Source organism: Puma concolor, chromosome B1 (genome assembly GCF_028749965.1).
Source record: "Puma concolor isolate L17-30 chromosome B1, mPumCon1.1.hap2, whole genome shotgun sequence".
NCBI lineage: Eukaryota > Metazoa > Chordata > Mammalia > Carnivora > Felidae > Puma > Puma concolor.
Genome location: NC_141670.1, coordinates 72,973,713 through 73,045,801, shown reverse-complemented (window position 1 = coordinate 73,045,801; position 72,089 = coordinate 72,973,713). Strand labels below are relative to the sequence as shown.

At 37.7% G+C, this 72,089-nt stretch overlaps 1 protein-coding gene across 4 annotated transcripts; it reads right to left on the bottom strand.

Annotated features, from left to right (window-relative positions):
• Nucleotides 1-19,831: 19,831 nt before the first annotated feature.
• Nucleotides 19,832-58,155, bottom strand: MAP9 (microtubule associated protein 9). 4 transcript variants are annotated; one of them, XM_025921978.2, is made up of 14 exons: nucleotides 58,023-58,155; nucleotides 57,005-57,160; nucleotides 56,173-56,257; nucleotides 54,722-55,042; nucleotides 48,349-48,578; nucleotides 39,807-39,900; nucleotides 37,786-38,030; nucleotides 35,874-35,944; nucleotides 34,685-34,853; nucleotides 33,550-33,639; nucleotides 31,501-31,662; nucleotides 31,225-31,370; nucleotides 30,913-31,045; nucleotides 19,832-23,919 (listed from the first exon to the last, which is right to left on the bottom strand). In XM_025921978.2, exons 2-14 carry the CDS (start codon nucleotides 57,077-57,079, stop codon nucleotides 23,797-23,799), a joined length of 1,944 nt encoding a protein of 647 aa, XP_025777763.1. In that variant the 5' UTR covers nucleotides 57,080-57,160; nucleotides 58,023-58,155; the 3' UTR covers nucleotides 19,832-23,796. The 4 variants fall into 4 exon arrangements, with proteins under 4 accessions (XP_025777763.1, XP_086560147.1, XP_086560149.1 ...); XM_086704021.1 differs by having other exon boundaries at nucleotides 37,786-37,955; XM_086704023.1 differs by having other exon boundaries at nucleotides 54,722-54,964.
• Nucleotides 58,156-72,089: the final 13,934 nt, after the last annotated feature.

Genomic DNA, 72,089 nt, shown 5'->3' with positions numbered 1-72,089 from the left:
ACCACAGGGAAAATTCCAGTTAATTTGTAAACTACGAACTATTTCACCTTGTTTTCGTTGTTGCTTAAGGGATTTTTTTCTGCTAAAGGGATTTTAGTATTTAGTATTTAGTATTTATAAGGGATTATAATTCTTTAAATTATAAAGAATTATAATTTAAAATGCAGGAGTAGATTTTTCCTTCCTCACTATTTCACAATTTATCTCTTTTGTCTTGTATGTACTTACCATAACACTGATTCTAATCTTGGCTTAGGGAATAATAGTTGGTGCATCCCTTTGAAAAACTAAGCCATGACTTTCCGTCCTCCAACTTGTCAACCTGGAACTTAGCCGGAATATCTCAGAAAGTTCAGACTACATCTTCTACAGAAAAGTGGGTTTGAAGGATGAAAAACCAAGACACCAGGTGCCAAGGTGCACTCATGGAGATGGGGCTATGACAGCCATCTCTCTGATGGTGCTCTGTCCTATTGTTGCTGTGAGCGTCCTGAGGCCCAGAACCCTTCTCTTTTTCACTGGCTCATTCTTACTCAGATGGGAGGAGGGAAACATGAAAGCTTATGGTGCCCTTACTGTAGCACCGCCACATACTAGAAGGATTCTCAACCACAGCGCCAGTTAGAGGGAATTACACAATCTCGCATGGAGAAGGGGGCATAAAAGACCACATAGAATACTCATTGTCATGTTTCAGAATTACATAAGAATCACTCAGGGATGATTGTTAGCCACTGTTTTAGATTGTTGGTTCCTGTGTCATATCCCAATTACATGATGTTTCTTGGAGTTGCTAACACACTTCCTAAATATTTCTTAGCTCTGAAATTCAAAAAGGATATGACTAGGTGGTTAAATGGTGTGATGTACCTCTAAAACCATGGAATTAAAAAATGACAAGTAATTCTTGAATGATCATTTTTGTCATCATAGTCTGGGTAAAACCTAGCCAGACTCTAACTCTTTTACAGATTAAAAACCTATTCTGTTTTCTCCGAAATGGATGGGTTGCAACCTGATTTGATTTTGCCTCTTGCAGACGTTCTGTGTCTGTGTCCCTGGGGAGAGACAAAAGGGCAGGAAACAGGGGTCATTGTAGAGGACAACTTCTGTTGTAAAAGGTACCTTCATCATTCAGACTTGAGGCAGATATCAGTCTTTAGGAGGTAATGAAGATGTGCTCCTAGGGTTACCACTGCCTCACCCCTCCCAATTCATGACAGAATGTGTCTGAGAAGTGAAAGAACTGTTTTCCCTTATGATTTTAGTAGAAATGAAATGAAAAAGGATGGCTTTCTCCAAACTCCTGGGTAATTAATTTAGTCCAATGTGTCTGTTCTAGCATCCAAGTACTGAAGTAATAGGCGCCATGTAAATGTACAGATAGCTTGAGAAAGACCACTGTATTCAGACAATCTAATTACTGCTTGGTCCACCCAAAGTTAATAATGACTTAAAGCTCTCATTTGTTTAAGCTAATAGTATCTTACATGTTTTAGCAATTTTTAGTATTTAATGCACTTTTACATACACTTTGAGGAAGCTAGTGCTTAATGAACTTATTAAACTTGTTTCCATGATCTTAACATGCAGGGTGGGTCAGTGAGGATTCAAATACAAGCCTAGAGACTCAAGTCTAGTTTTCTTTAAAAGATGTGAGGGCGTATATAATCAGTGTTTCCAAATTCCTGCAGTTAGAGGGGAAATCTAAAGCTCTAGTTACAATAAAAATGTTATTTGGCTCAAACCTTCACCCAGATTTGATAGGACTGTAAAGTCGCTCCTGCCTCTCATCAGGGGTTGGCTTCTCCTGAAAAATACTCCATAGTGTCTTTTCTCTGGTTTGAGTTCAGGGGCAACTCATTTGATGTAGCATTAAATCCTGGAGTCGTCATATGATTTGTTCTCTTTAGTAAGTCTCTTATTCAACAAATATGTATTGAGCATGTACTAGGAGCTGGGGATGGTGCTGTGAACAAAGAACATAATTAGGAAAAAGAAAAAAAAAAGACTTCCATGTCTTCTTCCAGTAGACATGTTTAGTAGAATAGAACATTCAGGAAAACGAAACGAGATATGATGCATCGGATATGGGATAGAGGGGTGCTTCAAGGTTGAGTTGGAAGCACAAAGAGATACAGGCAATCCCAACTGGCATTGCCAGGGAAGGCTGTTTGAGGGAGAATCCTCCAAGGCGGTCTATAAAGGATGAGTAAGACGTAGGTGGGTAAAAGGAGATAAGATGGAGGGAAATTTCCAGTCAAAAGGGAGAAGCAAATTGACCAAAATTAACCACAATGTACTGTCCAACTCCTCCCCTGGAAGTCACAAGCCTTCAACAGATCCTAGATTTACAAAGTAATTACATCAGAGAGATTCTGCTAGTACAGTTGTTGTCTAGAAAGAGAGGGAGATTCTTGGTACTTTCTGCTCTGCCACCTTCCCAGAATTCTTTCCTGCACTCATAGGTATTTTCACAAAAGAAATAAGAACGTATGCCCACAAAAAGCCTTGAACAAAAATGTTTATAGCAGCTTTATGATCATTGAAAACCGGAAACTAGCAGTTGTCCAATGGGCATCCAATCAACAGTCCAGTGGATAACCAATTGTTATCAGAATACTGAGTAGTATTTTCCTTAACAATAAAAAGCACCAAACTGATGATACATATAGCAACATAGATGAATCTCAAAAATGTTATGTTGAGTGAAAGAAGCAAGAAACGAAATAGTACATACTATATATCTCCATGTATATGTAATTCTGAAACAGCACAAACTAACCATGGTGATAGAAATGAGACTAGTCATTGCTTGCGAGGCAGAGAGAAGGTATTGGTTGAGAAAGGACATAAAAGAACTCTCCAGGATTATTTGTGTGGGTGTCAGGAAGGTATTCAAACTGACTGAATGATATGCTTAAGATATTAGCATTTTATGGGGTGTCTGAGTGGCTCAGTCGGTTGAGCGTCACGCTTTGATTTTGGCTCAGGTCATGATCCCAGGGTCATGGGATCAAGCCTTACATAGGGCTCCGAACTGAGTGTGGAATCTGCTTAAGATTCTTTCTCTCTCTCTCTCTCTCTCTCTCTCTCTCTCTCTCTCTCTCCCTCTTCCCCACTTCTTCTTTCTCTGTCTAAAATAAAATGAAAAAATGTTAAAACAAAAAAAGAGAAGAGCATTTTATTCTATGTACATTATACTTCAGAAGGAAATAATTATTTTAGGCTCACTAAAAATTACCCCTGTAAATTTTACTTGACCTTGTTTATCAGTTGATTTTGAAAATACATGTGTGGATGATAACCATCCATGAATTGAAAACATCAAAGGGATCAAAATTTGATTTTATAAGTTTGAAATCAAGTCATTCAATATCTGTTACATTTAGGTCACACGTATATAAAGCTGAGATACTGATATTAGCCAAACTCATTGAGGAATCTGGAGAACAAATTAATTGAAGATCTCTAAAATACTTAGCAAATTATAAATAATTCGCTATTTTTATAAAATAAAAGCAAATTATTCCTTATATGCTACGTAGTTTAACTTGACATGTAAAATGAAAAGCCATCATTATTTTCTACAGTTGTTACCATGATTTATTTTCACTTCATGTTAAAACAGTAAGATTATATTAAGAGATAGGTAAAAGTGGGGACAGGTCATTATTACTTTCCATACTAGAAATCTGGTAATCAAAGAACCTTCCTGGAGACAAAGTTTTGTGTAAATATCATAGTATCTTGGTCATTATAAATGGGAGACCAATTTATTGAATTAGATAGCTGGGAAAGCGGGGAAAGTGCTTCACTGAGCAGGCAGTAGATGGGCATCTGAAAGCTAGCGGAATTGTAAGAATATTTAGCCAAATACCATTTCATATAGAACTAAAGGATGGGACTGTCCCTAATAGCAACAATGCTTATCAGGCCATGGAAGAATATAGAGAAACCTTAGGTAAAAAGGATCTGGTGTGATGTAAACCATAGGTCACGTCAAGGTATTGTTCAACTCCTTATGAATTACATTCAAATAAGGCATCTGGAGATGGCTGCTTATGCAACCAAATATTTAGAAATAAAGACATTTTCACCTAAAACAATCCTGAAAATCATTCCAGTTTCTAAAAGGCCACATATAGTTGGCAGGTATAAAAATAAAAGAATACTTAGGAGGGAGGACCTGACATTTAGTCTATTTACATCAACACATAGTGTCAAACCTGTCACTGGATGTGATGCAATTCATTATTGATACAGTACACTTTCAAAAGTAATCTTGGAAACTAAGGTATGTCCCACAACAAAGAAAAATGCCTTGTTCCAACATTGTTGACTCTGTTTTCCTGGGCAAGTTACTTAAACTCACTGAGCCTCAGTATCTCCATCAGTAAAATATGGATAGTGGCGGTGCCCACCTCACAGGACGTTTAAAGGGATTAAGGACAAAATGCATGAAAAATATTTAGCATAGAGCTTAGATGAAAGTAAGCGTCTAGTAGGTGCTAAAGTCTAATATAGATGCATATACAGGCATGCATACAATTATAAATACTAGCAAAAGAAGATACAAATCTGACAGACAGACATCAAACTTTACTTGTTACTCATGGCAGAGACTGGCTGAGGATTTATCAAACGTGCCCGTTTCCTCCCGGGTCTCCAGCTAGCCTACCTGCGCCAACCTCTCCTGAAGCAATGTGACGCCAGGTCCCGAGTGCCTGGCCCTGAAATGAGTAGCAGGGATGTGCGTCACCGCTTCCAGGCCTGGCATAGAAATCCTTCCGGGAATTTCCCTACATGCTCTTTTCCCCTCTGCCAGCTGCGTGATGGAGGTCTCTCACTAAAGGATGGAAAAACCTGGATCTCTGACTTTGGGGACTGAGAGCAACCACCATCACCGTCTCCACCTCCCTGCCCCTGTTTCTCAGAGTTTTAAGTGCATAAAGAATAAACTCCTATTATATTAAGGCCACTGAAATTCAGGGCTCCATCTAGTGGAGTAACTAGCACTACTTTGACTAATACACCAGTACACTAATAAATATTAAATGCAAACACTATATAAATTATGGAACATTGGCTTGACACTTTTGTTGTGTGCATGAATAGTGCAAGTATGTCGGTCACAATTTTGCTTGGTTCCAAGTTGTGAAAAGCCTGTGGCCAGCAGCTTTAAACACCTAGGGGTTTATTTTTCTTATACTAGCATAGATCCGATAAACAAACGAACGACGCCATAGGTCCAGAAGTAGAAATTATTGCCTTATTTCTGCAGCCAATGTGTCTGAGAGTCTGTTTCCTCGTGATTGCAACATGACTGCTACAGCTCACACGCTATGTTCAAGACGAGAAGAAAGTAGAAAAGCTCACCACATCTGTCTCCTCCTATCAGAGAAGTCAAAGCTTATCCACACTTCTCAGCAGACATCAGTTCAAACTTCACAGGCTTCTGCCAGCGTGTCATGTGTCCCCACAAGCCACACGAAGGGTGGAGAGTTTCTATTTAACCATATACCTGGTTGCCCCAGACATAATTATGGTTCTGTTATCAAAGAAGAGCTGGAGAATAAATATCCATTAAATAAGTGACTATGTCTATAATTTGTAGGGGTAATAATGAACTCCTGTTAAAAGTTTGGGGCCTGGGGTGCCTGGGTGGCTCAGTCGGTGAAGCGTCCGACTTCAGCTCGGGTCGTGATCTCACGGTTCGTGAGTTTGAGCCCCACATCGGGCTCTGTGCTGACAGCTCAGAGCCTGCAGCCTGCTTCAAGTTCTGTGTCTTCCTCTCTCTCTGCTCCTCCCCCGCTCATGCTCTGTCTGTCTCTCCTTCAAAAATAAATAAAAACATTAAAAAAAAAAAGTTTGGGGCCTAGATATTTGTCCATACAGGGGATGGAAGACCAAGAAAAAGTCAGGAAGTAGTCTGTTTGTACCAAATGCCAAAAGTTAAGAGAAATAACCATATCTACGAACAAAGTGTCTATGATCATGGGTTTATAACTTCGGCTTCCATGTGGAAGACTACATGCCACGTGAAAATCCAGCTCTGTTCAAGTGGTTGGTTCTTGTCCATGCATGATACAGTAAGAAAGAAAGAAAACCATATATGTGTACAAATACTTTTTAAATGATGTGGGAAAAGAAAGGAGAGTACTGATAAAAGTTTTCTGGGTTAGGGGTGCCTGGTGGGTTAAGAGTCTGGCTCTTGATTTCGGCTCAGGTCATGATCTCACAGTTTGTGAGTTCGAACCCTACACTACTCTGTGCTTGGTAGTGTGGAGTCTGCTTGGGATTCTCTCTCTCCCACCCTCTCTTCCCCTCCCCTGCTTTCTCTCTCTCTCTCTGTCTTTCAAAAAATAAACTAAAAACAAAACAAGGTTTCTGAGTTAAACCCTCAAAGTCTCCCATATATATACTGGTTTATTCAATCAACATTTTGCATTTCAATTTAACTTAGTTTTAACTTTTAATTAATAAGATAACAATTTCCTTGTTTAGTTTGAGTGTGTGATGGCAGTATGGGATATATTAGCTTTTTAAAAATTTATCTTGTCAGGACTTTCTAATTAAGCAACTTTCCTATGTGACTCAGAAGTTAAACTTTCACTCAGTCAAAAACATCTGGAAGCCACATTTATATATTTATGACAGATTTCACTTGCTGTCATGACTCATGGATGATAATTATCATGTATTTGAATATTGACATTTCCTTCCTTTTTTTGATGTGGGGGTGGCTAAGCTGAGACATTCAGCAACTAATGAAGATTTCGATGTACTGTACATGACTCCACAGTACTTAAGTATTCTGTTAATTTTCCTTGCAAATGTTTTCCTTCAACATAAAAAAAAATTATGTGTGGATATATTTACTTAATATATTTTCTGTAGTTACATGTTAATACATGAATTATAATTATTTAAATGAATTTCAGAGTAGACATATTGGGAATTTTAGCCAAAAGCATGCTTTTTTTGTCTGCAGATATTCCAGATGAACATTCATTCATCATTGCCAACTTTTACGACTGGTTAATACATTTTCTCTCTCTCTCTCTCTTTTTTTTTTTTTTTAAAGCAAGGGCAGAAATGTGTAACATTGACCTGAAAACCTTGATGGGTATCAAATCTTTATGATATGTAGGCACTGAATTTTATTACTCAGGATAGTTTTTCCTTATTAGATGGTGCTCGCTGAGCAGGGTGGGGGGGGGGGGGGGAAGTACTAACATTGTGTGAATGGCATAGCCAATTCTCATCTAGATTAGTTGATTCCTGCACTGCCTATACAAGCACATGAGGCAGAATTCTTTCTCATTTTTGTTAAATAATTATTGCAAATAGGCTATAAATTCTCCATCTTAAAAACAAATAAGCCCGACCTTGACCCCAGTTCCCTTTAGCAATGATACCTATTCCCATTTCTCTAATGCTGATTACAGCAAAGTGTATTGACAGCATGGTTTATACTTATAATTTTATTCCCTTTCTTCCTTCTTCCTCCTAACCAGGTCTTCATCCCATCACTCTCTTAAAATCTTATTTTCAGGTTATGCAGACTTCCATTTTACCAAACAGGTCACTAATCAGTCTCCTGATCACCTGATCTGTCAGAAAGATTTGACATTCTACATCGTTTCCCTTCTTGAAATACTTTATTCTGTTGATATCAAGGGAACCTACCTCTCTTGGATTTGCTCCTACCACACTGACCCATCTTTCTCAGTCTTATAGGCCATGTTCTCTCGTCCTTCTGACCTTCAAATGTTGGGTCACCCTAGGGTTTAGTCTGGGATCCCCTTTGCTTCTTCATTAAAAAAAATTTTTTTTTAACGTTTATTTATTATTGAGAGACAGAGACAGACCATGAGCAGGGGAGGGGCAGAGAGAGGAAGACACAGAATGTGACGCAGGCTCCAGGCTCTGAGCTGTCAGCACAGAGCCCGACATGGGGCTCGAACTCATGTACTGCGAGATCGTGACCTGAGCCGAAGTTGGAGGCTTAACCAACTGAGCCAACCAGGTGCCCCTTCTTCTTCATTTCATACACATTCTCTAGGTGATCTTATATAATCCCATGATTGTATACCATGCAGCCTGTATGCTAATAATGCCCAAATTTATATTTATGTAGCTTCTCTCCTTTGATTTGAATATTCAAACTCCATGATGTCTCCTTTTGGAATTAATATTTACAGGAAAAAAAAAACCAAAATAAAACAAAAAAAAAAAACTTCTTTGCTTCCCTCCAAACTTGATTTCCTAGTGTCCCCAGTTTGATAAATGGCACCACCATTTGATAAATGACATCAAGCTTGATACATGGCATTTAACCAGTGGTTCAGCCCATTTATTACTCTTCTGTTTTTCTACCCACCCTCATCTAGCCCATGAGGAAATTGTGCAGCTTTTCCCTCCAAACACATCAGGAATTTGATGGTGCAGCACCTCCTTCAACCACTATCCATGTTTCTCCTGTACAATTGCAATAGCTTCCTAGTTCTGTACTCTTGCTCCCTAGAGTGTATTGTCCACCCCACCATCTAAGAAAATTTTCTATATCATAAGATCTTGTGAGGTCACTGGTCTTGATTCTCCAATTTCATACTATGACACTAAGCATGAAAACAAAGTCTATATCATGCCCCATGAGATCCTACAGGTCCAAATGCTGTTCTATAGGTACTAACATGGTTTCTTATTCACTCCTTCTTTTTAAAATATAATTTATTGTCAAATTGGTTTCCATACAACACCCAGTGCTCATCCCAACAAGTGGCCTCCTCAATGCCCATAACCCACTTTCCCCTTTCCCCTACCCCCATCAACCCTGTTTGTTCTTAGTATCCAAGAGTCTCTATGGCTTGTCTCCCTCCCTCTCTGTAACTTTTTTTCCCCCTTCCCCTCCTCATGGTCTTCTGTTAAGTTTCTCAAGATCCACATAGGAGTGAAAACATATAATATCTGTCTTTCTCTGACTGACTTATTTCACTTAGCATAATATCCTCCAGTTCCATCCACGTTGCTGCAAATGGTCAAATTTCATTAGTTCTCGTTGCCAGGTAGTATTCCATTGAATATATAAACCACATCTTCTTTATCCATTCATCAGTTGATGGACATTTAGGCTCTTTCCATAATTTGGCTATTGTTGAGAGCACTGCTATAAACATTGGGGTACAAGTGCCCCTATGCATCAGCACTCCTGTATCCCTTGGGTCAATTCCTAGCAGTGCTATTGCTGGGTCATGGGATAGATCTATTTTTAATTTTTTGAGGAACCTCCACACTCCTTTTAGACTTTTTCTTAGAATTATTCTCTTTAGATAGACCTCTGATATATCTTCATAGCAGTTTCTATTACTCTATCTCCTTACCTTGCTTAGAGGTTATTATACTAAGAACTGATGGATATTACATTAAATATGTGCTTGTTTGTTCAGTGTTTCTCATTCCCACTGGAATATAAACTACGTGAGGGCAGGAACTTTGCTTTATCCACTCAGATATTCTCTATACTTAGAATCACACTTGGCACAGCCAATTTCCTTACTGGGCTTCCATATTATATAGAATCATTAATATTGCCAAAATCATTCCTCTATCTCACAACACTGCTTCCCCACCCCCACTTTGGTTTTTTATTAAGCTAGTCCACTGAAATTAATATTACACATATTTTCTGTCTTCTTTTAACAAAAGGAGACAGCACTGAAAAATTTGTCACCTACCTCTCTAACCAGCATAGAGAAAATGAGTTGACCTGGACAAATTTTGTTCTGAAAGAGTCACAACTTTGGTTATGTGTATCTGAGACATGAGACATCCATTCTTGGGGAAAGGTAGAGCTGTGCTTCCCAAGATGTTTCATCTAACATCAGGAAAACAATGTTATTACTGACAACTCTGAGTGTTTAAAGGTGCCTATCTCAGTTTGGCTTGATAAAATTAACTGTATTTTCCAAATATATTTAAAAACATAAATTAATAGAGAACAAATTAAATAGTGAACTTGTATAACATTTCAAAATCAAGTATTTTAAAATTTAAAAGGACAAATTTGAATTTTTCTTACAGACATGACTTTTTCAAGTCAGGGTTTATATATGAGATGCCATATGTAATCCTGATCAGGACATTTAAAGATAATCTCATCAAACTTCCCCAAATCCCTGTAGACAAGACACATTATTAGCATCAATAGATGATAAAATTTTAAAAAATTGTTTATGTTTATTTATTTTTGAGAGAGAGACAGACAGAGTGGGAGCGGGGTAGGAGCAGAGAGAGAGGGAGACACAGAATCCAAAGCAGGCTCCACGCTCTGAGCTGTCAGCACAGAGCCCAACACGGGGCTTGAACTCAAACTACAAGATCATGACCTGAGTAGAAGTCAGACACTCAACTGACTGAACCACCCAGGCGTCCTGATGATAAAAGGTTTGAAAAGATATTTCCTACCTTACATATTGGTAATTGTAATTTATGCCAATTTGATGGGTATAAGTCAAAATGTTACAACTGCAATTATATTTAAAGAACTAAACAGACTTTTTTTCTTTCATTAATGATTATAAAGTCAAAATTTCTTGTGGCAAAGCAAATTAACTTCCAATCATGTTGACTATTTTCATGTTAAATACAGTATATCAAGATAATCATGGAACTCTGGTTTGACAAATGGCACCGCATGGTTAGGATGGTGAGAGCAGTGACCCTGCAGCTAGCCATGGGTGTTACTAAAATCTCACACAAACTATGAAGTCAGCATATGCTTGAAAACAGAACTGTGCCCTCTGGGTGACTCCATCTGACCTCCAGGAGCTCTCCAACTTCCATTGGTTCTACCTGGGCTGCCCACAATAGTTGTGATTCTTGGGGACCCAAGAAACAAACTCCCCCAGCAGCCCCTGGACCCCTGTGATCTACCCTACAGTTAGCCACTGAAAGAAATTGCATACAGTTAAGGATCTTTAAAGTCAACGCAGAGCAGTGGCTTGCACTGTTCCTCACTGTGTAGCAATCTGCAAGTTCAGCGCGGTTTACCTGCAAGGGCTCCTTGTAGCACCCTTCTAGAAACACATATCAAGCAGTTCGCAGCGGGTGGTAATTGCCTTGACTGGGGCCCCACGCCAAGCCTCTTCTGACCGCCCTGACAAAGAGACACATAATTGTAGCATCCATACCACATCAGCGTGCTTTCGTTCTTTCTTGTGCCTTGACATGCCAGTTTGGAGTTTAGGGGAAAGAAAATATAACTAGGAAGACTTGTGGAGCCGTTTCATTTGGACCTCACAGTGTTAATGCTAAGAGTCTTGTTTGTTTAGTTGATGTAGTTGGTCATACAGAAATTTATTAAATATGTAAAAATACGAATTTTGTTGCTGAGAAAGAGCTAGGCTCTGTATCCCTAGTTTATCATTATCCTTATCCCTCCTTTTTTTTTTTTTTTGGTCTGTTCAATATAGAGATCATGTGACAATTGCACTCATCAGCTTTCTTGTAGAGTTAGAAAGAAAGCCAATGTTTCTTTTATTTGTTTTAAGTTTATTGATTTATTTTGAGAGAGAGAGAGAGCAGGGGAAGGGCAGAGAGAGAGGGAGAAAGAGAATCCCAGGCAGGCTCTGCACTGTCACCGTGGAGCCCAATGCAGGGCTCGAACTCATGAACCTATGAGATCATGACCTGAGCCAAAACAAAGAGTCAGATACTTAACTGAGTGAGCCACCCAGATGCCTCCAAATGTTTCTTTTAATCACATCTGTTAAAATGGGAAATCTGAAGACAGATGGCTTTATGTTTTAAGAAAAACAGAAGCAGTCACATTTCTTGGTGGAAGTGAAATTACCCCTATGTGTTCTAAACCAAGTCTGTGTGTATCGAAAAACTAGAAATTCCATTCCTGCCCTCTGTGCAGGGCAACATGGCGATATCCTTCGTAGTTAAAATGCATGTATCTTTTCATCCAGCAATTCCAGCCGTCAGCCTTGTTGCTTTGATGGTACTTACCCTCATGTAAAATGATGTGGACAAGATTCTTCTCTACCACATATCATCTGAGTGAAAGGTAGGTGAAGGAAATGGCGCAGACTTGACCTGATGAAGACAAAGTGTTAAACAAAGACAGAGAGAATTTTGAGGAATAGCCTGGCAGATATATTTTATGGTTAAAAAATCTTGAGGTTTTTCAAAGACTCCATCATAACTGAAATTGTCTTCTCCAATGATCTATCCAGCTGTCCAAGGCAGAAGACCCCAACCAGTTCCAGAGAGTTGCCAGCCAATCACCAATTTACCCAAGGACATGAAAACAGGTCACATTTCCACATAGTTGGTGTTTTCTCCTTCTTCCTTTTTTCTTCTTTTCCTCTTATATAAATCCTGTTGGCTTTTTTAAATGACACAATAAATTTATTGACTGGCTTCCCTTGTATACAAGTAAAATCGTATGTTAATCTTAATGTAACTGTATGATTTATTATTCGACACTGTAGACCGCTAAAGGATTGGAAATAGTCTTTTAAAAGGGGACTATCCAAGTAACTCATCAAATATCCATACTTTGTAATAGCATATAACTATAAATGAGAACAAAATATTTCTATGTGCAATAACCTGGAAAGTTTTCCAAGATATAAGCACCGTGCAGCAAACTACAAGTAGTAAAATATTATTTGAAGCTGCTAAAAAGAACAAATAATTCTATGCTTTTAATATATACAATATCTTTAGGAGGACAAACAAAAACTGGTAATAACAGTTGCCTTTTGGAAAGGGACCTTGGTGGTGAAGAACAGCAAAGGGAGACATTTTCTTTTTACTGTTTATTTATTTGAGAGAGAGAGAGAGAGAAAGAGCGTGAGTGCCAGGTGGGGTGGGGGCGGTGGAGGCAGAGAGAAGGAAGAGAAGGAGACACAGAATCCCAACACAGGCTCCAGGCTCCAAGCTGTCAGCACAGAGCCCAATGGCAGGGCTTGAACTCACAAACCACAAGATCATAACCTGAGCCAAAACTGGATGCTTAACTGACTGAGCCACCAAGGCACCCAGGGAGACATTGTTTTTTGTTTATTTTATTTTTGAGAGACAGAGAAAGTGCACACGTGAGGTGGGGAGGGGCAGAGAGAGAGAGAGAGAGAGAGAGAATCCAAAGCAGGATCTATGCTGATGGCAGCAACCCTGACACAAGACCTGAACTCCCAAGTTGTAAAATCATGACCTGAGCCAAAGTCAGATGCTCAACCGACTGAGCCACCTAACCTCCCCAAAGGGAGACATTTTTGACTGTATACTCTTTTATACCTTGTTAAATGGATTCAGTACCTTAATTCCATTGTGTGGAGGTTTTTCCACACCATCAGTAAGCAATTCTGTAACACCACCTGAGTGTTCTACAATTTAACTCAATTCTGACATCATATACCCATTGAGCATCAGGTTCCACAGGTTAAGAGCTCAGTCCCACATGACTCTCCCCACCTTCCCGCAACCACCATACCATCACTTCAGAAGGCAGTTGCAAACCCGGGTTATTTATCATCTGTGCTTCTGATTGGAGGTTCCCATGACCCCCTCCTTGGGTTTGATTAATTTGCCAGAGTGGCTCACAGAACTCAGAAAAACATTTTGCTTACTAGATTACTGGTGTATTATAAACAGCTGTAATTCAGGAACCGCCTGAGGATTCAGAAAGAGATCCATAGGGTAAGGTATGGGGAAGGTGCGCGGAGTTTCCATGTCCTATCCCAGCGTACTACTCTCTCCAAATCTCCATGCGTTCACCAACCTGGAACCTCTCCAAGCCCCATTCATTTGGGGTTATGGACGCTTCATTACCTAAGACATGACTGATTAAATCTTCAGTTGCTGGCAGTGAGTTGATTCAACCTCCAGCCCCTCTCCCCTCCCTGGAGTACACCTGAAAGTTCCAACCCTCTAATCACGAGGTTGGGTCTCCTAGCAACCAGCCCGCATTCTAAAGTACAGTCACCTCATTAGCATAACAAAAGACACCTATGTTGCTCTCTTAAGTAATTCCAAGAGTTTTAGGAGCTCTGTGCCAGAAATGAATACCAAATATTTATTTCTCATTACCACAACACCACACTTGTGAGTTTAGTACTTTGTGAATCTATCAGCTATTCGCTCTGGAATACATTATTAAGTTTGTGTTTGTGTTTTGCTTGACAAACAGTGACCTTCATAAATATTTATTAGTATGCAAAATTGGAAAGTTGTCGAAAAAAGGCGAGGAAAGTGGCAAAGAGCCAAACAACTTCCTGAAGTACAGACACAGAGATACTTCTTTTTTTTTTTTTTCAACGTTTATTTATTTTTGGGACAGAGAGAGACAGAGCATGAACGGGCGAGGGGCAGAGAGAGAGGGAGACACAGAATCGGAAACAGGCTCCAGGCTCCGAGCCATCAGCCCAGAGCCCGACGCGGGGCTCGAACTCACGGACCGCGAGATCGTGACCTGGCTGAAGTCGGACGCTTAACCGACTGCGCCACCCAGGCGCCCCGAGATACTTCTTTTTAATTACCCCTTGTCACCATGTACTGAAGTGGCTACTGCTCAGCCTGGTAGGAGAAGGCAAAAAAGGCTTTCCAAATAGCAAGAGAAGTGGTGATTGGCCTTGTGTCTGGGGTCAACACCGGGCATGGGTTGTCTTGGGATATGGTTGCTTCCTGGTACAGATCACGGCCCATGCTTGAAGTAAATCCGCCCACTTGAACTACAGAAACCTTCTGGAACTTTGAGTGTGCCATGGGGTTCTGTATGGTACGTGCTAATTAAAGAGCATCTAGGGCCAGACACAAACTGGGATCAATCAGCTCTCCATTCCCTAATCTCTTCACTAGGCTCAGAGACTTCTGGCATCAATCCTTACAAATCTATGAGCCACTTCCCATATCCTGCATCCCCAAATTTGTCCAACCACTTTTTATTACCTCCACTGCTACAACACCAGACCAAGTCTCCATTAATCCTTATCTGGGCTAGTAAGGAAACCTCCCAGTGCGTTACCCCTCATAGTAGCCTAAGAGAATTTTTTTTCAATGTTTATTTATTTTTGAGAGAGAGAGAGAGAGAGAGAGAGAGAGAGAATCCAAAGCAAGCTCCATCCAGGCTCTGAGCTGTCAGCACAGAGCCCGACATGGGGCTTGAACCCACAAACTGTGAGATCATGACCTGAGCTGAAGTCAGACACCCAACCAACTGAGCCACCCAGGAGGCCCAAGAACTTTTGTAAGTGTATGTCTGTTCTGTATAGAAGTTGTTTGTGCGACTTGTCATGTATTTCTGCCCAGAGCTGCACATACACTATCATGGCGGGGGGGGGGGGGGGGGGGGGGGGGCGGTTGGGGGGGGTGCATGCTCCGTATCTGGCCTTGGGATCAGAACTGGCTCTTTGTTCCTGATGCCAAGAAGGATTAATGTGCTCCACCTCCTTGAGCCAGATGAAGCCCGCCCCCTTGGAATAAATCAGGGAGGACGCCCAGGCTCCTAAGATTTCAGAAACAGCAAAACCAGCTCATTTGGGACTGCACTTCGGCACACATAATGACTAACCGTAAATCACACATGCGTAGTATATATATCGCCCTGGCAGGAATAGCTAGCTGGAAGCCTCACCTGAGGACAGGATGCTCCACCCAGGACCCTCAGTTGGGACTCCAACCAGGCTCTTCACTGTGGGGCTTCCTCATACAGAAGGTTGGAGGTTGTAAGTGCCCCAGTTGATGTTTTAAGCCTTCTTTGTTTTTCTCTATACTTCTCTCCCTTTATGTTGACTATAATTGTTTAATTCTTTATATTATCTTTCCCTTATAATTAATAGCTTTCCTCCATGAAACTGAGAGTGCGTCTATTGCAGTTAGAACAATGTCACATCTCTTCAGCCCCCAACTAACACTCTTCCATTGCACTTGGAATAGAATACAGACTTCTTAAAATGGCCTCAGACTCTCTACCTAATCTAGAACCTTCCTTCCTCTCTGGCCTCATTTCCTTCCTCTCTGCTTCTTGTTCACCACCCACCATGTTGGCATTTACCCTCCTCAAAGCCTCTACACTCAATGCACCTGCTGCTTGGGCTGGTTTTCCAAGTCATCCCAGAGTTGCTTTCTTCTCATTTCAGGTTATGACTCAAATATCTTTTTCTTCAGAGATGCCTCCTCTAACCTTCCTGCTGAAAAGCAACCTTCCACCTCTCAGTCACGCTCTATCACATTAAACTATTTTACCTTCTTCATAAAGTTTATCAGAGACTGGAGTTATTTCATTTGTATATTTGTTCATGTGATTTCTGTTCGCCTCCTCCTTACCTCACTGTAAATTACTTGAAAGCAGGGGCTATTACTGCCAAATCCCTAAGGTTCATAGAAGAGTCTCACACACTGGCAGCTTGTTCACTGCTTGATAAACCAGCAGCTTTAATATGGAGCAATCAACATCTAGTAGCCTTGTGATCATACTCACAAGCTTTAAAGGCGTAGCTCTGAGTTCTAAATCTAGTAATGACACTCAATGTAGCCACAGAGTGACCATGCACTCCACTCACCAGGACTGAGACCTCTCTGCAGAGTGTGGTTCAGCACCTACACTTGGCATATCTGAATTTAAGCTTTAGTTAAAAGATTATTCTACCAAGATTCATCCTTCAGCCTGAATGAGCTAGTGAGCCCAGGGCTTGCTTGCTATCTTTCCTTCCTTCCTTCCTTCCTTCCTTCCTTCCTTCCTTCCTTCCTTCCTTCCTTCCTTTTCATTGTTGTTGCTTAATATTACCATAGGAAGGATAGCAAGAAGGAAAGAAGAGTTCTCTTGATAGGGCTCAGCCTATTTAATTGTAAATTTTAGAATATATATGAACTTTTCCAACTTAATGCAGTCACATACACATATATGCACACACAGAGCTTCCATTTTTAAAATTTTTGTTTTGTTTGGGGATGAAAAAATTATGTCGTATCTAAAATAAAATTTTAAACTATTTGCAATAGTCATTATAACTCTCATTTTTAATGCCATTTTAATAAAAAAAATGTTTATTGTTTATTTTTGAGAGAGAGAGAGAGTCAGAGCATGAGCAGGGGAGGGACAGAAAAGAGAGGGAGACACAGGATCCAAAGCAGGCTTCAGGCTCTGAGCTGTCAGCACAGAGCCCAACACGGGGCTTGAACTCACAAACCATGACATCATGACCTGAGCCGAAGTCAGATGCTCAACTGACTGAGCCATCCAGATGTTCAGCCATTTTAATTATATATAAAATAATTTATATAATTGCATCAAATAATAGGGTCCTAGCTCGTATATGTACTATATACATATATGCACATATATATATATACATTACGAAAAACATGCAATGTTTTATATTCTGTTTTTATGTGGGGGGTGGTGGTGAGGGCAGAGACGGATGGAAAGATAATCCTAAGAAAGCTCCATGCCAAGCACAGAGCCCTATGCAGGGCTTGATCTCACCACTGTGAGATCATGACCTAAGCTGAAATCAAGACTTGGATGTTTAATAGACTGAGCCACCCAGGCGCCCCTTTTATATTCTGTTTTTAACTTGCCCTTTAATCAGCCAAGAAATATTCATCCAGACACCACTGAAAAAGTAGAAATACCAAGATGTGTAAAATATAGTTCCATCCTCCTAAAGCTCTCATTTAAGTTGGGGAATTACATATACATATATAAGTACAAAGGTGAGACCTTCAATAAGAGTTATTTAAGGCAGGGAAACAGTGTAGAAAAGAAAGTAACTGAGTTACTCTGGGTGTGTGTAGGATCACAGTGGATTTTCCCTAAAGGGAATCCATGAGCACCATAGAGTTCATTAATTTTAAGAGTTAAATGGCTACACATACAAAAATGTGAGTGAACATTAATCAGTCTCAGAAAGGGATTGGTTTCATTCTATTTTTTTTCAAACCAAAAGATTTTCTTACTCGTGCGTGCTTATCGCAATTCTACCGATAATAATTTTGTTTTAAAAGCTTAGAAAGAACCCTAAAGCTTATCTCAAAAATGAAGTGGGCAAGAAGAATATCCAAGACAAAATATCTGAAAGGAGTTATTAGAAGGTGTGGTGGAAATGTTGCTTTTCTACTCAGTGTTCAATCTCGGTTTAAGCCTAGCAGCTAGGACAGTCCTCAAAACTGTAATTGAATCAAGGATGAGTCATCTGGGATGAGTAAGTTGATCTGATCAGACCAAAAGAAAAGACATATCTGTAATGAGAAGTTTTTTCTATATCTCTCTATATCTATATTCATATAGATGAATGAGTCACTGTTTTGTTTTGCTGTGCAGTGTTTTAAAAATTGTAGTAAAATGGACACAAGACTTACCATCTTAACCATTTTTAAATGCACAGTTCAGTAGCATTAAGCACACTCGAATTGTCATGAAGCCAATTTCCAGAAGTCCTTTCATCTTGCAAAACTGCATTTCCATACCCATTCAGTAACTTCGTTCCATGTCTTGTAGTTCTGGCAATATAAAAAGGTTTCTAGTTTTATTTATGAAATTTCTTTTATTTATTGGTAATTTGATGGGATCTAAGTGACCCGTGACATCTTGAGATGTCATATGGACATACGTCATATGGAAATATGTTCATATGTTCATTATATATTGTTGAGCGGTAAATTCTGGTAACCAAATACACAGTTTGATCTCTATTTTAAGGAATAAAAAAAAAGTTTGTATATATGCATGTTATGTGTATGTGTTCTATTTCTTTATGTAGAGAGAGAGAAAATATAGAAATACAACACATATAGGTAGCATGGGAGAGACAGAGACAGAGATAGAGAGACACGGAGGAAAACAGAGATAGAGGGAACTGTATCTCTGCCTTCTTCATTCTCAGCTTAATTTCAACTACAAGAAAAAATGCACCGGAAATTAAAAGCTGGGAGAGTACAGAGTATGTTAACTATGAATGTTTCGGGGAGATGGGAATGTGGGTTATTTTTGCTATTTGCACTTATGATTATTATTAAGAGAGAGAGAGAGAGCGTGCACAAGTCAGGGGGCAGAGGGAAAAAGAGAATCCCATACAGGCTCCACTCCATGCTCAGGGCAGAGCCCGATGTGGGGCTCAATCCTACCACCCTAGGATGATAACCTGAGCTGAAATCAAGAGTTAGATGCTCAACCGACTAAGCCACCCAGGTGATGCTGCACTTTCTAATTATTTCATAATTTTATAATTACATTACCTTTGTAATTTGTGTAGTATTTCAAGTAAAAAAAAAGTTTATATCCAAATTTTCTTTTTTTTTCAAAATTTCAGTCATTTCTAATAAAAGGTATATCAGCATAATATAATTATTTCATCTTTAAAAAAGACTTTTGTGTGGTTAACATAGTGTTATATTAATTTTAGGTGTACAATATAGTGATTCAACCATTCTATACATTACTCAGTGCTCATCATAAGTGTACTCTTAATCCCCCTCACCAATTTCCCCCATCCTCGCCCCCGCCCCCCACCTCCCTTCTGGTAACCATCTGTTTGATCTCTATAGTTAAGAGTCTGGTTTTTTGGTTTGTCTTTTTTTTTCTTTTTCTTTTCTTTGTTCAATTCGTTCTCTTTCTTAAATTCCACATATGAGTGAAATCATACGCTATTTGTCTGTCTCTGGCTTATTACGCTTAGTATTATACTCTCTAGATCCATCCATGTTGCTGCAAATGACAATGATCATTTCACCTTTAGCCCACAAATAAAACTCACACCACATTTTCCAATGTTATGAAATGAAATTTGGCACAATCAATAAATAAGAGGACCCAATAAAATAAATCTTCAATGATTAACTTTAATTAAGCAGAACATGAAGTATGCTACTAAAAAGCAGACATTAAATACATCTCCTCAAGTAATTCTTAAACATCCTAAATTTAGTGCCAATAATTTAATTAACATTATACAATTACATGTAACATGTTCCAAAATAATCAAATCACAAGTAAAATAAAAAGAATTCAGGGAAGTCTCTAGTTAAGCATTTACATAGCATTCATTATTCTGTCAGCCAATGTACCTAGGAAGCAGGACAATTGGTAATATCTTTGCTTTGTGTAGAATGGAAGCATATGGGTTTAAATACCTTTTATTACAGCACTATTGAAATTAGAGCCAAGATTACCTCAGGAAAATTTGTTTTCTGTACTAGTTTATTCTTGGGAACTACTTTGGCTAACATGCAATTTCTCCCATTTTGAGAAATTCCTTTTTTCCATTTTACTGTAGCCTGTGACCCAGAGCTTAAGAAACTTCAGTACTCCCCCCACCCATGAAATAATGGTGGAGGTGCCCAAAGAGCTTTGATCTGGTGGAGTTATGGAGAAGGCACTGGAAGAATAAGGGACCATTGGAGAGAATCGAAACGAACTAAGTTGGTAATGACCATGGCTACAAAAGTTAGTGTGAAAGTTTTATCAGATCTCAAAATTGTGGAATGGCGGGCTGATTACAACCGGAAAACTGGACACCTGATTTCTAACTTTGGATTCTTATGGTTAGTGATCTGAGCTTGGGAAAGTCAAAGTAGTCATTCAACTTAGAAATAGTGTTTGGGCCAACTTTATGAAATTATTAAAACCCTTCTAGATCCATAGTTTTATAACTCCAAGGTATATACAACTGGGAACACTTAACTATTTTCAGCTACCGCTTTGGCAACAGTGAGACATCAGTTTCAATATTATTTAGAACAATAAATGAACTACTAACATTTTCAAAACAGGATGCAATACAAACCACTGGAAAATTGTTATCCCTGAATGGTTCTTATTTTCTTTAAGAAAACTGCCACTTCCTACTGATCTAAAATGCCATATAGTTTTTCTCTATTTATAGAACGCACTACTGTTTTCTTGCTTGTTACGGGGAAAATACATTCTGTATACAATTTTATTTTTGTATTAATCTGACAATTTCTAGGGAAATTGTTTTCAGTCATATTGCAAAATATTCATTAAATTCTTATTTTCTGTACTTTGAAGTGTTAGCATTCAAGTGATCAATACAGTTTACAAAAGTAGAATTTTAGTCTGAAAATCTATATGCTTTTAGTGTCTTTAATTTGAATTTGAATTCCCTATTATAAATTAATGAAAACTTGATGAGCAAATGTATTGATATTTGATACTTTAAAGGATATATGGGAAAATCATACCCCTTAAATAGATAAATGCATTCAAGAGAATATTACCAGGTTGGATTCTCTCCTTTGGATCTCAGAAAGTCAACAGTACTTTACTTTCATCCAGCTCTTAAAACTCAGCTTTATTTTTGCTACGGGAAGAAGAGAGGATTTCATTCAACTAGATAACTGATCAGCAGGTGTTACTGTAAACAGGAAGTAATTTATTATTTATCGTAGTTAAGACAAAATTCCCCACTGAGGGAGATGAATTGCTGGGTCTTCGCAAACACCTCAATTTCCCATTTCATTCTACTTCACAAGCAGTGCTAAGATTTAGATTTCTTTAGATTTCTTTTTAGGAGGTCTCTAATCCAACTCACCTCCATATTCTCTTTTGATGGCCAGACTGGCCAGGAAAGTGGAGATTTCTTCTTGCATGCTAAGAACGTGTAAGTCAAATAACCATTATCAATCCCATCTGTGTTGACCTTCTCCTCACATACATGAAGTGGGGAAATGCAGGGCTTATGGAAGTAAGTAAGTGAAAATGAACATTTATTAAGTCCTTATTATGTGCCATATGCTTTACATTAATTACTAACTTCATTCAGTGCTCCTGCAACTAAGAAGCGATGATAGCAAGCCACTAAATGATAATGAAGAAGAAAATAATTGGGAAGTGTAAATATTTAATGTGAAACTTATGACATATGCATTTATGATCTCATATCCCTGACCTTTTTTCCTTTAACTTTCCTGGAATTTGCAAATACCTTCTTAGCTCTGAATAGCTAATTAGATACCATAAACGATTCATCCTGGTAGGCACTATATATATCTATTTGGTGAAAAACAGAGGAGCTAAATCCCATATTGATAATACACACTGGTGATAATAGTTTCAATTTCATGAAGTATTCTCCTGGTTCCCGGCAGTATAAAAAGGCTTCTAGTTTTATTTATAATTAAAAAAAAACAAAAAACAAAAAACAACTACCTGTAGCACTGATGTGATCCAGTGATCCGTGATGTCTCTTATCTTGAACGCACTGCAGCCAGCCTAATCCTCAGAGTGGGACCTTCTGAATGACTATCTCAAAAGCCTATGTTCCACTACCTGCTGGGTTTCCTGACATTCTAATACTACATACAAGGCATTTGACTAATTCTTTACATATTATGAAATCTTCTTTCATTTTATAGATCTAATAAAGTTCACCATCTCTAATAACAAACAGATATTTCTTAAAAGGAAATACAAGCTCTAAGTAACAATGCACGATTTTAGGATCTGAGAGGTAAAATGTGTTTATAAAGTTGATATAATACAGAGCATAAAAATGAGCCTATTGATTCTGGGGGGAGGAAGACTTACTCAATTCTAATCTCAAATGTCACATGCTAAATGTATGGCAAGTTACTTCTCTGAGTCTCAGTATTTTTAATCTGAAAAAGAATACCTGCGTTGAATACTTGTTGCAAAGAATTAACATTTGTAAAGACCCAGAAGAGACCATACAATAGGTGCTTAATAAATAGTAATTATATTCTCACCCATCATTGCATCCCATCATTGCCTAAGTAGTATCACAACTCTGAGAGCATACATTTGGTCTGTGATAAATTAGCTGACCAGTTCAAGTATGAGTCCAATTAATATAAAGATATGCACAGATCAAATAAATAAATAAAGATTCTTTGGGCATTTTCTACAAGTTACCTTCCTATACAGCTGTCTTCTAAATATAAGCTATAAGACTCTAGAATAGGTTAAGAGGTCAAAAATTGCCTTTATCACCTATATGGCTTAAATCTGGAAAATAATAATAGTGATAGTGACCTTGAACTCTTGTGGAATTTCCATCTCAATTGTGTGAGTATTTCACTGCCAAGAAACGGATATCTTTTGATATCACCGAAATAATAAAGTGAGATAGAATTTAGAGGACAAATTTGAGAGGTCTACTCAAATGCCTATGTCTATGATTGTCATAGAAATCTGGGACAGATACACTCATATTAAAACATAAGGCATACTCCTTAAATAGAACGCCTGGAGGATTAGAGTTCTACTGAACTACTGCCTCACCTGACCAAAACCTAACTTGTACAGTGCAAGTGCAACCGCTCAAGTTAAAGATAAGTTTTGGAAAAAATAATACATGCGTACTGCCAGCATTGATTCCTTTTAAAACCTGAATCTAGGTGGACAATCATTCACAGAATGATTCAATTATTTCTATGATTGTCATACCTAAATGGTTTCCTTTATTCTGGGGAATACACACACTTCAATACCGGGCACGGCTGAAAGTGGTCATGGGTCACCTGATTGTAACAATTGCAAAGACATGATAAAGGGTTCTTTTAATGGTAAGAGCGATCTGATTATTAGCTTCTTATTTGAGGCAGCTTATCTACGGTCCAAAAAAAATGCCTTCAATTATTTCATTGATTAAACTCCAAAGCATCTTATCCACAGTCAGTGGAAATGGCTGGCGTTTAATAACATAGAACTCTTCTAACTATAACTAACTGAATAAATAGTTTTAAACTCACGGCTAAAATTAGTGAATTGATAAATAACTATATCTCACGTAAGAATGAGAATTATCAAAACACTTTTGAGAACACAGTTCGACTTGGAGGGCTCCAGGGAGGAAGTGCCTCATTTTCAAGGAAGGAATGACGTTTCTTCTGTTTTCGTTCAATTCTTTCCTGCCTTTCTTTCTTTTCCTAAAGAGAAAACAGAAAACTGTAAATTTACATACATATATGAACATTATTGTCAAATAAAGTTGCTCATTGAAGAACAAAATAATCCATTACAGATTTAAATGTCATTTCCGATTTAACTGTTTATAAAGGAATAGTAGTTAGAGAATATTGCTTATAAAGAATACTACCAACAGGAACTAATACACCACTTAATCACTTATTTTTTAATATTAAAAGTGATAATATTTAAATAAAATTGTGAAAAATGGGAAAAAACCCTAAAATTCCATAACTCAAAGAGAATAATTATTAGAGGTTGGTGGATGACTTTCTGAGAACAGATTCTCAGAACTAAATTTACTGGCTGCAAAGGTTGAATCTGCCATAGCAGCAAGAATACTTCAAAATTTTCATAAATAGTTGAAAGCTAAGTCTCATGTTTCTTTGCTTATTATTGAGTTTGAGCACATTTTGATTTCTTTAGCACCTTTAAGTGAATTTTTTTCTCAATTATTTAGCTCATCGATATGGATATCATAAACACCTTTTTCAGAATTTATTTATTTATTTATCTTGAGAGACATAGAGCATGAGTCAGGGAGGGGCAGAGAGAGAGGGAGACAAAGAATCAGGCTCCGTGCTGCCAGCACAGAGCCCAATGCGGGGCTCGAACCCGTGAATGATGAAATCATGACCTGAGCCGAAATCAAGAGTTAGACACTTAACCAACTGAGTCATTCAGGCGCCCCTGCAGAGTTTCATACAGTAAATATTATCTTTGCAGCAAATGTTTTATCTATGTTACTTTTAGTCCTTTTTACCAAAAAATAAATAAATAAATAAATAAATAAATAAATAAATAAATAAATAAAATAAAATAAAAAATAAGAAATATTTCAGCCGTGACAACTGTTTAAAGAGTAATATAGCCAAAACCTGTGAACCCGCTATCTGCCTTCTAAAAGAAAACATGACCAATACTTTTGAAGCTCTCGGTGTTCATTCCCTTATCACAGTCCTTCCTCTCCATCCCACTGAGGTATCCATTGCTCTGAATTCGATGCTTATCATTCCAGTGTATCTTTTAATTTTATTGTAATATTTTATTATAATATGTAATACTTTTATCATATATGTATTAATCCCCCAATAACTTTTTTGTATGTTTTTATAATTTATAATAAAAGGGAACACACTATATATTTTTTGCAACATCCTCTTTTATTCATCTTAATATTTCTAAGATCCAGCTATATGAGGTATAACTCTAGTTCCTTGATATTCCATAGAATACTAATAGAATTCCATATTAGCATAGCAACTTATCACAATTAATCAATTTTTTTTGTTGTTTTTGTTGAAAGAATGATGTTCCTTTTTTTTTTTTCCCCACGCAATGACCGTGTTATAAACATCCTTGTTTGATTCCTTGTACCTATAAGTCAAGATTTTCTCTCCATGTATATGCTTAGAGTAAAATTGGTTTGTAGGGTTTGACTATGTTCAACTTTACTGGGAAATAATTTTTCAAAGCTGCTGTAGGAATTCACCAAGCAGCACCTACACTGACTTTTTATGTTAATGCATTAATGATTTTAAATTTCATATCTGTTCATGTTTTCCTTTGTTATTTCCACAGCACTTCTAGGTTAGAAAAGCATCTTATCTTGTGAGACTTGATACTGTTTTATTTTCTTTTGGTTCTTCTATTGTTTGGCATTTTATATTCATTGCTTTAGTTCTTTTGGAGTTTCTATTGTTGTAGGGTAATTTTCTGAAGAGATTTTATGTCCAAATGGCACACAAATAACCAAATTATAATTTCCCTGCATGTATTAATTTGCGTTACTTTATTATATAGCATATCCTTACTTGTAACAGGTTCTGAGGGGCCCTGGGGGGGGTCTAATATTTTACTGGTACTATATTGCTTTGATTTGTGTTTATTCATTCACCTTTTAAGCACTGAGATCCTACTCTGGGTCAAGTAGCATAGTGAGGGCCATGCATAAAGTGATTCTAAAATCCAAACACACTGATTTGGTCCCTGTCCCTCAGGGGATTTTCAAAATAGGCAGTTAATAAACAATCAAAGAAACCACAGATCATTTCGAGTTGTGAGAATTTCTATGGAACATCATGAAAAGATCGTTGTGATTGTTAAAGAGCAAAAGGGAGTACTTCCTTGCAAAGAAAAGTGGACTCAGGAATGTCACTGTGAGTGAGACAAGATGGGTAAGAGAAGCCACTTGTGATACGCGATGGGGAGAGAGCATTTCAAGTAGAGGGAGCAGTATATGTCAGGGCTCTGACAAGTCAGAGAACCATGGGATGTGAGGAGAAACGAGAGAGCCAGCGTGACTCAAACTGGGAAGATGGGAAGGGGGTGCCAGGTGAGAATAAAAAGACAGGGGAGTGAGGTGCGGTGGGGCCCGCAGGCCACAGTAACAACTGGCACATATGTAAGAGAAGAGAAGTCAACAAGTGACGCTGGGAAGGGAGGCCGGGAAGTGAGAGAAACCAGGGGAACAGGGCACCCAGGAGAGAAGATGGCTGCAAGAAGGAGGATGCGACTATCTAGAATGTTTGAGAGGTCCGGGGAATGTGGCAGAAAACAACACATTGGATGGCTACATGGTCTGACAAAACTAACTGTCAAAGCGTAGTTTCTGTAACACAATGGCAAAAGAGACAAGCTCGGAGTGTGTGGAGGGTGAAAAGGGTATGGAGAACTAAGAAGTGTAAATGAACCTTTAGAAGTTTAGCTGTAGAAAAAGCAGTGAAATGTGGGACCACCTCTGGAGGCAAATGAGGAATTAAGGGCTACATATCCTGGAAAGTGGTGGGAATAATCCAGGCGAGAACGCTGGCTTCTGGGTGAATGGAATGGTAAGTTTTTATTTTACTGCTTGATGGGAACAGTTCTGACCTTCATCTTATTTGAAAATATTATCTTCTAGAACCTCACATTTTCATGAAAGCAGATGAATTTTCGAGCCATTCTGTTTCCCCATACACATACCTGTCAAAGAGATGACTGAGTATGTGGGAAGTACCGTGAAATCTAGACATTAATCTAGGACTACCTGAAATGTTAACAGCTCTCGCTCCTTTCACCCTGCAGCTCAGATTGTCTTTCCATTTCTCCAAGTCTCTGCTAACACCTGCAAGTTGGGTGGTTTCCTCACCTTGGTGATTTTCTCAAAGAGCAGCAGTACCCAGGAACCCTTAAACAGCACTGCCTCTGCAGACTGGGCGGCTTGGGAGGGACAGCATTTTTGGTAAATTATTAGGTGTCTACGGTTCTTTTACCCGTACCTGTGTGGAACTGATAGATGTCACAAGGAGAATACGATAACGCAAGGTTTCCATCGACATACAATTATTCACATAAAACGAAAGGAATAGAGAGGTATGAAATTATTTTAACACCTTGCTCCAGATCATGAAAATGTTTGCATGCCTGCTAGTCCTACTAAAGCAAAGAGGGAATCTCCTTTCAGAATCTTAATTGAGAAAACAAAAAAAACTATCGAGTCACAATCATTTTAGTATCTCAGAGGGAGGCAGACCCTCTTGCTAGGTAGCAGAAAAGCAAAGACTAGGCTGTGTCCACAGAAACTGACCAAACAAACCTCTTTTTGTCTGTTCCATTTAACATGGGGAGAGAGAGGGAAACATGAAACAAGTTTGTTCTTACTGGTAGATACTAAAAAGGTCAGAATAGAAAATAAGCAACTATCAACCTTAATATCAATTCAGATGATCTACAATGTTATCTTGAGTAATAATTAATTATTGGTAATATTACTCAAGCAATAATTAAAAATTAAAAGAACCTTGTTATAAAGTCCTTCTGACTGTTGTCTGTTGGAGACTGAACTTTTTATTCATTTTCTTACTAAAGGCAACTATTAATTAATCTGGGAACCAGTGTAAAGAAGAGAGTCTTACTGATCTTTGGCTATAACTTTCCCCTAAAATAATAACTCATCCAATGCTCACTACTCAAATTAGATTTTATAACAAAATTTTGACACATAACTTTACATTAAAATGAAAGTCCTTAGATTTCTAAATAGGGGTATTTTTCCAAACTATCTGCAAACAAATTTTAATAAGAGATTGGTAAAATGGAGGAGTAGTTCTGTAACATATTGTATATGGATGTTTTTATAAGTAGCATTATATTTGTTGAGGTTATACTGACATCAAAACAAGTCATTTTCATCGTAGATCTTTGATTGATGAGTTTTTGTTCTCTAGAGGACTGATCAGGATGAGAAAGTGACTAAGTACTATAATAAAACACAATGTACCTAACTGTGGCTTAGTCATTAAGGAGATTTTATTCCACTTTCAAGAATAAGTGAAAATAAAACTGAAAACTTAAACACGTACATTTAGTTGCTATAAGTGATACTAGCACACAGTATATGTCTCCTTGATCTATGAAGAGTTTTCATTTTTCTTAGAACCAAGCACTATTTAAGAGTTTAAGGAAGGGGCGCCTGGGTGGCTCAGTCAGTTAAACGTCCAACTTTGGCTCAGGTCGTGGTCTCACAGTTCGTAGGTTTGAGCCCTGCATAGGGCTCTGTGCTGACAGCTCAGAGCCTGGAGCCTGCTTCGGATTCTGTGTCTCCTTCTCTCTCTGCCCCACCCACCCCCCTCTCTCTCTCAAAAATAAACATTAAATTTTTTTTTTAAAAGTTTAAGAAAGACATCATGAAATACTACCTTCCTCATTCAAACCATTAAACCAATTTTGATCACCTTATTCCTTACTGTTTTTCTGCCTGAAATTGGCATAAAACAGCACTAAAGTCAACACATAAACAATAATAAATTCTGTTGCTATATTTATTAGGATTGAATTAAATTTGTAAATTATTGCAGGGAGAACTGACATCTATAACATCATTATAAGACTGAGTGTTTCTATCCAAGAGCAGTTTTGATCCATGTTCTCAAGTCTTCATTTGTGTCCTTTAGGAGTGTTCTAAAATTTTCTTCACAGTTTTCTTTGTCTTGTACATTTCTTAAGTTTATTCCTAAATGCTTCATGTTTTTATCTTATCTTTACATAGTCTGCCTTGTGTCCTGAATGTTTCTCTAGCTACTGTTGATTCTAAAGTTTATGTGAAAAAGTAAATAATAATAGATACTTGAAAGTGGAGCTATGAAGGAAGATTAAGCAAAACAGATATAAAGTCCTGATAATGAAACAGTATATGGAATATGTACAGTGAGATCTGAGATTGACCCATGGAACAGAAAGTCAAGAAACAGATCCTGGGGCACCTGGGTGGCTCAGTCAGTTGGGCGTCCAATGTCAGCTCAGGTCATGATCTCATGGTTTGTGAGTCTGAGCCCCGCGTCAGGCTCTGTGCCGACAGCTCGTAGTCTGGAGCCTGCTTCGGATTCTGTGTCTCCCTCTCTCTCTGTCCCTCCCCCACTTATATTCTGTTTCTTTCTCTCTCTCTCTCTCTCTCCCTCAGAAATAAATAAACATTAAAAAAAAAAAAAAGAAGAGAAGAAACAGATCCTAAATTCTGGGAATGTATCAGATAACAAAGGCAGTACCTCAAATCATTGTGTAAGAGGCTTTTTTATAGGAGATGTGTTTGGAAAAAATAAAGTTGGAATCATATATCCCATCACGAGTAAGATAAATTATAAGCTGGTCAAATGTTAAAATGTCAAGATATTAAAATCATAAAGTTACTAGAAGAAAAATGAGAACACTTTATTTAACTTCAAGTTATGAAGAAAGTCTTTTCAACTATGCCTGAAAATAGAACTCAAAAGACTGATAAATTTGACACCAGAAGATAAAACAAAATTGTTCATCGCATAAAATACTATATGCAAAGTTGAGAGATCAACAAAAGCATGGGAAAAAATGGTTGTAACTCCTACCAGAAATAGGCTTATTTCCCTAGTGTATAAAAAAGCTTCTGAAAATTAATATGAAAAAGACCAACAGAAAAATGTGCAAAGCCTATGGATTAACAGTTTACAAAAAAAATGACAAGTGACCCTTCCACAAATGAAAAGATGCTAAAAGTCAGTCCTAACCAGAGAAATACAACCACAAAATACCCTGAACAGTATTTTTAACTAGCACATTGACATGAATTCAAAAAGTTTATAAGAAATCTTACTGCAGAGAGCCCTACCGGATGCTATGCCCCGTGGAGCAACTTTTACACTTTGCGATTGCTGCCCCAGGCGGAATGCTAACTGCCCACATGAATGTGCCACCTATGGGGATGCTAACTACCCGCGTGAATGTGCCACCTACCGATGTAAAGTGCTTTTCATATGAACACGTTACTTAGTCAAAAATTGATAAACACATATATATATGATGATATTTTAAAATAGAAAACAGTATTTTGCTTAACATCAATGAAAAGGAACTATAAACATAAGCAGACTAAAACAGAAGAAAAATATTTAAAAAACAGAAACATGTTACGTCCAGCTAGACATTTTCCTCCCGAACTTCTTATTTGCTTTCTTTCGTTAAAAAGCACCAAAATGAGACTTTCTCCTTGAGGTCATTGGAAAGAGCAAAAGAGAATTTAAAAAGTGGAATAACTTTCTCACCGTTCAATTCAGTATTACTATGTGTCATGACAAGTCCCACCTAAAAGCTGACAAGTCCTTCAGCAGTGCACTTGTCAGCTTTTTGTGATTTTACACCTAAGAGTCATTGCAAAGGAAGACTAGGCACGACTGGTAAGTGACTAACCCTGGGAATGCGGGTAAGGCAGAATATCATGCCTGAAGGCTTAAGCCTGAGTGCTTGAAGGAATAGTAGAAGCGTTAACAGAAATGAGTAAATCAAAGACAATATGATAGACATAGGGAGAGAACAGATTCAACAAGGCAGCTTTGAGTAGAAATGGCCAGCAGGCAGGGGCAAAAAGAACTGGAATTAGGCACAGAAAAGTCATGAATAAAGTACATTAATAAGACACAGGTTCATTAACAAACAATACCTACCAGCCATTTTTCATATTCATCAATAGCTTGCTTGTCTTTATCTTTCTTCTCTGCTTTTTTCAGTTCTTCTCTTCTTTTCTCATTTATTCTCTCTTTCTCCTTTTCTTTGAAAAAGGCGTCCTTCTTTTCATTCCTATGTAGGACAGTACAAAACACTGGGTGGTTAAAGGAGAGGCTATAATAAAGATTTCCTAATACATCTTTGTGGTAATGAGATGCCGATACATTAGTAAATTTCAAGCAAACAATGTTTTAAAAGCCTAGAGCGTTATTCATTTGAAATGGAGCAAAACAGTTCTCATTTGGGATTACCATTTCTCTACAGCTGTTAAGTTATCTTTCCTTTTCTCAGCAATAGTTTCCTCCTCTTTCTGCTTCTTCGCTCTTTCGTATTCTTTCTCCTTTTTATTTTTCTCTCTAAGATACTCCATCTTTTTCTCTTTCCATCGTTCAAACGCCTGAAAGAGTTCACAACGAGTTTCTTACTGACCGTGGATGTGACCAGGTAAGGAGAAGCGCAGTCAATCAGTACCATAGGTGCTGAGCGAGGGAGGATAAGGAAGGCAGATGTCCGAAGCCCCTGCATACCTGTAGTGCCTCTCCTTTTCTCACAGCATTTTCTTCCTCGGTTTTTTTCTTGTTTTTTTCCTCAAGTCTTTTTTTGGCGGCGATTTTCTTTGCTTCCTTTTCTTTCATAGCCTTCCAGGCCTCAAATGATGCTAATGCTTCCTCTCTCTTAGCAGCTCTTTTCTATTTCAGAAAAAATAAGAGACAGTTAGATGTGTGCGGGTAAGTAGATGGCCAAGTATCGGGAGATGCCGATATACACATTCAGATTGTATTTCATTCCTTACATAGTCATCGTTTCTAGAAATTGTTTTTCAAAGAAGATAATTTATTTAGGATAGTTTAGACAAGTTGATTTACAAAAAAAAAAAAAAAAAAGTCATCTGATTTTTGCATTGCATTTTAATTTTATTTTTACTCATTGCATTTTAAAATGTCCTTTTCTTAAACCATTTATCTGATATTGATCTGCTATTCATGGGAAAGAACTGTTTTTTGGAAGTGTACTGAACAAATGTCAAAACAAACTAATAGGCCAAGTACTACTGCAAAATACTAATAATAAAACATTCTATTAAGGGGGCACCAGGGTGGCTCAGTCGGTTAAGCAACCTACTCTTGATTTCGGCTCAGGTCACGATCGCAGGGTCATGAGATACAGCCCCGCCGTCGGGCTCTGTGCTGACAGCCTGCTTGGGATTCTCTCCTTCCCTCTCTCTCTGCCCTTTCCCTGCTCTCTCTCTTTCAAAATAAATAAATAAACTGCAAAAAAACCCACATTCCATTAAAAGAAAGATATCAGGAAAGTTATAGGCTTATAAAGTAAGTCAGAGTGAGGTAGATTGGCCAAGTCACACAGATTTTTGCTTTGAACCGGAGTTCTGACTGACATCAAAGCATAAAATTGTTACTAAACAACAGAGCCCACATGTTGAAACTATGTGCAGACGGGAAAATATGTGGGTGAGTGTACCGTAAGTATGTTATGACTTTACTTACCTCCATCTAATCCCATATTCTTGGCTTGCTCTAAAATATTGCTTACCATTAAACGACAGAAAGCCTTAGAGAAAACACGATTCAGAAGGGAAGGCATGACGTACCTCCCCGAGTTGCGCAGATCACACGAGAAGGTGTCTGGCACTGAGCACAGCAGAGAAATGCTGCAAAAGTGGTGACGGGGATGTGGCACACCCCTGCAGGGCTGCTCCATGCAGTACCCTGCACTTGGCAAATAGTTTCCTCTCTGAACCCATTGAAGTATTGCACAGCACAGTAGAGGGCTTTTAGTTTAGAAGATGCGAAGGAACTAAGCATGTCGGAGACGACCAGGCCGGAGTTAGAGGTAGAGACTCAAGTACTGAAATAAGAGCCTACCTCTGGACAGCGGGAAGGATATGGCTCAAGAGTTCACGTAGGGGTTGGTCTTGAAGATACATATAAAATTCAAGGTGGAGGGGCACCTGGGTGGCTCAGTCAGTTAAGCGGCCGACGTCGGCTCAGGTCATGATCTCACAGTCCGTGAGTTCAGGCCCCGCGTCGGGCTCTGTGCTGACAGCTCAGAGCCTGGAGCCTGTTTCAGATTCTGTGTCTCCCTCTCTCTGACCCTCCCCCGTTCATGCTTTGTCTCTCTCTCTCTCAAAAATAAATAAACGTTAAAAAAAAATTTAAAACAAAAAAAAATTCAAGGTGGAAAAGAGGAAAACTAGAGGTCAATGTCTGATGACCCTTTACATTCTTGGCTAAGTTGTAAGATTGAAGTCAATTTTTCACAGGGAAAAGTGAAGTAAGAGTGAACAGGTGTCCACAAGCAACAACAAGTTCACGATGAGTATGGTCAAATGAGTACGAAAAACAGAAATCTCTGTGTATCTGTTTTCATGTAAAACGGTTATATTCATATCAAACGAAAAATGTATAAAGTACCAGAGAAATAAAATCAGAAGTCAATTCTTTTATGCATGTTATTTTGCCATTTAAACAACAGTAGATTTAGCAGTGTTAAATATTTAGAGATATTTTACTGACTTAAAAATCCACAGTATTTTCCACTTCTATATTTCAGAATACCTGTTCGTTTTGGATCCTTAGGTTTTCACTTTCAATCCTTTTAATTCTGTGCATTTCATGTAAATACACATTTTTCTTTTCTAACCACTCCTGTGAGAATAAGAAAGAAACTATATGATATTCAAAGTTTCCCAAATGAATTAGAATTCTTATCCATTTCTGAAATATTTGATTAAAATTTTAAAAAGGCAAAACACAAAATTTAGAAATTCTATATACACTAGTATCATTTTTCTTTTTCTAATAATATTGTGATGTATAAAGATAAGTATGAATAAAAAATATGTCTGTCATCTTTCTTAGATTTAACAACAGAATTCAAAGATTGAATATAATGGCTACAGGAAAGTTCACATTTTTCTCCAAATTTCTCAAGTACAATTTTCTAAAGTGTACTATGTAGTGTAATAAACAAGACAAGAAAAAAAAAAAAAGGACCTTTTTGGAAATGAGGAAAAATCAGGAAAGTCTTTTGCTATGCAAGCTTACTTCAAATACAAATTCTTAGGAAAGAAAAAAATTAAAACTATTTGTTCATACATTTGTTCATTTGTTCATACATTTTAAGAAGAAAAAGCATAAAAACGTATATAGACCTTAACCATATTTTTGCTTTGGCTGGAATTTTATAAATTTTCATGGCATATTCTCTTTCTTTAAAAACAGCTATGGGGGCACCTGGGTGGCTCAGTCGGTTGAGCATCCGACTTAGGCTCAGGTCGTGATCTCACAGTTTGTGGGTTCGAGCCCCACATCAGGCTCTGTGCTGACCGCTCGCTTAGAGCCTGGCGGCTGCTTTGGATTCTGTGTCTCCTTCTCTCTCTGCCCCTCCCCCGCTCATGCTTTGTCTCACTCTGTTTCTCAAAAATAAATGAATGTAAAAAAAAAAAGAAAAGAAACTTACAAAATAAAAATTAAAAAAAAAACAGCTATGATTGGTTAAGCAAAGCTTAGAAAGAAATAATTTAGTAAAAAAAAAAAAAACAACTTTGGGTTGCTCAGGTATTATAAAGGAACATTTTTCCCAATAAATTAAGTATTAAACCACCATTTCTGACAGGGTCATTTTATTCCTTGATAAATGGGTAACCTTATTAGGTGACTCTTCATTTTTAAAGAATGTTTTCCTTTTTACCTGATAAACAGCTGCCCTTATGTTATCTGCTCGTTCAGGTTCTAGGTTCTGTTTCTGTGGGGGCTTTTGGTCCAAGACTTTCAAAGTCCCTAAATAGTGAGAAGAGGTAGATGCTGATGGTGGTCTCCTTATAGAACTAGATTTCTTTAAAAAGTCAGAGGTCATTAATCTGAAAAGATCCAAAGAAACCAACACAGTTACTACAATTGCACTTGGTAGGAGAAAAATACATTAGAATTTACAGTTACTATATTTGAAATTACATTATAAATTAATAAGTTATAAGTACTTTGAAAATGTAAAAAAAGACGGTGATAGTCTTTTCTTACTAAGAGCTTCAAAGTACTTGCTCTTTCTAGAAAATTGTAATTAGAACATTTTTAAGAAACATGGATTACATCTCAAGTTACATGGAGAAAATAATATAAATAAAGTAGATTTTAAGTCTCTTGTATCATTTTGTTACAAAAAAACCATTCTAAATAGTTAGAATAGCATTTTCTACTTCAGGGGTTGGCAGGAAAATATGGCCCACTGCCCAGTTTTGTACAGTTTACTTATTTTGTAAGTTTACTGAACCACAGCTAAGATCATTCATTTACATGTTGCCTAAGGCTGTTTCCCTGCTATAACAGCAGAACTGAGTCGTTACAAGAGAGTATGGCCCATAAATCCTAATCCATGTACTAACTGGCATTTTACACTTAAGGTTTGCTGACCCTTGCTTTATTTGATCAATGGTAATTTAAAAGACAGAAGCTTTTGATTAGCATTTATGAGTTAGACATTCATTATCATCAGCGTGAATGAAGCAATATAGAATCTTGTCATTTTAATAAACCACCTTAGTCCACAGAACCTCAAGGTTTTAAGTATAATTGTCATGTGTTAGACAAAGACACTTAATAGAGAAGTCCAATGCTGGACTTTAGCTTTATTACCATACAGCAAAGAAACTCTAACCCAGGAATAATGTAGAGTATAGAGAATCCCTAATAAATTCCTCATCATAAAAGAACATGATCAACTGAGGAGTCTTATCATGAAATAACTACTTCATTCATTTCATGAGATGGGAATTTAAAGAAAATCAAGTAACACCAAATGAAATTCACTTTACAGAAGTTAAGCTAAAATTAGCTCTGTTGGAAATAAACTCATAAATTTGGGATAATAATCACTTTATTACCTGCCAGATGCACTGGATGCTCTATTATTTGTTGATTTTTTATTCTTCATATTTCTGTCTTCAATTGTTTTCTATTAAATAGAAAATACCATAGATGGATTACTCCCCATAACTATCACAGTTAGACTTAGGGGCCAAGCTGCAAGGAAATCAATGTTTCTGAAGCATCTACTATGTGTCAAGTACAGCAGTCCCTGGGAACTAATAAGGATACTACACTTTAGAGAGGGCTGACGGACATGAAACAAAAACAAATGTGAGTCAAGAAGGGGATAAGCTAGGGCCCTGTGACAGTGACTAGAGTGAGGGATTATGTTAACGACAGTGATCAAGAAAGGCCTCCCTGAGGTCTTGACATCAGTGCTAAGATAAATGATGAGAAGAAAGGGGCCACATGAAAGAAGGTCTACGGAAAGAAGTAGTAAGGGCTAAGAACCCGAGAAGGGAGAGAACTTGATAATGTTGAGAAACAGAAAAAGGTGAATGATGCTGAAGCACAGTGAATGACAGGGAGAGTGGAGGAACAGATGGTCAGAGAAGAATGTGTGAGGTCCTTAGGAAGTGGTAAAATGTTTGCATTTTATTTTATTTTAAGTTGATTAATTTATTTTGAGGGAGGGAGGGAGGGAGAGAGAGAGAGAGAGAGAGAGAGAGAGAGAGAGAGAATCCAAAGCAGGTTCCACGCTGTTAGCACAGAGCCAGACCTGGGGCTCAAACTTATGAACGGTGAGATCATGACCTGAGCAGAAATCAAGGGTCAGACGCTTAACCAACTGAGCCACCCAGGTGCCCCTCTGCATTTTATTCTTATGATGACAATCCAACAAAGAGACCTTAGCAGGGAAATGATGTGATTCAGACTTAAGGAAGGTCCTTTAAGGGGAGTAAGGATAAAGCCAAGGATTCAGTCAAAAGAAATGTCATGGTCTTACTTATTATATATAAATTGCCTGTCGTAATTTAGAACTGCCTCTGTTTGACATTTCTAGGATCCCATCTATAAATTCCAAATACCCTTCTTCTTTTTAAGGAGTAACTTCTCTCCTTTACACAGAAGGCTGCTACCATTCAAGTGAGAACACAGATAGAAACCTACATGGCTTACTTGGCATGAGTGATTTTTCCTAAGGAAAGTGGTTACGAACAATATACCTGGAACATGGTTTAATGAGCCTTCTCTGTAAATTTTAATACAAAGCATTAGTATTCTGTATTATAAAAGTCCTATTCAACCACAAGTCTTCAACTAGCACTGTTACCTTCCCCAATAGTAAATACACATAGTCACCAGCTGACTATAGCTATAAGAAATAAAGACTAGCTTCAAGAGAAATAAAGACTAAAAATGCTATACCATAAATTTTAAAAGTATACTACTCTGGCATAGTTTCAAGTAATCCTACACACCATAAATCTGGTTCTCAAGGTTATAATAATAATAATGTTTCTAATAATGATACTGTCCATCCATTTAAACAAGAAAGATGTTGGTAAACATTTCTTAAAGATTTCCTTTAAAATGTATAAAATGTTTAAAAATGATATCCAAAATGTTTAAAAATTCACTAATTCAAAACCTTAGAAATTGTTTCAGATAGATGCATTTTTATAACACGAAGACCTATAGAAACCTACCCACTTATGGGTTTATGTTTCTAGATATTTAAAAGTATATTATGATCATATACCTTTGATAATTTTTAATGAAATACTGAATTTTATTATATTCACTGCAAATCTTCCCTGAAGTAAAACAGTATTGAATTAAATAAAAACCACTTGATAATATACCAGTATCAAAAGATGAGTTTTCTACAGATAATTCAAGAGTACATAATACGGCAGGTAAAATATTTAACAGATCTATTTTGAGTTTTGCTGTAGTATAAAAGGTATAATTTTATATAAATACCTTTGAAGACGCAGTTGCATCAGTGGATATTACGATACTCTGAGATTTCAATAGCGGTGGATCAGCTGTCAACTCATTCATGATCAGTTCAGCTTTCTCCTTTTCTTCTTCAAGGTCATCAGCAATCACTTGACTTTCCTTGGATTTCTCATGTGGAGTAGTAACAAAGTCTATCAAAAATGAATTCTCTTCATTTTCATTTGATTTCAAGGAATTGTGGTTTTCAGTAAGTTCTTCATTCTGATCTATTTTGAGACAGAGTCACAAAACTAAAACTCTCTTCTGAACTAATAAGGTAGATAACAGATTCATTGGCTTTCTACTAAATGAGGATTGCCTAGGATGGCTTTGTCATGCAAAATAAAATGTGAAGAGAGCTATTGTATTCAACTTGAATAAACTTTTCTCCAAAGTGATGTACAAAAGAGAAAGTGGCTACTTAATGTACTAAAGCATTTGACTTACCTAATACTTAGGAAAAAAAAAAAACATATTAGTAAGTAGAATGGAATAACTACCCTAAACCAAAGGCACACCAAAAGCTCCTGTTGATGATAAACCAAGTAAGTGAGAGGGCAGTATCTATTCTATTTGAAAGCCTGTGTTTCTTAGCTGGGACAAGAAGCTGTGCGGGCAGGAGGTACACATCTCTATGCTACTATAGGTACAAGTGGTACGGGAGCAAAATTGCTGAGCTGCAGGAGAACCAAGAATTCATGAAATTTTAGAGAGTCCACCACACAGAGAATAAAGCCTTCTTCTAGACAGGTTTCTTTTTTTTAATTTTATTTTAATGTTTATTATTTATTTTTGAGAGAGAGAGAGAGAGACAGAGTGTGAGCAGGGGAGGGGCAGAGAGAGTAGGAGACACAGAATCCGAAGCAGGCTCCAGGTTCTGTCTGAGCTGTCAGCACAGAGCCCGATGCAGGGCTCGAACTCATGAACCGCGAGGTCATGACCTGAGCTGAAGTCGGAAGCTTCACTGACTGAGCCACCCAGGTGCCCCCATCTAGACAGTTTTATTTCTGCCAAGATGCAGAAATGTTGTCTATGATACCAACAGGGCACTAAAAGCTGGCCTATTACTCATCTCCATGCTCTAAGGGACAGCCTCAAGCAGTGGCATGACAAGATTCTGTTTCATTATGACAGAACTTCTCTTATTATTCTGCCTGCCCCACTTTGGAATGTTCAACAGAAAGAAGTCCGTGATCACCAATTTTCAATTCTACTAGGATCCACCTACTGGCCAACTTTGTATTTTTATTGTCAAAGTCTTAATTCTGCTGCTTTCATTATTACAGCCATTTTTTGGAACTGGTTTTGAACTCAGCCGGATTTAAAATAATTTTGCAATTATAGTTATACATTTTCATTTGGGGAGCACTCACGACTCCAAGTATCATTAATGAATTCTTTAGAACTGCTAATTAATGTATTCAGTAAAAAGAACAAGGACTTTGGAGCCAAAGATTCAAATTATAGTTTTAGCACTGACTTTTGGGTATGTTTCCCAATATCTTTGCACTTCAGTTTTTCTCATCTGTAAAATGACAAAAATTATACTACATGGCAAGCACTTAATAAATGCACACATCCTGGTCCTAGAAATAGCTATGCCTTTTAGCTCCCATCAAGCTATATGTCACAGGACTAAGGAAAGAAATGCATTAGTAAGTCACAGCTTACACTTACTTACGTGCTTACCGTGGCACTGTTCTAAGGGCTTTACAGGTATTATTAGCTCATTTAATTCTCACAGCCATGAGAGACGAGGTAGCCTGCTCTTAGATCCCCCTTTGCAAGATCAGTATACAGGGCCATAGAGATTAGGTAACTTTGCTCTCGTAACCTTGTCTAGTTCTGCATCTAAAATCACATGGTTAGTAAACAGCACACGGGGGGTTAAAACTAAGGCAAATACAAACGTATCATTCTGAAAAGTATGTCTTTTGCAAACAAGATTCTTAGCAATATGGAGTTCAAACATAAAATGCGATGTAACAATTTGATATAACTACCTTGTATGGATGCTTTTTCCCCAGATCCTGGTGATAAGGAATCTCCAAGACTTTCTTTAAGAGATGACGATGATAGACTTGTTAACCATGGATCCTGTTCAAAAAAAAAAAAAAAAAAAAAGAAAAAGAGTATTTACTATGTAAGTTTACTTCTTAAGATTTGTGTGGGACAATAGCATTATTAAGACTATTTCATAACTCTGAAATCGGCCTTATGAGGAGTTTGCAGATGAAACACCAAAAGCATTAAGCCTGTGGAGGCTAATATGCTTTACTTTCAAACATTGATGTCTTGATCATTAATAGGGGTCACTAAAGAGTTTTTCTAGCTCTTTCATGGGCATCTCGATATTTGCTTTTAGCAATTTTCAAAACTCTTGCTCTCAAATCAGATCTCATAAATATTTGAGACAAAGATTTGATATCTTTTTCTCTAATTCTTATTTCTAAGAAGGTATGAAGAGAGTAGAACAAAAACCCTTGGTGTCAAATGTCCAAATAAAAGCCATTTATAAAACCAAGTAGACAACAACTACCAAATATTTAGACAGAAAAAGTACATAGACTCCATGCACTTGAGTTTTCCTCACAATTCTGAAAATTATATCTGAAGTGAAATAATTAATATTTGTATGTCTGCGCCAAACATCTCTTTACAGAGTAATAATCTAGCCTAAAGTTTTGATGGCATCATAATGTAAGAGTTTGACTTTACTGCATAAGTAACAAATTCTATTTTTCTTTCCCACGATATTTTATGGGAACAAAGACAATTATTTACCAAAAGCAAGAAGTAGAAACTATCTGAGAAAATGGCAGAAGGGCTGACACACGGCAATCTACTTTGAGAGACAAAGCTCTGCCAGAGGAGAGTGGCAAGTTAGTAGATTTTTGCCTGAGTTCATTCACCCATCCTTGCGGCCCAAGTGGTAGAAGGTTGCAGCCTCACCAGGCTGGCTTAAAGGGTCAGGGCACGGAGTTAGGGACTATAAAGTCAGCCAGTAAATTTGAGGAAGAGCTGCAGTGGCACGAACCCCAACATTTGTTTATAAAATTCATCCCAAACCCTTGGTTCATCTATGCATGGCACAGGGAAGACATCGGAAGATCCTGTAAAATCAGAGCAATTAGAAACCAAAAGAACTAAGCAGAGATTTCTGTTGATATCCATGGCAAGGGAGACAGACTTGGCAATTTGACGTTTATTTATTTTTGAGACAGAGAGAGACAGAGCATGAACGGGGGAGGGTCAGAGAGAGGGAGACACAGAATCTGAAACAGGCTCCAGGCTCTGGGCTGTCAGCACAGAGCCCGATGCGGGGCTCGAACTCACAGACCGCGAGATCATGACCTGAGCCGAACTCGGCCGCCTAACCGACTGAGCCACCCAGGCGCCCCCAGACTTGGCAATTTGAGTCCAGCCACAATATCTGTACACTAAAACACATGTTCAGAGGAACATAACAGACTCTAGAATCTCTATAACATATTGTTCATAATGTACCGTATTCAGTCAAAAAGTTTCTAGATAGGTGAAGAAATGGAAAATGGTGACTCATATTTATGAAAACAAAAACAAAAATAATAAAAACAGCCCTTGGGGGGCACCTGGGTATCTCATTCGGTTAAGTGTCCGACTTCAGCTCAGGTCATGATCTCATGGTTCATGAGTTAGAGCCACGCATGGGGTTCAGTGCTGACAGCTCAGAGCCTGGAACCTGCTTCAGATTCTGTGTCTCCCTCTCTCTGCCCCTCCCCTGCTCACACTCTGTCTCTCTCTGTCTTTAAAAAAAAAAAAAAAAAAAACATTAAAAACAAACGAACAAGCAAAACAGTCCTTAGGAGTCAAGCTAGAGATGACCCAGATGTTGCAATTAACAAATGAGGACTTTAAACAGGTATTAAAAATATTTTCAAGCACTTAGAGGAAATGCATGCATGGAAGTTGACTAGATGGGGATCTTATTAAATATATGAAAAATAAAAAAAAATACCCATGGACACTATAGAGTTGGAAACTATAATACTAAAATAAAACATCTGCTGGGTAGTAGACAACAGCAGATTAGGGATGGCAAAAATGGGCAGTGTACTCAACGACAGACCAATACATTGTTCAATCTGAATAACAAAGGGAAGAAAGACTGAAGAAACATGAACAGAATTTTAGAGACTGAATGAGACATATCAAAGATTTCAATACTAAAAAGAAGAAAAGAAAACTAGGGCAGGGAAAAAAATACATAAAAACTTTCCATTTTCAAAGAAAGTATCAGTTTATAGATCCTGAAAACTCAGTGAAACCCAAACAGAATAAATTTTAAAAAACAAAACACACATCGGGCACCTCGGTGGCTCAGTCGGTTAAGCGTCCGACTCTTGGTTTCAGCTCAAGTCATGATCTCACAGTTCCGTGGGATTGAGCACCACATCGGGCTCTGTGCTGGCAGTGCAGAGCCTACTTGGAATTCTCTCTCTCCCTTTCTCTCTCTGCCCCTCCCTCACTTGTGCTGTCTCTCTCTCTCTCTCTCTAAGTAAATAAATGGATAAAAATTAAAAAAAAAAAAAAAACACACATCTAGTTACCTTGCAGTCAAACTATTGTAATAAAAAACTTTTTTGAAAAAAATCTTGAAAACATTTTGCCGGAAAAAAGAAAACATACATGGGAAGACAACAAAATGAATTATTGCTGATTTCACACCGGAAATAATACCGGCCAGGAACAATGGAAACTAATAAAGAGCTGGGGGAATGGGGTTGATGAGAAAGGAACTGTCATCAGCCTAGATGTATATACTCAGCTAAGCTGACCCACAGTTCCTGGGTTTGAGCCCCACTTTGGGCTCTGTGCTGACAGCTAAACCTGGAGCCTGTTTCGGATTCTGTGGCTCCCTCTTTCTCTGCCCCCCCTGCTCATGCTCTCTCTCTCTCTCAAAAATACATAAACATTAAAATTGTTTTTAAATGAAGATGAAATAAATATTTTTTAGATAAGTAGGATCGAGAGAACCCATCACTAGCAAACCTGCATTACAAGAAATATAAAAATAAGTTCTTAAAATTGAAGGGAAATAATACCAGAAAGTAATCTGGCTCTATAGGAAGGAATAAAGATCCTTAGAAATGGTAGACACATTTAAGAAAACTGTAAATATTTATTCTTTTTTTTCTTTTAATTCCTTAAAAGTCAAAGACAAAAAAGTTTTTTTAAAGGAAAATTGTAACACTGTATTGTGGGAATTATATGATATGTAAATGCAGTGTTTATGACAACAATAACAGGATGGATGAGGGAATACATGGAACTACACTATGACAAGATTTCTATATTAAATATGAAATAGTACAGTACTGACACTAGGTAGATTGTGAGAATTTATATCTGCATCTTGTAATCCACAGAGCAACTACTAAAAATATAACACAAATAGGTACAGTTAAAAAGGCAATAGAGGAATCAAAATTGGAAACTAAAACCTATGTGATTAACTCTCAAGGAAAAAAAAGAAAAAAAAGTCAGGGAAAATGTTACAGAGGAACGACAATGACAGCACTAACTTAAAAAACAAAACAAAACAGATAAATAGAAAACACACAGCAACAAATTGGTCCTAAATTAAAAGTAAATGGACTAAGCACTCCTAAATGGACAATAATTAAAAAGAAGACTCAGGTTTGATTAAAAAAAAAAAAAAGTGACAGTTTTTTATAACCTAACAGTTATTATAAAAGAATTATTATAAAAATTATATAAAAAAGAAAAAGTCACAAATAGTTTGCAGAGAATGATACAAGAAGATAAACTATGCAAACACCAGTAGTAAGAAAGCTGAAATATTAGACAAATCAAACTGCAAGATAAGGAGAATTACCAGAGGAAGAAACATTTCATAATGTAAATAGGGTCAAGACATAATAATGATAAATGTGTATGTGCCTAATAGAGTCATAAAATACTGATAGAACTAAAGGTAAGAACAGACAAATTCACAAACGTAACTGGAACACTGTTGGTACTTGGTAAACCAGCCAGACAAAAAAAATCAGTGAGGATAGAGAAGATCTCAGTGACACCACCAGCCACCTTGACCAAACAGAAATTATAGAACAGTATATCCAACAGCTGCAACACTTACATCTTCTGTAAATGCAAATGGAATTTTCACAAGATACACTTAGGCTGATCCATAAAAAAAAATCTAAAAAAATCTGTAAAATGTGAAATTATGTAAGATATAGTCTCTGATCATAACAAAACTAAATTACAAATCAATACAAAATTACATATAGAAAAAAATCCAGATATTTGAAAGTAAAATCACTCACCACAAATTAACCAATCAGCCAAAAATGAAATCACAAAGGAAATTAGAAAATATATTTAAAAGAAATGATAATGAAAATAAAAGGTATTAAAATTTGGGTGCTGCTGGGGTGCCTGGGTGGCGCAGTCAGTTAAGCGTCTGACTTCAGCCAGGTCACGATCTCGCGGTCCGTGAGTTCGAGCCCCGCGTCGGGCTCTGGGCTGATGGCTCGGAGCCTGGAGCCTGTTTCCGATTCTGTGTCTCCCTCTCTCTCTGCCCCTCCCCCATTCATGCTCTGTCTCTCTCTGTCCCAAAAATAAATAAAAAACATTGAAAAAAAAATTAAAAAAAAAAAAATAAAATAAAATAAAATTTGGGTGCTGCTAAAGCAGTGCAGAGAGGGAAATTTATAGCATTCAAAGGTTTTAATAGAAAGGATGAAAGGCTTAAAATCAATGAATACATTTTCCAACTTATGGGTATGCAAATTAAACCAAAACAAAGTAAAAGAAAAAAAAAAGGAAGAAAAAAAAATGAAGAATGAAAATCAGTGAAATTGGAAACAAACAACAGAGAAAACTGACAAAGCCAAAGTTGGTTCTTAGAAAAGTTAATAAAACTGGATGATGCTTATCAAGATATTACAAGAAAGACAGAAAACATAATCTATATATTAGAAATAAAAGATGGAATGTTATGATAATCTCACCGTCATCAAAAGAATAAAGGAATTATCACAACCTCATGTTTATAGATTCAACATCTCAGATGAAATGGACAAATTTCTTAATAGACCTAAATTACCAAATTGATGAAATAGAAAACCTGAATACCAAAATATCTATCAAAAAATACACTTTAGGGGCGCCTGGGTGACTGAGTCGGTTAAGCGTCCGACTTCGGCTCAGGTCATGATCTCACGGTCCATGAGTTCAAGCCCCGCATCGGGCTCTGTGCTGACAGCTCAGAGCCTGGAGCCTGTTTCAGATTCTGTGTCTCCCTCTCTCTGACCCTGCCCCATTCATGCTCTGTCTCTCTCTGTCTCAAAAATAAATAAATGTTAAAAAAAAATTAAAAAAAAATACACTTTACTATCAAATACCTCTCCACAAAGAAAATCCCAGACAATTTCACTAGTGAATTCTCTTAATTAAAGAAAAAAAATGGTACCAAACTTTTAGAAAATAAAAGAGGATAAAAGAAAATAAAAGAGATACTCCCCAACTCATAGGATACCCAAGCCTGATAATAACATTATAAGGAAAAAAATATACACAGATAGCCTCTATAAGTATGGATGTGGAAATCTTAACAAAATATTAACAAATCAAATCCCACAATGAAATATTCTACTGTGATCAACCAGATCTTATCCCAGGAATGCTAAGTTTGACATATATACATACATACGTATCATCTCCACCTTTCTCTCTCTCTCTCTCTCTCTCTCTCTCTCTCTCTCTCACACACACACACACACACACACACACACACACACACACACACACAAGGTAGGAGGTGAGGATGGTAAGAAAGTAAATGTCACCTTTCAAAATCTAGCTGAGACATTTGCAGGAAGGTAAGGTTGGGGGGGAAGAGGTGTGGTATCAAGCGAGAGTGTATACACAATTAAAGAGACTTGAGCATAGTAGAATGCGGATAGACACAGACCCCTCCAGTCTTGGACTTCCAGTAAAGAGCCAAAGGTTATAGACATAGAAGAGAGAAGAGCTGAACAAAAAATAGATGAGAAATCCCTGAGGAGGTGGGCTTAAAGAAGATTCAGAGCATAGTCCACAAGATCTTTATAATGAGAAATAAGGAACATTCGGATTATTAAAAATAGAAGTATCCAACGTACCCAGAAATAACATAAGAGTTTTATGTTATGGGCTATGTTATAATCAGTAAGGTGAATGTAGTCTTCTCAAGATCACCCAGCAATGTGGAAATACTTTATGACCCAATGCTAAGAGACAAAGAAAAAGTAGGATACAAATTACGTTATGACAAGTATGCTAAAACAGGTATAGGAAAGTAGCCTAGAGGGGAATAAGAATGATGAATGTAGTTGTTATTAAATGGTGCGATTATGGGTTGATATTTCATTTGATTAAATCTTGTCATAATATGATGTTAGTTTAAAAACTTTAGGAATACCTTCTTTTTTTTTTTTTTTTTTTTTTTAAGCAAGGGATGCAGAAATGCTAGCAGGGAGCATCTAAAGTTAGGTGTCAGTACCACTTTGAAGAGTGTTCCCTCAAAATTTCATCCAGAACCTCAGAATGTGATCTTACTTGAAAACAAGGTGTCTACAAAAGGAATTAGTGAAGATGAGAACATAGTGGATTAGGTGGGCCTTAAATCCAATGACTGGTGTCCTTTTAAGAGAAAAGAGAGGGAAACACTGAGACACAGGGAAGAAGAGAAGGCCACATGATGATGACGGCAGGGATGGAAGTGAGGGAGCTCTAAGCCACGGAGCGCCAAAGACTGTTGGCAACCGACAGACGCTGGAAGAAACGAGGAAGAATTCTTCCCTGGAGCCTCCGGAGGGAACACGGCCCTGCCCATAACTTGATTTTGAACTTCTGACCTCCAGAATGGAGACAGTAAATTTCTGTTGTTTTAAGTCATCCAATTCATGGCAATTTGTTACAGTAGCTACGGTAAACTGACACAAAACTCACGTGGGCAATTAGTTTTACTAAATATAAAAAAATACCAGTTTGATTACACCCTCTTTTCTTCTCCTGATTTCAGAACAAATTAGGAAATAGCACCTTGAGCTCAGATAGATTTATATCAAATTGTCGGCTTTACTGGTAAAGCTAAGCTACAAAGCCAGATTTGAATCAGTAGCTTATTGTGCTCACACTTCCCCTCCGAATTGGAAGGATCCATATGTTTAGTCCTAACATGAAGGAGGTGCTCCAGCTCCCTTTGTGCCGCCTCGAAGGGACCGGATCCTTACACGCACACCACCACAGAGGAGTGAGGAGAAAAAGAAAGAAGCTCAACCAGGTACCATTTAGTTCTTTTCCCTGATCTGCTAAAGCAGATTATGGAGAGCAAACATTCTTCCCATAATTACTCCTTCTGAACTGTTACGTGTAAGTTCACTAACCATAGTGAAAGGTGAAGAGAGGGGCCCAAGTGTTCTCCCCTAATAACAATACCTAGTGTACTCTCTGATGAAATCCTGAAGGATCACATTTACCGTATCCCCCCCAAATATGGGACATTGCCATGATCATTCAATATACACTTGCTGAGGGGTGCCTGGGTCGCACAGTCGGTTAAGTGCCTGACTCTTGATCTCGGCTCAGGTAGTATTCTCACAGTTCGTGAGATCAAGCTTTGCATTGGGGGCATTGTCAGTGCACAGTCTGCTTCTGATTCACTCTCTCTCTCCCTCTGCCTCTCCACCACATTCTCTCTCTCTCAAAATAAACAAATAAACATTTAAAAAATACACACACACACACACACACACACACACACATATTTGTTGAGTGAATAAAACCAAATGAATAAAATGACACTGGCTATACTCTTCTTAGCCATAAGTTATAAAATTCAAAGATATGTGACTAAAACTATAAATTAAAAAAAATTGTTTACTTATTTTTGCAAGAGAGAGACAGAGTGCAAGCAGGGGAGAAACAGAGACAGAGGGAGACAGAATCTGAAGCAGACTCCAGGCTCTGAGCTGTCAGCATAAGCCAGACATGGGGCTCGAGCCCACAAACCATGAGAGCATGACCTGAGTTGAAGTCGGACACTTAACCGACTGAGCCACCCCAGGCACCCCTAAAACTATAAATTCTGAACAATTAAAGACAGACATTATTGCATAGACTCAAAAGGGCAACTTCTTTTTTTTACATTTACTTTCCCTGAAATTGGATGGTGCATCTTATAATTACTGGTGGATTACAGATTCATTGTCAGAGTTTTCTTCTTTCTTCGCAGTACATAAAATAATGTTATGTACATCTGTGTTATATCTTACAGTTGGAGCTTTAGATTCAATGGAATACTGTATATTATTAAAAACATCTTTAAATTATTTCCTTGTCAAAATAAATCAAAATAAGTAATTTCTCTATCAAGTGCTGAAAAGAACATGTAACACACACACACACACACACACACACAAATTCTCTTCTTCGTAATCAGATGCAAAGTCCTGAGTTCAAGAACAAATTCAGCAGTTGCACAGTAGCACTAACCTCAGGATCTAGGTTTTCCGAGAATGCTTTTTTCTCAGCTTCTAGTTGTCCGTCATTTAGCACTGGGAGGGGGGAAGGTGCAGAATGTGGCTCTAATTCTTCACGGAGAGCAGTTGTTTTATCTTCTCCTGGCCCATCTTTCTCCTCCTTGTGGCTGTGTGTTTTCAACATGCTCCGTGGCCGAGGTGAAGGCCTGAAGTGGTTGTCTGCTTCAAGGCTGCTGTTGTTTTCTGCCAAAAAATAAAGTGTTTTAAGGTGAGCATGCCAAAAAAATGACCATGACTTCAATTACACCCTAAGGTGCTGCCATACTTCCCTCCTGTGTCCATGCACCTTAGCTCTCTTCCCTGGACAGTCCAGAAGCCCACAACCCTTCTCTACACAGAGCTCCAGGAAGCACAAATGAGCCATAGTTCAAGGTCGATTTTTTTTTTTTTTCAAAGTAGCTACCATCCTGGAAGTAACTAGTTTAGTTTTGTGAGAAGTTGACTCTTCAAGTTTATGAACTCTCATAGTCAAAAAAATAACAACTAAAAAACAAAACACCAACGGTGCCCCAGTTTCTGCCTCTATGGGGGTTCATGCATAAACCTTGATTGAATGTCTGCTGTCAGGCCCTGAACACATTACTCACATTGCTGGACTTCATAATCAAGACAGTGACAATGACCCTGTCCAAGGATTTACACATTTGGCGGGGAGATGATTCTAAACAAAAGAAATTGTAAGAGCAAGGTAAGTTGCGTCACAAGCATGAAGATGATGTGGGTACCGGGGACAGGAGCGCTACTCTCATTGCAGAGAGGAACGAAGAACTACATTTGTGAACTGTGTTCTTTTGAGTCCATAAAACCTCTCCACAGTTGTTAAAGCGTCTGAGTTACTATTTCCCTTACTTCCAAGTTTAAAACGACAATGTAATGCTGGTATACTTCCAGCCCTCAAAGGTAAGGAAGCGTTTTATGTAAACTTCTTGCTTAAATGTTACCTGTTATACATATTCGTTTCTCCATTGTTCTACCAGTGCTTTCTTCTGACAAACTTCAAAACTGAAGTAATCAACACCTTCCTCCTCGTTAGCTATAAATGGGCTTATGAATGCTGCTAGAAGATTCCGTCACCATACCAAGCTGGCACCACTATAAATGTTTTATTGCCAATTTTAGCTATGTTCTCAACTCGGGCCAAATGTTCAAGCCATCCTGGATTCCTCCTCATGTTCCCTTTATGTCCGAAGCATCAGGACCCCCTGTTGAGTCTTCTTGCTAAATCTCTCTTTTACCCCACTTTCCACATCCCCGCCATCAGCAACTCATTTGCTCTCTCCTCAGAGATATTTACAAAATGCAAATCAGATCACATCACTCTTCCCCACAAAATTCCCCAATGGCTCCCCAGCATCCAATCCTACCGAATAAAAGCTTAATTGCCTCTGAACGGTATAAAAGGTCTCATGGTCTTCTGCCTGGCTACCAGCGCTGCCTTGTCTCCTGGTACACCCACTTTGTAGTCTATGTTCCTGAAATACTCGGCTCACTGCTCTCTTGGGGCTGCGCCACAGACCCTTCTGCTACCATACCTTTACCCAAGCTGATCCCTCTGCCTAGAATGTCCGCCTGCTGCTTCTTCTCCTGACAAAAGCTTGCATGCCATTCGAGCCTCAGTGTAAGCGGAATATTGTATAATGCCTGAAAGAAGGGGCTGAGTCAGTTTTTTTTTTACTGTGATAAGAACACTTAACAAGGGATCTTACCCTCTTAGCAAATTTTAAGTGCATAATACAGTATTGTCAACTAAAGGATCCGTGTCGTACAGCAGCCCTCTAGAACGTTTCATCTTGCCTGAGGGAAACTTTACACCTGTTGAATAGCAAATGCCCTTTTCCTCTCCCCAAAGGCCGTGGCCACTACCCTTCTACCTGCTCTCTGGATGAGTTTGTCTATTTAAGATATTTCATGTTTGAACCTTGGCTCTGACAGTCATTGGCACCATACTCTTACACAATCATATAACCTCCACATACCTCAGTTTTCCCGTCGGTAACATGAGTTAAGAATTCCTAAGGCACCTGTGGGACCTGAGTAAGAAAATACATATAAAGTGTATGGTACTCAATGAACATTGATAACTCTGGTAAACTATTCCCTTCCTTTTTCTTTCTTTCTTTGTTTTTCGGTTTTGGTTTTGGTGTGTCCATCACTCCTGTTTTCTTTGGGGTAGTCTCTCCTCTTCTCCATCCTTGTGATTCTAGTGGATTAACAAATACCTCCTCTGTACCTCATTGGGGGTGGGGGTCCGCAATGCACCCCACCCTCCCAGCATATCACAGAAACTTCATCTCCCCCATCCACAGCAGGCGGTCAGGAGGTCAGTACTTTTCTATTTAGAGTTGAAGAATATACCTTTAAGATCACATGCATCTGTGAGGATACGATTTGGAGACTGCTAGTGGCATTCTTTCCTGCCAAGTGAAGGGATGGCTGAGACAGAGACCAAATGATTAAAAAACAAACAAACAAACAAACAGACAGACAGACAAAAAACAACTGGACCAAGGGATGGAGTAACTGGGCCAGTGACAGGGGTGGGAGGAGAGAGTGAGAAGGTCTCAGAGTCAGGGAGGAAAGACAGAAGTGGAGAGAATCCAGATGACATAAAAGGACTCTCTCTAAACTTAATCACACCTAAAGAGAGGTCTTCTGACATCCATGCTCAATTAAGTGATAAATTCCTCTTTCCACTGAAGTCTGAACTGAGTCATTTGCAACCAAGACTTCTGACTATGGGTACTATTATTTGTCAGTTATTACTATTATTGCCATTTCCAGGAAGACTTCCCTGATGCCCTCAAGTAAACTTAGGTGCCTACTTTCCTTAGGTACCTTTTATATACTTTGCCATTGAATTGTAAAGTCTTTGCTATGGCTTAAATGTTTGTGTCTCCACCCTCCCCTCAAATTCTTAGGTTGAAATCCTAACCACAGAGTTGATGGCATTAGGAGGTGGGGCCTTTGGGAGGTGATCAGACCATGAGAGTGGAACTTTCATGAATGGGATTAGTGCCCTTATAAAAGAGGCTCCAGAGAGCTCCCTCACCCCTTCTACCACACAGAAATACGATCAGAAGTCTGAGACCCAGAAGAGGGCTCTGTCTCATCTGACCATGCTGGTACTGTGATCTCAGACTGCTAGCTTCCAGAACTGTGAGAAATAGGTTTCTGTCGTTTAAAACCCATCCAGTCTATGGTGCCTTGATACAGTGGTCCAAACGGACTATGACAGTCTTGGAGGATTGGTATTAGGTCTTTATAATGTCGTATTCTCAGTTATCATCACAGCACTTGTAACATTATGGAAAGAAAACTATATTCACAATAAATATGTGTGGAGAAATAAATTGATCTGCTTAAGAGCAAATGCTAAATAATAAAATAAATAATAAAAGCACTTAGAAAAGTGCTGAATTTCCACCAGATTGTTCTAAACACTTCAAATATATAAACCCATTTAATTGTCTCAAACCTCTAGCGCAGGTTCAACTATTCTACCCAATTCACAGACAGATAAATGAGGAACAAAGAGGTTGTACACCCATGATCATAAACTCTAGCTTGTGGGATTAAAGCAAGAGCACCCTGACTCTGAAGTTCATGCCTTTAGTCATTTTAATGTTAAAATAAAAACAACGTACCCTGTAAAAATTACTTTCTACAATCACTGCCCATGTGACATTTGCTTGAAGAAATGAGAGTTTACTTTTTCCAAAAGCCAAGCAAGAGCAAAGGATTTTTCAGATTCTTTCAGATTCTAATATTTTTATAAAGCATTAATTGCTACTTAGCAATGTCTCACCACATTAAAAATATTAAGCTCTAGGGGTGCTTGGGTGGCTCAGTCGGTTAAGTGTCCAACTTCAGCTCAGGTCATGATCTCGTGGTCCGTGAGTTCAAGCCCCGAATCGGGCTCTGTGCTGACAGCTCAGAGCCTGGAGCCTCCTCTGGATTCTGTGTCTACCTCTCTCTCTCTGTCCCTCCCCCACTCACACTCTGTCTCTTTCTGTTTCTCAAAAATGAAATGTTAAAAAAAAATTTTTTAAATATTAAGTTCCAAATTTGTAAGAAAAAGAGTCTAAAAATTTAGAGAGGGATAAAGCTTAACCCATGAACCACATTCTTTCTTTCAGGAATGAGTCATTCATTTATTCATTTATACGTTAAAATACTCACTGAATTGTATATGCCAGGCACTGACCACTAGCCTCAATTTTTTTCTTCAATCTGAAGAGGCTAGGAATAATGACTTTAATATACTTTATGCCACAATTCCACTTCTAGAAGTATTGTCAATTCAGACAGAAAAAAATACTTCTATACGTTTTCAAAATGCTTTCTTTTATAATGAAATGTAAATGATTACCTGTTTTTGGTAACTAGTTTTACATTACATATAGTGAATTGCAAATGGCTAATGACTTTAAAAATAAGGTATTGCACATTTGTGTATAGTGTTTAGAATCCTGGTGCCATCTTGTGGTTTAAGAAAAGTATTTCTTTATTCATTTTAGCTTGTCACAGGTTTCTAAAAAAAGGTATTAAATAGGTGGATTATTGATGATTATCTACCATAAAGTTCTAATTATATGCTTCTATCTACATCAGACCAAATTTTAGCTTCTGTGTGTTTATACTTTCTTATTTACCTAATGAAAAGCTTTGCAGAATCAAGTCAAATAGGATAAATATAATCCATAAAAACAGACTTCCAAATTCACTAGGACTAGGAAACACTGTCTACTCTATCCTTCTTAAAGATCTCTCATGCATATTTCTTTCTGAATGGCTCCAACAAGTTCTCTCATAAAGAAATTACTTTAAAACTTCCATATTTCTGTGTTTTTCCAATGATACAAATGAACAAACTGTAGGCTGTGTTTTGGGAAATGGTGAACTACTGGATAGTTGCCAAGTTCCCTTATGTTCCCTTTCCCTTCATTTTTGATGCTATTCAGTACACTGGGAAGGTACATTTCAGCACTTTAATTCTGTTTCATTAGGCCTTGTGCTTATATTTTTGTAGACTTATATAGTTTCTCAGACACACTTCCATAGAGTCTCAAAATGATTCTGTAGAACAAGAAGAACAGGTTTCATCCTCCTCCTCATAAAGACAATAAGGCTTACCCTATTTGCCAAGGTCACCTGTAATTAACACACGGTGGCTTTTTTCCTGCTCTGTTCATATCTTCTTATTTGAAGGTTAATGGGATATGTCTGAAATAAAGTTCTGCCTGATGTTACCAGTGATACCTAACAGGTGAAGTAGGAAGTATTTACCAGTACAGTATTTAACGATACAAAGGAAATAGACTTTTATGAAGGTAAGTATCAACGAATATTTTTTCTATAAAACAGGAAAAAAGGGCTAAATAACAGACACCAAACCCCTAATCTTCTATGCCCATATTTTTGTGTGGTGGCTCAGGGGGCCTCAGAGAGTCTGGCTCTTGCTTCACATCATCTTCACTTCACTGTGCCGAGAGCTCAGGAGAATTGTGGAGAAACTACTATATTCCCAATCGCACCAGGAACTTCCCTTCAGGAAACTGAGTTTCAGTGGATTTTCCCAGGGAACAGAGAAACTAAACAGAGATTCTCTTTTCTGAAGGAAAGTTGGAGGCTTCAATAACAACACCGACAACAAAACCCTCTCCCTTCAAATACTCAAATGTCAGAAAATCTTCTGGCAAATGATGGCATGGAAGTGATTGTTCGAAGGATTAGTTCTGATGCCGCTGGAACACTAATTTCTGGAGTGTAAAATGGATTAGAAAGGACTGCATTGCAGTCCACCCCTGAAAACAAAACTGAAGCCCAAAGGCCTCGCAAGGCTCGAGAAGCTTTGGGAGCCACAGTTGTGAATGACAAGGTACCCTGTCTGACCTTCTAAAAGGCACCAGCATAGATGCAAGACTGACATACAACTGGATGCCAGAACTATATGTTTTATAAATCCATTACTTTGATTGATAAGTCTAAAATTACAGGAGAGCCTGGGTGGCTCAGCCAGTTATGCAACGGACTTCGGCTCAGGTCATGATCCCACCGTTCGTGAGTTCCAGGCCTGCGTTGGGCTCCGCGCTGACAGCTCAGAGCCTGGAGCCTGCTTTGGATTCTGTGTCTCCCTCTCTCTCTGTCCCTCCTCCGCTCATACTCTGTCTCTCTGTCTCTCAAGACTGAATGAAAGTTAAAAAAAAATTGAAATTACAAAGGTAAGTCTATTTCTTAAATATTTACTAGCTACCATATAAAGATATTTTGTGATTATCTGAAAATAAGTTTATAAGAACTGCGATTACACCAACCTAACAAATTACCTGAAGATGTGCTTTTGACTGGGAGAATCCTGGGTTTAGGTTTCATTTTAATTTTGTCTTTTTCGATTTCCTGGTCTTCACTTTGAGATTCAGATAAGGGAGCTCCAACCACGTCTCCACAACCATCAGGTGCCATGTCCTCATCATTTTTGGCAGAGAAAGCTGGCTCATCTTTTGTCATGTCAATGTTTGATTTCTTGGTTTTCAAAAAAGATAGTTTTGGGGAATTCTTTTCTTCATCATCTGATAAATGGAAATCATTCATTTTTTTCTTATCTGAATTTTCATCTACTGAGGTATCAGAAAAATCACCTAAGGAAACTGAAAAATGGGAGAGAAAAAATGTTTTCCACAGTCTTCTTTAAAGTTGTGAAGTTTACATTAATCAAAAAGACAACCTTAAAAACTGATCTTTAAGGTTGTAAAATGAACTTACAACTAGAATGGATGCAAGTCTGTTTTACCAACAGGTCTGCAGTTCTAAGACACAGCTAACTTAGGGAGTTTTTGTCGGTATTTATGAAATAAAAATTTCAATTTCATTAATTTATTCAAAACATACTTACTGAGTATGAAGAGTGTGCCAAGCCCTACACTTGCTCTGAGCATCATCCAAAGGTCCCGCAAAATAACAATGACATGGGATATTTAAGCTGGGTTTTGGACTGTAAAGCTTTTATCTGCAAATGACTTCATTATATAAAATCGAGAACATCGATAAGTGGAAGAATTTTACTGGTTATTTGCTAATTATATATTTCTTTTCCATAAAAATTTCAGAACTACAATTTCATGCATACCAGAGTATTAGCTTTTACTATGAGAAGGTTGATAAAGAATGCTAACTTAACTATATAGCAATGATTTAACTATTGTTCTGATTATTTTTAAAGACAATATCAAGAGCTATTCACTGAATATTAAAGTATAATACACTGACTTGCGAGGTTGGAATTATGTGTCTTTACACTTGAAGCTAATATTTTTATATGATCAAAGAACCAAATTAAAATACCAGTGCCGATATGCTAGGCTTTTAAAACGGAGCCCCTATTATAGCCAAAAAATCTGACTTATAAAAACCATTACAAAAGTGATTCTGATGTGCACCAAAGTTTAGCTCCACAGGCCCTAGTTTTCAATTCGCTGGAGGGTCTCATAGGGTCGACACTTGTGTCCAACATGGTTTACAACTGACAGACATCCTTTCACTGCAAACCTATCAATTAATTTACATTTTCAGTATACACGCTCAGAAATAAACAAAGACAATCATACAACTTCCTAAAAGTTGTGAATGGCTTTTTACTCATTAAAAAGTTGGAAATTTAAAACCAGTGTATTTGTAGGTATTATTTTAACGTAAGTGGTTGTTTTTGTAGGGATGGGCTAAATGCACCTAAAGAAGCAAAAAAAGGACAAGTGGTTTACTTTTCCATATTCACACATACCAATCTCATCGCTGTCAAAGTCATCAGAGTATTCAGAACTTCTTTGCCTGGCTGAGCGGGCTGTAATTGCTTTTATTAGCTCATCCTGAAATGAGACAATTAAGATTAATTTCCACCCAAACAGAGAGGTCTCATATTTAGAATTAGTTCTTTAAACAAATAATGCTTGATTAACTGCTTTCAAACCCAGGTTTCATTCATATAACACATAATCCTTATGCCATGCACCCAAACCCTCAGACTCCATTGTAACACCACCGACAAGATCCCTCTCCTCATGAAGCTTACAGTTAAATTGGAGGAAACAGGCAATATCAAATAAATGAATTACAGGCTGTAATCAGGGTGGGAGAATAATAAACAAGGCAGGACTCAATTTATACAGGATTTATTACACACTGGCATTTTGGAAGAAACTGGTCCTTTTTGTGATCTTTTGTTTTAGCATATTGTGGTAATACATGTAATCCATATGGCAAACTTAGAAGCTGAGTTCAAAACGGCAGTGACTAGACAGAGAGAACTGAAATGGTATTATGTCACAACAGAAAAAAAACTTAGATGCAAATTTAAAGTTGCTATATAACTTAACTTTTAAAAGCTGATTTAAAATTTCAAAAGCTAGTGTACTAGTCTGAAAGCCACACAGAAGAGTTGGTAACACTGGAGCCCACATATGATCTCCAAAGGAAATGCAAAATCTCCAAAGGAAGGTAGGATTTACTCCTGCATTTTACAGGGTCATTCCTAGAATCATTCTGAGTCCATCGTTACAAATACAGAGTTAACCTTGTCAAGTCACTCAAAATAAAAATGTTTTGAAATACTTTACCTGGAAAGTAGTCCTTTTCGTGACTTTTGGACTCTTTGTATAAGCCAAAGTTGTGCTAAAAACTTCATCAGACATAGTGTTTCTTTCTTTTTTTCTTTTTTAAATCTTTATAAAATGGCTAATAGGCAAGGGAAATAATTCAAATTCTGATGGTGCCTGAAATGTACAAAAAGAAATCAGACTTTTTTGCACATTTGCGAATTTCTATTACTACCCTTTAGTGCAAAGAGAAAAAAAGAGCCAACAAAAAACAATTGAGAAAAGCATCTCATATGAATATTAAGCTAATAATCACTTAAATATGTAGAGTTCTTCTAAAGAAATATAAAATTCTCACCAGTTTGTTATCAAAGAAAAGTCAAATTGAAGTTATCCTAAAATTGTTTTGCAATTATCTTAAGGATGATCAAATAAATGACTGCAACAGGTTAATATGATAAAACGTTGCCAATTAAAATACAGTATTTTATTCACCTCCCTTCCATCCCCAAAGTATAACATTGTCCAAGAAAGAGCCATACCTTATTTAGAAAACTACCAAGGAGACTGGCAGCATAAAAGATACACCCAAGAGCGCTACCAAAAAAGCAAAACAAAACAAAACAAAAACAAAAAAACCTTGCGTACAGTTCTAGTGAAAGACAAAGATCATAATGCTAAACTGCAATAGCGATATTTTTTTCCAGTCGCTCTTCCTTCCCATAAAAGTGCTAATAGGGCGAGCTAAAAACAAAACGAAGCCTCCGTGATAGGCAGCATTAAAATCACTGCACAAGTGGGCCCGTGAACCTTTCTCGTGCTAGGAGTGGAGGTTCGGGCCTCCGTCACCCTGCCATCCACTGCAGCGCGCGGCCAGGGACCGCTCTTGCCAGGCCAGGTGGCACCCGGGTCCCCGCCGGCTCCGCACTGCACCGCGCCGACAGACAGCCCAGGTCCCAGCACTCGACCGGCCCGTGCACACCGAACGCTGTCCCAGTCCCCTTCCTCCGAGACCCCGGGACCCGTGTTCTGTACCCACCCAGCCGATCCTGCGGTGAGCTCCCCGCTACCCTAGGGACTGAGCGCCTGGCCTTGGGCAAGAGCCTCTCTCCACGGCCTGGGCCTGCCGGCTCTAGGAGACTGTCACAGGTCTGAGCAAAGAGGAGGGACTAAAAGCGGAGATGGGAGGAGGTTGCTAGGAAACAGCGTCTCTGGGAGGAAGTGACTTCCTCACCGCCAGGTCTCTCGGGTACCCGACACCGCTCTTCCGCCTGACGCGTCGCTGGGGCAACCGCCCAGACGGAGGAAATGACGTCACCCCTTTGGGTCCTGGGGAAAGGGTGCATTAAAGCCTACAGTGCTACTGCAGTTGCCTAGGAGACAGGACCCCCAGGCTCCCACCCGGGACCAAGCCTTGCGCTTCCTAGAGGACTGAGAGCCCTTACCTCCACCTGTTTAAGTCAAAGCACAGTCACCGTTTTGTCAGAGTTAGGATTTGAAGTTTTGCGAATCGGAGTAGTGTACTGACAGATGGGACAGAATAGCTACAGAGAGACATTTGCAGACTGAGACCAACTGCCCCCATTGAATCCTGGCACTCCTTCTCTATACCCGTGAGATGTCATGCAAATTTTGCCGCCCCCCCCCCCCCGTTTCCTCTTCTGAAAAAAAAAAGCCACTTTAGAGGGTTGCTGTGAGTATTGAATGAAATAATGTAGGTGGAACACCTGCAAGAGGCCTGAGATGGCCTTCAGTCAATATTAGATACACTTTTTATGCAACAGTCACAAAGTCCCTTGTTCACACAGCTGAAAACCCATTCCAAGTGTTTCTTTCATGGAAAGTACCCCCCCCCTCCTTTGTATACGAAGTGGATGGATAATCTGGTTAAAATCAAGCCAGGCAATGAACAAAATAGTCTCATAGACTGGGGGACCACATTCTGCTGAAGTAACCAATATAGACATCACTTAGTACAGCAAATCCTTAAACAAACGAAAGACAGAAGCAATTCTTTAAAGACTTCAAAATAACATGATTTCTACTATTTTTTATTTTTTAAAAAATTTTTAGTGTTTATTTATTTTTGAGAGAGACAGAATGTGAGTGGGGGTAGGGACAGAGAGTGAGGGAGACACAGAATCTGAAGCAGCAGCAAAGAGCCTGACTTGGGGCTCCAACTCTTCCATTGAGATCATGACCCGAGCCAAAGTCAGCCACTTAAGTGACTGAGCGACCTAGGCGCCCCTCTACTATTTTTAACTTAAAAAAGACTTAGTCCTTGCTAAATTGTCCAAATGAATTCCCTGACTAGAAATTAAACTTGTTCCTGGTATTTTCCCCATATCTCTAAGGTTTATTAATTTTTAACTTATGCAACAATTATTTACAAATAAACCACATTGAGATTTTATTTATTTATTTATTTATTTATTTATTTATTTATTTATTCATTTTAGATAGAATGGGGGAGAAGAGCAGACAGAGAAAGAGAGAGAAAATCCCAAGCAGGCTCTACACTCAGTACAGAGCATGACAGGGGTGGGGAGGGGTTGATCCCATGACCTTGGGACCATGACCTGAGCCGGAATCAAGAGTCAGGTGCTGAACCAACAGAACCACCCAGGTGCCCCCAGATATGTATTTAATAAATTAATGTATTGAAAGCTAAATGTACATCACAAGAACTAGGAAACTTAGTTTAAAAACTATACTTTTAACAATATTTACAATGCAACTTTAAAAATATTGTGCTCTGTTCATAGTCTACTTGTGTGGAAAACTCAGTTTGATCAATATTTCTCTTTCAGTTTGATGTTTTCAAACATTTTTGTGTCTTTGCATAAGAGAAATATTATCCATTCTTACCAGTTACTGTTAACTTTCTATTTCATATAAGTTATGGATAAACAAATATGATTCCATCATGGTACCCGTGCCCGCAGTAAGAACACAGCATGCACATTGTCCTACTATGTGAAGTCCTAATTTTTCATGTTATATATTTATATTCATTCAAAAAAACTCTGCTCATTTTTTATCCATTGAGCTAATATATAGTTTTCACTTAGATGTAGTTTAAGAAAACAAAATTCATGTGGCACCTGGGTGGCTCAGTCGGTTAAGTATCTGACTCTTGATTTCTGCTCAGGTCATGATCTCACTGTTTGTGGGATCAGAGCCCTGCATCAGGCTCTGTGCACAGAGTCTGCCTGGGATTCTCTCTCTCCCTCTCTCTCTGTCCCTTCCTCTCTCTTCAAAAATAAATAAAATAAACTTAAAAAAAAGAAAAAGAAAAGAAAATTCATGAAAAATATTAGTGAAAATAACCTTTAAGAAAAGATCATTGGGGCTACTGGGTGGCTCAGTCAGTTATGCACTTGGCTTTGGCTCGGGTCATGATCTTGCAGTTCGTGAGCTCGAGCCCCGCATCGGGCTCTGTGCTGACAGCTCAGAGCCTGGAACCTGTTTCAGGATCTGTGAGTCCCTCTTTCTCTGCCCCTCACCCGCTAACACTGTCTCCTCTGTCTCTCAAAAAATAAATAAATGTTTTAAAAAATTTTTAAAAAAGAAAAGGTCCTATCCTTTCCACAGTACCCACTAGATTTTTATTTTCAACTTAGTACAAAATAATTAATAAACAATATTAAGCTATCCTTTACAAAGCTACAGCAAACAGACTGTTAACCTGAACTTATTGTACACAAGACGTAAAGCACAGTATTTTTCTATTACCCTAAGCTGCAGAATATTATGTACTTTATCAATATTTTCAGGTAGCTTCAGTATAATATGTTAATAACAACATATGATACCTGAATTAATACTATTATTTTTATCTAACACAGTTTGCAATAAATACACAATTGTTTAATGAACTCATGAATAAACACATAGCATTTTCAACTGAAAAATAATTTTTGAAGCATTCCGAAACAAGATCACATATATTCAATTAAAAAAAAAAATACAACACTGCAACACACAAAACTTCCGTAGCTCATGTAACATTTTTTTTCATTTTCCAAAATACATTTGATCTCAGACATATTTGCTTTGCAAATATTTTTTGAGTTTATGCCCTTTTCATTGCTCAGCCTTGCCTTCACTCATCCATTCATGTATTCAGTGGGTACACCCATGTCAATAACATTCTTGGTCAGATTTTGGAAGTTCAAATGTAAACCAGACTAGAGCTCTGCCTAGGGATCTTACAGACCAGAGATAGCTGGAAGGTTGGGCAAACAGTGGTGATTTTACATCATGCTAATTTCTCTGTAGAAGTACAAAGAGAGATGCTGTCCGGAAAGAGCAAAGAATTCTTCCTGGAGACACAAAGTTTTCAAAGAGAAATTAAGCGTGAGTTGATTAATGAGTTTAGGAGAAAAGGAAGGATCAGAAGTATATTTTAAGCAGAAGAAATGGTCATTGAATATGGAGTCTATCTCATTGTAGATTCAAGCGTTTGAACAAAGTGATAGTGTGCCCCCTTTTGGGTGACAAAGAGAATGAGATCTATTTTCAATCAAGAAGCATCTGAGGAGTGACTCTTTTTTCAAAAGTTCCCTGCCCTCTCCTCAGCAGGCAAATTATTTATTGTCTTGGGACTGGCAGCACAACTTAGAAAGAGACAAAGGATCTTGTATACTCACAGCTGGCCCTGGGTGAATAAATAAAGCACCTGTCTGGCATTGTGAGAAGTGTGCTACAAAAAGCAAATCCCTTTCCATGTCAATTGATGAAAGACTATATTTACATTAAACACGGAGTGTGCAGGGCAGAAGAGAATGAGAGTAAGCACCCAGATACAAGTGCATTTCTCAAAACCGCAGCCAGCTTGTAGGGTGAGCACGTAACAGAAGGGAAGTATTCGAATCTTGACGAAAGACAGCCATGACCAGCCAAGACTTTTACGCTGATTAAAAGTGATTTTAAGTGATTAAAATTGATTAAAAGTGCTTATCAGCTTCTGATGAGTGAGGGAAGCTGGCCATTTTTAGTCAAATATACCAGCATTATACATGCTTACGATGTTACTTATACATCTTACTTACTTATACATCTTACGATGTTCCTGAAGTTTTAAGAAATCTTCAGTTTTGGTAACGTTTCAAAGACAGAACTCAATTATTCCTACTTCCGAAGTTGAGCTAGTGTGTTCTTTCTTTCCTGATCTGTTAGCCCACAAGGTGTAAGGTAGTTTTACATGTCATCTTCCAACTGTAGCTCCCTTTTCATCTACGTTTTCTGAACTGCTCAAAACCTTCCTGCTTTGTGCACCTTCTCTCTAAGACAAATCTGGTTTAGGGGTAGAAAAGACAAAAAAAAAAAAAATTTGCACAAAAATTTTGTGAGTTTTCAGGCATTGCTCAGTCAGAGTCTCCTTGTAAAAGATCACCCCTTTCAGGATTTTCAAAGAAAGAGAGGCCAGAATCCAGCTGGGGATAATTTAAGACAAATTCTTCATAGTATACAGAAAAGCTAATTTTGCTTTAGCGTTGCACTCCTGCAAGAATGTAATTTTTCTTTGTTTTTCTCCTTTGGGAAGTCTTTTCCAGAAGGGAAGAGAAATCCCATGGCATGCATTAGTAACCTACTTCCAAAAGATGGCAGCAAAGGATTTAGCACCAGGGAATACAACAGGAACATAACCGTTAATATTTTGGAGCTATTTTATTATGCTTAGAGTGATTAAAAATTACATTGAAAAATAAGCCACTTTTAAAATAATTTTCACGAGGCTTATTGAATGATCAGCTTTTTCCTTATATTAGAATGTTAGAAATTTAGTAGTTTAATGTGACAAGAAAATATAATTTTAATAACTATTTTTAAAAGACTTTGCATAACTGCTCATACCCCAAACTCTTCCTGACTCTCCCAAACTCAGCCATGGTCATTGTTAATAGTAGCCTTCTTTTCCATACTGTTTTTTCTATTCACATGAAAATGTCCAGGTTACATGTATTCTTCTAGAACCTGATCTTTTCAGTTGAAAATCCTTTCATGTTAATTATAATTTGAATTGTGCATTACTTTATAGTTATACAATTATGTATATTCTAAAATTATTATTAATAGTCCTTTAGACTGTTCCCAATTTTTATGAGCAACTTTGAATAAACATTGGGTCTTATTATTTATTTATTTATTTATTTATTTATTTATTTATTTATGTTAGAGAGAGAGCGAGAGCACGAGCAGGAGAGAGGGGCAGAGAGAGACAGAAAGAGTCTTAAGCAGACTCCACACTCAGCACAGAGCCTGACACAGGGCTCCATCCCCCTACCTTAGAAGCATAAACTGAGCTGAAATCGAGAGTTGGCCGCTCAGCCAATTCAGTCACCTAGGCGCCCCCTTAGTTATTTACTTTGGGTAAACTCCTAGGGGTGGAATCACTGGTTCAAAGTATATGTTCCTTAACTGGCTTTGTAGTTATTGCCAAAATGCCTTCCAGAAAAGTTTTTACAGCATATGTATAAAAACATAAAGGCATAAGAACAGTTTTCACCTAGATTTATTCATTCATTTATTCACCTTATTGCTCCTTTATAAGATGTGATTTGGCTTGCTAAGTTTTGCTTCTCATTTTATTCGGTGCAACTTTATTGTATCTTTTTTTTTTTAATAAATTTCAGATATTGGCACAAACTTAAAAACTACATATCCAGTAAAAACATGAACATAAAATATTTTCTTCAGTGTTTAAAAAGAAACATTAAGGGTTAAAGAAAGGAGAAATTGTTTTAAAATGTAAAAGGAAAAATATTCTTATGTGAGTCAAAGTAAAACATTTCAAATTTCCTTAATTCTATAACTATTATTCCTAGCATTAGGAAGGCACTATTTAATATAGTGCCCTTCAGGAAATCCATTAGGTCACAGGCACTAAAAATAACATAAATTAAAGCTCTTCATGTTTAAAAAAGGCAATGATGAATGCTAAGGTATTACTAAATAGTTTATGTAACTTCAAAGGCACTATATTTGCCCAATCAAGGATTCAGTTTTAGGCATTTTATATACATATGTTGTAGCCAAACTTAGAATAAACTTTCATAAAAACTTTCTACTATGCAAGTTTCTTAACCTTAAAATGAACTTTTGTGACTCCTGAGTAAATATATAAGGTGATGCTTTTATTCCTTGGGCTGGATCCAGATGTCAACTTTTTGTTTTAAACAGCATGTCCATGCAACCCATAATCAACTGATTTTTTTTCTATTATGGAGAAAGAATAAAGAATGTACTCTATAAAAATCTGGTGCAGGCTGCTTTTTTATAAAATGTTTATTTATTTAATAACAGAGCAAGCAAGCAAGGGAGGCACAGAGAGAGGGAGAGAGAGAATCCCAAGCAGGCTCCACACTGTCAGCATGGAGCCTGATGCCAGGCTCGATCTCATGAACCATGAGATCATGACCTGAGTGGAAACCAAGAGTCAGATGCTTAACCAAATGAGCCACCCAGGCACCCCTGGGGCATTTTCTTATTTTAAGTGTGCCTAAAGTCCAGGTGCCCCCAGACTTCTTTTTTTCTGCATTATATATTACAATGTCGCTTTTCTTTCTATAATTAAGGCTCACAAAATTTTCCCTTTAGAAAAGCCAGTACTATACTTGTTAATAAGACAAATTTTCTGTATTAGCTTGTCAGTGAATCTGTTTTTTTTTCTTTCTGTTTTTATTGTGTTTGTTTTATTTTACATGTTTTAAAAATTTGTATTCATTTTTGAGAGACAGAGCATGAGTTGGGGAGGGGCAGAGAGAGAGGGAGACACAGAATCCAAAGCAGGCTCCAGGCTCTGAGCTGTCAGCACAGAGCCTGATGCGGGGCTCAAACTCCTAAACTGTGAGCTCATGACCTGAAGCTTAACTGACTGAGCCATCCAGGCACCCCATTGTTTTGCATTTTCAAGTGTTGTGTGCTTGGGGTTGGTAAAATTTTGTGATGTCTGAAAAGTTACAGATAGTACAGACTTTGGATTCTTTTTTTCCCGTTCTTTTTCTTTTTCTTTTTCTTTTCTTTTCTTTTCTTTCTTTCTTTCTTTCTTTCTTTCTTTCTTTCTTCCTTCCTTCCTTCCTTCCTTCCTTCCTTCCTTCCTTCCTTTCTTTCTTTCTTTCTTTCTTTCTCTTTCTTTCTTTCTTTCTTTCTTTCTTTCTTTCTTTCTTGTTTGAGTGCTTATGTTGCAAAATCTAAATCTTTTGCAAATTTGGACTCACCTTTTTAAAAAGGAAATCTTGCTGTTTTAGATGGAGTGAGACAATGAAGTAATCAGACATGATTTTGCATATGGTTATATGAACATCAGTTTTAAAGTTTATATTTGATGGGGCGCCTGGGTGGCGCAGTCGGTTAAGCGTCCGACGTTAGCCAGGTCACGATCTCACCGTCCGTGAGTTCGAGCCCCGCGTTAGGCTCTGGGCTGATGGCTCGGAGCCTGTTTCCGATTCTGTGTCTCCCTCTCTCTCTGCCCCCTCCCCCGTTCATGCTCTGTCTCTCTCTGTCCCAAAAATAAATAAAAAAAACTTTGAAAAAAAATTAAAAAAAAATAAATAAAGTTTATATTTGAGTATGTTTTAGATTCTTTTAGACAAAGCAATTCAAGAACATTATGTCTCACTTAGAGAGCTCTCGTCTCTAAATGAAGCTGTGCTATCCTGCAAGAATGGAACTTGAATCCTAGAATGCCATAGAAATAATAAAATAATTTTGCTATATGAATGCCTTTGACAATATTAAGGGAAAACAGCTGCTGGAATACTCCCAATGACATAGGTGAAATACATCAACATATGATACATGTTTTCCATTGTTGGGCAGCTTTGTCGCAATTTTATTCTTCATACTTAATCAAAATGTGCTTCCCCACTTTCTTTACATTGGTTCTAGTCCTATTCTGCAGAGTTTCAGAGAATAAATACAATCCTTCATTCATATGATAAAACTTCCATGTTGGAAAGATTTAGCATACTCCCCCTCCACCCCCTTCTCCATTTCCCTTTACTGCTATTTCCCGTAGTTGCAAAAACCCATTACCATCCTGGTTGTTCTTTTCTGGGCAATATAATTCAATTTTGTCCATTAAGACTTGTGTCCAGGTGCTCCTGGGTGGCTTAGTTGGTTAAGTGTCCGACTTTGGCTCGGGTATAATCTCATGGTTCATGAGTTCAAGTGCCACGTTGGGCTTTTTGCCAACAGCTCAGAGCCTGGAGCATGCTTCAGAGTCTGTCTCTCTCTCTCTGTCTGCCACTCCCCTGCTAGTGTGCTCTCTCTCTCTCTCAAAAATAATTAAAAAAAATTAATTCTTTTTTAAAAAAGAGTTGTGTCTAAAGATAAACAGAATAACATAGATGTGGCTTAACCTATGCAAAGAAATGATTCCTTTTTAAGGTCTGAACATTGCATAACAGTCTGAGCTTACGTTAACATCTTTCTAGGGTTCCACATTGGTACATGTTATAGACTTGTATTCAACCAGATGCTGTGGTTTTCTAGATACCATATGATTCAAAAGATTCTTTGAACCTAAATGTGGGATTTGATATTTTAATGTGTTAAATAACATTGTCTGGTTTGGGGCATATTTTTTCAAGCATTCAATCTATAGAAAATTTCTTGAGTTCTTATTTTGTCACCCAGCATACAAGTTTTCACTTCTGTATTATCTTTCAATTTAATAAGGATATGTACATGTCATGTGTCCATACAAGTCATTATTAAAAATATCATTGGAACATTTAATTTATCCATATTCATGGATGTCTTTTTAATCAGGGCTAATGCACGTTGATTTTGCTATTTCCCATTTGGCAGTGGTTTAGAGAAATGGAATCTACTTCTGAGCCACAATCTTCTTTCTCATTCCCAAGGCAGCAATAGCAACATCAGGGCTCTCTTACATTTGGTTCTCTTGTCCTTCAGTAGCATTATAGTATTTATGTGATAGTCTGTTAATAGGTTCAGTAGTCAAGCAATGTGATTGAAACCTAAAACATTATATAGAAAATCACAAATGTCCAATAAATGTTTAACTGAATGAAGCCCCAGTAGAAATTAATGCCCCATGTATTTACTATAATATGTAGTTTATTATTTCTTTGTGTTGTGATTTCTTGAGAATTGTTTTTCCTTTCTACAAACTCCTCAACACTATCTACTAAGAAGTTGCTATGGCTGATGTCAAAGAGGTTACTGCCTGTGTTGTCCTCCAGGATTTTGATGGTTTTCTGTCTCACATTTAGATTTTTCATACATTCTGAATTTATTTTTGTGTATGGTGTAAAAGAGTGGTTCAGTTTCATTCTTTTGGATGTTGCTGTCCAGTTTTCCCAACACTATTTGTTGGTGGTCGCCTTTTTTCCATTGGATGTTCTTTTTTGCTTTGTCTCCTGAGGCAAGGGAAACGAAAGCAAAAATAAACTATCGGGACTTTCTCAAGATACAAAGCTTCTGCACAGCGAAGGAAACAATCCACAAAACTAAAAGGCAACCTTCAGAATGGGAGAAGATATTTGTCAGTGACATATCTGATAAAGGGTTAGTATCCAAAATCTATAAAGAACCTATCAGAGTCAACACTAAAAAACCAAATAATCCAGTTCAAAAGGGGGCAGAAGACATGAATAGATATTTTTCCAAAGAAGACATACAGATGGCAAACAGACGTATGAAAAAGATGCTCAACATCATTAATCTTCAAGGAAATACAAATCAAAACCAAAGTGAGATATCACCTCATACTTGTCAGAATGGCTAAAATTAACAACACAGGAAACCACTGTTGGCAAGGATGCCGAGAAAGGGAGACCCTCTTGCACTGTTGGTGGGAATGCAAACTGGTGAAGCCACTGTGGAAAACAGTATGGAGGTTCCTCAAAAAGTTAAAAATAGAACTACCCTCAGATCTAGCAATTACCACCCAAAGGATACAAAAGTACTGGTTCGAAGGGGCACATGCACCCCAATATTTATAGCAGTCTTACAAACAGTAGCCAAAATATGGAAAGAGTCCAAATGTCCATCAACTGATGAATGGATAAAGAAGATGTGGTATATACATATATACAATGGAATATTACTCAGCCATCAAAAAAGAAATGAAATCTTGCTATTTGCAATGATATGGATTGAGCTAGCAAGTATTATCTAAGCAAAATAAGTCAGTCAGAGAAAGACAAACACATGTGATTTCACTTATATGTGGAATTTAAGAAACAAAACAGATAAAGTGGAGGAAACAAAACGAGGGAGAGAAAGGCAAATCATAAAATGGACTCTCAACTATAGAGAACAAACTGAGGGTTGCTGGAGGAGAGGTAGGCTGGGACATGGGTTAAATGGCTGATGGGAACTAAGGAGGGCATTTGTTGGGATGAGCACTGGATATTGTATAGAAGTGTTGAATAACTATACTGTATACCTGAAACAAATATTATGCTTATGTTAACTGACTGGAATATAAATAAAAGCTTGAAGAAAAAAACCTCCTCAACACTATTATATTTAATATATTTAATAAATAATAATAGTTATATAATTATACATTATATATAAATATATAATATAAGTAATTAATAATACTTAATTTAATTATGCATAATTAAATTATATTGAACTTAAGATGGTTTTGGGGGGCAGAATTACACTATAAAAATTACTATTATCAGACACTTCAAGTATTGAAATATTAAAAGAGATATTATGGGGCACCTGAGTGGCTCAGTTGATTAAGCATTTGACTTTTCATTTTAGCTCAGGTCATGATCTCATGGGTTCTGAGTTCCATCCCCATGCTGGGATCTGCACTGACAGCCCAGAGCTGCTTGGGATCCTCTCTCTCTCCCCCTCTCTCTGCACCTCCCCTGCTTGTGCTCTCTCTCTCAAAATAAATAAATAAACATAAAAAAAACCCCAAAAGAGATATTAATAATTTTCTTTTTATTTTGGCAAATAAAGAATTCAAGCATAAAGTCAAAGTGAAAAGAGAAATAGTCTTAATTAGGAGACTTTGATAGACTAGGCTGACTAAATTTAAAAAATGGAAGAATTTTTTCTTTTCTTTTTTTTTTTTTTTTGAGTATTACATATGAAGTACCCAAAATCCTAGGATAAGCTACATTTCTATTACAGGAAACATTAATAGACATACTTCCATTTACTTTATTTTATTTTTAATTTCAGACATTGAATTATTGATGAGAATATTTCTGCTTGATTTTATGGTTAGACTTTTGTTGCATACACACGTAAAAACATTCAGGCTTTCATAGTTTTGGAATAGGATTCAAATGATTGTTGAATAAGGTCTTTTGTCACTTTGGGCATTGTTTTTATGTTTTGGAGGTAGATTTTGCCTTCTTCCTTCCTTCCTTCCTTTTTCTTTTTCTTTCTTTCTTTCTTTCTTTCTTTCTTTCTTTCTTTCTTTCTTTCTTTCTCTTTCTTTCTTCTTTCTTTCTTTCTTTCTTTCTTTCTTTCTTTCTTTCTTTCTTTCTTTCTTTCTATGTTTATTTATTTTGAGGGAGACAGAGCATGAGAGGGGGAGGGGCAGAGAGAGAGGAAGACACAGAATCCCAAGCAGGCTCCAGGCTCTGAGCTGTCAGCACATTGCCCAACTCGGGGTTCAAACTCAGGACCGATGAGATCATGACTTGAGCCCCGCCAGACGCTCAACCCACTGAGCCACCCAAGCGACATTTTGCCCTATTTCTATCACACCACTCTCACCTTAGTTATTTCTATGAAATTTCAATCCTACTTCCTGTATCCATGTCACTATAAGGGTAAATCTTGAAAAAGAGGGACTGTAGTGGTGCTTTAATTATGATGATGATGATGATGATGATGTTACCATTTTCAGTGTGCATAGAGTCGAGGGGCGTGCAAGGAGGACTCCAGGGCGGTTGCCGCCACAGCTCTCCGGAAGTTCACAGAGAACTGGTGGAACCCGCAGGGCAGTGAGAGCCCGCGCAGGGAGCAATACACAGGAACGGATACTTACCTCCCCGGTTCAACAAAGGAGTTGCAAATCAGATACCGTATTTGTGTCCATTTCTAAAATGGAGGTGCTAGGAATATATGTGGAGTGAAAGAACATGAAAACCAGGGAACGCTGCACAGGACGGGACGAAGGAGTGGGTGGTGTGCCCGGGGCAGGAACTGCTTCAAGCTATATCCCTGAGTGTGTGCGAGGAGGGGCCGCATTTTCCAAACTGTGAGTGTGACCCGCTTAATGAGTCATCGCATTAATTTGACTGTGATCAAGATTACAAAGAAATTCCTGACACAAACTAGACTAGAATGGTACAAAAATACACAGACATTACAAACTGAAAAAGTATGTGCTATTTCAGAAAGTCTGTGTTCCCATATACATAATGAGTAATTATATATGGGAAATGCATCACACATATGTGTAATATATTACATAAGATATAAATATATTTATATTGTAAACACACATATGTTGAGATTATAGAATAAAATATCTTTTTTAGAGTAGGTAGTGGCAAAACATTCTGACAGCCACTGAAGTGTTGAATATAGACTTCTATTTTAAGAAAAAGAATGGGAGGAGAAAGATAAGAATCTCCTGGTTCTTGTGCAACCTGAAAACCAGTTTCCCAAACCATAATACTTAATTTATCCACCATTACTGGAAGACAGCTCCAACTTGTATGACAGCTTTACAATTAGAAATGGACTAAGCCCTCTAAATAATCTTGCAGGGGTCGATACAATGAAAAGCAACAAAAATGTGAACAAAAGTTAGAGAAATCCAGAATGCCATGAGTGTACACCTGCCTCCAAGCCTGCCTTCTCACTCTATTCAGGCAAACCTATGTTTTATTATTACACACACACTGTGTTTTGAAACCACCTTTTAAATAGAAATGTCCTTTCTTCTGATCCTCCCACGTACCGTCATTCAAAACTCTTTCCCACATTTACATCCTCCACAAAAACTTTCATAATTAAGCAAATGCAATGTGATCATTTCTCCCTGTGTATTCACCTTTATTCCTCACTGGCCAGATGTTAAAATAGAGAGATTCCATCATTTAATCTCTGTTATATGTGGGCAGTTACAGAATAAAGTAAAAATGATTCTTGTATGTAACTTACAGACATGCAAAGTTAGGGATATTGTGTGCTGTGTGTGTGTAGATATGATATGGATCTTATATAATTATAAGGGTTTTTTTTTAGTTAAATATTACATCAGGTAAGGGTTGCATGAATTTCCATTTTTGTATTTTTTAGTGGAGAGGGATGAAATTTGCTTAACAGTCTTTTGAAAGGACAGTGCAATAAACATAACAGCTTATCTACTTTTGGATTCTGGTAATGATAGTAATGATGCTAATTTTGTCCTGAAGAATATATTGTTTCGTGAATCAGCTGCCATAATATGCTCCTCAAATACTGCAAACTTAGACAGCTTTGTAATATATTAAAAGTGCATGCAAAAATTATATTCGAAAACAGTAAAGAGGACTGTTTCAACAATTGCGTACGTGTGTGTTAGAATAAATCTGTGAACTCACCTCTGCTTATTTCTTATACCTGGCTTTTTCTTATTGACTTATGGTGGAATATTACTCTTTCAGTAGGCCAAGAGGTTTTTCAAGACTAAATTGAACATTTATGATTCAGGGATGGGGTGAATTGCTGATGTTTCCTTTAAGTTTAGAATATTCTTGTTATTGGATATGTATAAATGGCAGGTAAATAGAGGAAAATAAATCTTTGAAAAACGGAATCAAAATATATTTTAGACAGGAAGACAAGGTAACAAGGAAACAAGGTAATAGGCAAGATTGAAAATCAATTCAGTGGGGCGAGAATATTGATTAAGTAACAAGAATAATGCTGTACAGAACCACACTTGTACCTGTGACTGTGCTCATCAATTCTTGTATATCAATGGGCAGTCAATTTATCAATGGGTATATCAATTTATCAATCTTATAAATATTCTCCATGCCTGTTAACACTAGATATAAACCTATCACGTTTTAGTCATTCATATGAGTACCTCTTAGATTTATGTACCATTTTTGTGTCGTTATTCATTAATTTCCTCCATTTGCTTATTAAATTTGAA

What these genes read in the sequence shown, in the direction of transcription:
- MAP9 (XM_025921978.2), bottom strand. Translation starts at nt 57,079, where the DNA reads ATGTCTGATGAAGTTTTTAGCACAACTTTGGCTTATACAAAGAGTCCA. An exon ending in CGAAAAGGACTACTTTCCAG is followed by an intron (nt 56,258 to 57,004) that starts GTAAAGTATTTC and finishes GTCTCATTTCAG; the next exon opens with GATGAGCTAATAAAAGCAAT. An exon ending in ATGCAACTGCGTCTTCAAAG is followed by an intron (nt 35,945 to 37,785) that starts GTATTTATATAA and finishes TCTATTTAATAG; the next exon opens with AAAACAATTGAAGACAGAAA.